This window comes from Macaca nemestrina, chromosome 10, assembly GCF_043159975.1.
Source record: "Macaca nemestrina isolate mMacNem1 chromosome 10, mMacNem.hap1, whole genome shotgun sequence".
NCBI classification, from domain to species: Eukaryota; Metazoa; Chordata; class Mammalia; order Primates; family Cercopithecidae; genus Macaca; species Macaca nemestrina.
The window spans coordinates 58,615,564-58,687,652 of NC_092134.1; the positions used below are offsets into that span (position 1 = coordinate 58,615,564).

At 35.2% G+C, this 72,089-nt stretch overlaps 1 long non-coding RNA gene across 1 annotated transcript; it reads right to left on the bottom strand.

Annotated features, from left to right (window-relative positions):
• Positions 1-29,591: 29,591 nt before the first annotated feature.
• Positions 29,592-39,468, bottom strand: LOC105473350 (uncharacterized). Its single transcript, XR_982191.2, has 3 exons — positions 38,974-39,468; positions 32,837-32,991; positions 29,592-32,399 (listed from the first exon to the last, which is right to left on the bottom strand). It is a non-coding gene; the product is annotated as an uncharacterized lncRNA (long non-coding RNA).
• Between the last annotated feature and the right edge of the window lie 32,621 nt (positions 39,469-72,089).

Below are 72,089 nucleotides of genomic sequence, written 5' to 3' on the forward strand. Positions count from 1 at the left end.
GTTTAATCGTGTTATCCCTTGATATAAAACTAGACTGTTGAAATTCTAAGTATCAGAGAGGACAATTGAAAAGAAATCATTGAAAAATATTGCACAATTACTCTATAGAACTAATGGAGATTTTTAAAAATTTTCAAAGCATAAGACAGAAAAAGCGTTTATTCGCTTATGTTTTTACTCCATATGTTCATTTTCTTATAGTTCTACTGTTTTGCTACATTTACAATGTTCTGGAACCAAATAATTCAGTAGATGTTATTGCTAGTTCTACTTCTTGATATACCATTTTTTCTCTTTTCTCTCTCGATACTCTGTTTTCCAATATAAAGTAATCTAATAGTCAGGAGACTATGTTTTGAGCCAAAGTTACATTATTTTTAGAAGAAAGAGGTAGACATTACTGAATTTGATCTTGCTTTTCTCCTTTGTCAAATTTTCACTGCTGTGTAATTGCTTTGTATTGTGTGCACTTGAACTATGTGACTTGTGTGAAAATTACTAAGTAGCATTTCAGATTTAACTAATTAACCCCTACAAGTGAATGAGCAATGCAATTTTATTACAGTTTCCTTGTACACAATAACAACTGACCTTTTGAAGGCTATGTCCTTACCATACTGATGTGTGCTTCCAATATAAATATGATTGCATTGGGAGTTATACCTGATGTAAATGACGAGTTGATGGGTGCTGACGAGTTGATGGGTGCAGCACACCAACATGGCACAAGTATACATATGTAACAAACCTGCACGTTATGCACATGTACCCTAGAACTTAAAGTATAATAATAATAAATAAATTTAAAAAAAAGCATCTCTCATTTGTAACTAAAGGAGAAAAATGGCATTTTGAATATAACAATTGTTATTAGAGTTTGTATTCTACTACATTCACTATGGTCTATATTAAGTAGTGAATGTTATGAAAATGCAAACTTTATTTGACAAGATGAGCTTCTGAAAGTCCCTAATAATCTGTAATGTGAACATCTGGATTCTAAAAAGACATTGTTTTCATATGGATATATCTGTGAGGATTCTGTTTTGTTGGTGGTGGTGGTGGTATTTGACTGGAGAAAGAGAGGGAGAGAAAAAAAAGAAGTATGTAGGAGGCATTTTGCAGTTTTTAAAGATTCAATGAACTAATATTTTAATTTTGAAAAGTGTTGCTGAATAGAATTAGGTATGTATTATTTCTGAGGCCATTGATTCATTTGTTTATGTATTAATTTAATAAAGCAATAAATATTCAGGATTTAGAGTGTTCTAGATACTCTGTATCTGACACTCTGAGAATAGAAAATTAAATCCTCATCCTTTAAGAGTTCAATAGTAAGAGGAAGACAAATATGCAAATATTTACCATTGAATGTTGTAATTTATCTGGGGAATAACTGTAGCTGTTTCAGTGGGAAAAGAGAACTCCAGTTCTGCCTTGGGAGTTAGGTAAAAGTCAGGGAAGACATCTACTTAATAGATGTAGGTATTTGGTATTTGTTAACAGTATATTAGGATAAGCTCATGTAAACCTACATTACAAACAGAGACAGTTTCCCTAAAAAAAGGAGATATTTATTCTTCAAGAGGATGTTGCAATGAGAACACACATGCCAGAGTAAATTATGTATTCAGGAAGGTAAAGAAAGACAAAGAGTTTTTAAAGGAAAAATGACAAGGACTATGTGATTGCTTTGAAATGATTATCCTTGGCTACACAAATCAATAAGAGTGACACAAGTCTGAGGTTAGATAGGCAGTTGCTGGGCAGATGTCCTCCCAGCATTTTTTGTAAGGTTACAGTGGCCTTTGTGCAAGGTTGTGGTTTCTGCAAAGTCTTTTGTGATGGTTTTGTTATCAGGCATACAGGTATGAGAACCCTCCTTTTACACTCTTACATAACTCTATTTGTCAGAAGAGTTTTTGTTTGTTTGTTAACACAAATGACTTCATGTTTATTCTGATAATGTTCACACTAAAAAATCCAATAACAATATCATCTATTTCTGTTTCAATGGTAGTAGAGCAAGAAGTTTATCTCTTTCATAAGTACATCCAGAGCAGGTTAATTTACAGCAAGGAAGTCTTCTTTATACAACTATTCTCATACTCAGACTAATGGCTATTTGGAATTTTTAATGCGTGACTTCCAAGATTAACCCTTTATGAAGTTGTTCTCATCAGTTAAATAAACAGAACTTGGAGGAGTGCTTGTGGAAGATTTGTATGCCAGACTTAGAAGTGGCATGCATTTCATTGTCTCACAGAACTTCATCCCGTGCTGTACTTAACTGCAGTGGAGACTGATAGATCTGGACAAAGAGAAAGTAGATTTGGGGAGACTACTGATGAGGTTTGCCACAGTAAATATTTCAAAGAAACAGAACAATAGTATGGTCAAAAGCTTCTGAGTTTCAGCATGGTTGATGTGTTTTAGAAAGCAACACGTTGTTTTAGCTAAATATGCAGAAGCCATGCAATAGCTTTTCAGTTTTGGTCTTGAGACAGTGGAGGAAAGCTATACAGTTATTTTGAGTAATGAGCAGATTTGATCATGTTCGTATTATTGCCTATAAAAATGATAAAATAATGCAATAATCTTAGTATAAATATCTTTCTTAAGACAATCAGTTATGATTTATATTTTTTTACTTATAACAGGCAATCAGACACTTACCAGTCCAAAATACCAGCTTAAATACCATCAGACTCATATGATTTACATATCTTATTATTTTAAGAAAATTGAAGGAAAGGTTACATAGAGATTGAAACTAATTATTTCTATAATTTTTTTTTTCAACTGAGAAAATAACATTGCATTTTTCTACAGAAAGTTATTACAAAGTTTCCTATAAATCTCACAGGACCTATAAAAAACCCCCAAAATAATAAAAAGGGTTATTCAGGCAATAAACCGCACAATAAATAGAACAGTACCTCATATCTCAATACTAACGTCGAATGTAAATGGCCTAAATTATCCACTCAAATTATACAGAATTGTAGAGTGGATAATAATTTACCAACCAAGTATCTACTGTCTTTAAGAGACTCACATAAGAACTCACATAAACTTAAGATAGAGGGGCAGAAAAAGATATTTCACACAAATGGACACCAAAAGTGAGCAGGAGTAGCTATTCTTATATCAGACAAAACAAACTTTAAAGCAATAGCAGTTAAAAAAGACAAAGAGAGACATTATACAATGATAAAAGGACTTGTCTAACAGGAAAATTTCACAATCGTAAATATATATCCACCTAACACTGGAGCTCCCAAATTTATAAAAACAATTAGTACTAAACCTAAGAAATGTGACAGACAGCACACAGTAATAGTGGGATATTTCAGTACTCCACTGACAGCACTAGACAGGTCATCAAGACAGAAAGTCAACTAAGAAACAATGGATCTAAACTATACTCTAGAACAAATGGTTTAACAGATATTTACAGAACATTCTACCAAACAACTGCAGAATATAAATTCTATTAATCAGCATAAGGAACATTCTCCAAGATAGACCATATATAGAGCACAAAACAAGCCTCAATAAATTTAAGAAAATTGGAATTATATCAAGTACTCTCTCATACCACAGTGGAATAAAATTGGAAATCAATTCCAAAAGAAAACATCAAAACCATGTAATATATGGACATTAAATAACCTGCTCATAAATGATCATTGGATCAACAATAAAATCAGGATGGAAATTTAAAAATTCTTTGAACTGAACAATAATAATGAAACAACCTATCAAAACCTTTCAGATACAGCACAGGCTATGCTAACTGGAAAGTTCATAGCCTTCAATGCGTGCATTAAATAGCCTGAAAGAGCACAAATAGACAATCTAAGGTCACACTTCAAAGAACTAGAGAAACAAGAACAAATCAAACACAAATCCAGCAGATGAAAAAAAAAAAAAACAAAAACAAAGATCAGAGCAGAACCAAATGAAATTGAAACAACAAAAAATACAAACCATAAATGAAACAAAGAGCTGATTCTTTGAAAAGATAAATAAAATTGATAGACCATTAGTGAGATTAAGGAAGAAAAGAAAACAGAAGATCCAAATAAGCTCAATTAGAAATGAAATGGGTGACATTATGATAGATACCACAGAAATACAAAAGATCATTCAAGGATACTATGAACATCTTTATTTGCATAAACTGGAAAACCTGGAGGAGATGGATAAATTCCTATACAACCCTCCAAGATTAAACCAGAGAGAAATAGAAACTCTTCACAGACCAATAACAAGCAGGAAGTTTGAAATGGTAATTTAAAAATTGCCAACAAAATAAAGTCCAGGACCATACAAATTCACAGCTGAATTCTATTAGACATTTAAAGAAGAATTAGTATCAATCCTGTTGACACTATTCCACAAGATATAGAAAGAGAGAATCCTCCCTAAATCATTCTGTGAAACCAATGTCACCCTAATACCCAAGCCAGGAAAGGACATAACAGAAAAAAACAAACAAACAAACAAACAAACAAAACCCTGAAAGAAACATACAGACCAATATCCGTGATGAATAAGAATACAAAAATCCTTAACAAAATACTAGCAAACCAAATTCAACAGCATATCAAAAAGATAATCCACCATGATCAAGTGGGTTTCATACCAAGGATGCAGGAATAGTTTAACATACACAAGTCAATAAATGTGATACACCACATAAACAGAATTAAAAACAAAAATCACATGATCACCTCAATAGATGCAGTAAAAGCATTTGACAAAATCCAGCATAACTTTATGATTAAAACCCTCAGCAAAATTGGCATAGAAGGGGCACACTTTAATAAAAGACATCTATGACAAACCCACCGCCTACAATATACTAAACAGGGAAAAGTTGAAAGCATTCCTTCTGAGAACTGGAACAAGACAAGGATACCCACTCTCACCACTTCTAATCAATGTAATAGTGGAAGTCTTAGCCAGAGCAATCAGATAAAAAAGAAGAAATAAAAGGCATAGAAATCAGTAAGAAGGAAGTAAAACTGTTGCTGTTGTCTGATGACATAATTGTGTACCTAGAAAACCCTAAAGACTCCTCCAAAAAGCTCCTAGAACTAATAAATGAATTCACAAAGTTTCAGTATACAAAATTACTGTACACAAATCAATAGCTTTGCTATACACCAACAGCATCCAAGCTGAGAATCAAATCAAGAACTCAACCTCTTTTATAATAATTGCAAAAATTAAATAAAATACTTAGGAATATAACTAACCAAGGAGGAGAAAGACCTCTACAAGGAAAACTACAAAGCACTGCTAAAAGAAATCACAAATGACACAAACGAATGAAAACACATTCCATACTAATGAATAGGTAGAATCAATATTGTGAAAATGACCATACTACTAAAAGCAATCTACAATTTCAGTACAATTCCCATCAAAATACCACTATCATTCTTCACAGAACTAGAAAACACAATCCTAAAATTTATATGGAACCAAAAAAGATCCCGCATAGCCAAAGTAAGACTAAGCAAAAAGAACGAACCTGGAGGCATCATGTTACCTGACTTCAAACTATACTATAAGGCCATAGTCACCAAAACAGCATGACACTGGTATAAAAATGGCACTTAGACAAATGGAACAGAATAGAGAATCCAGAAACGAAGCCACGTACTTACAGCTAACTGAACTTCAACAAAGCAAACAAAAACCTAAAATGGGGAAAGGACACCCTGTTCAACAAATAGTGCTGGGATAATTGGAAAGTCACATGTAGAAGAATGAAACTAGATCCTCATCTTTCACTTTATAAAAAAATCAACTCAAGATGGATCAAGGATTTAAATCTAAGACCTGAAACCATAAAAATTCTAGAAATAACATCAGAAAAATCCTAGACACTGGCTTATGCAAAGACATCATGACCAAGAACCCAAAAGCAAATGCAACAAAAACAAAGACAAAGAGATGGGATTTAATTAAACTAAAAAACTTCTGCACAGCGAAAAATCAAAATCAAAAACAAACAAACAAAACAATCAGCAGAGTAAATAGACAACTCACAAAATTGAAAAAATCTTCGCAATTCAACCAAGAATATCCAGATCTACAAGGAACTCAAAAAAATCGGCAAGAAAAAAATAAGCATTCCTATCAAAAAGTGTGCTAAGAACATGACTAAGCAATTCTTAAAAGAAGATATTCAAATGGACACAAACATATGAAAAAATGCTCGATGTCACTGATGATTAGGGGAATGCAAATAAAAATCACGATGTGATACCACCTTACTCCTGCAAGAACGGCCATAATAATAATAATAATAATAAAAGACGTTGGTGTGGATGTGGTGAAAAGGGAACACTTTTACACTGCTGTTAGACATGTAAACTAGTACAACCACCACGGAAAACAGTGTGGAGATTCCTTAAAGCACTAAAAGTAGAACTACCATTTGATCCAGCAATCCCACTACTGGGTATCTACCCAGAGGAAAAGAAGTCATTATACAAAAAATATACTTGCACATGCCTGTTTATAGCAGCAGAATTCACAATCACACGAATATGGAACCAGCCCAAATACCCATCAATTAATGAGTGGATAAAGAGATTGTGGTTTACGTATACCACTCAGCCATAAAAAGGAATGAAATAATGGCACTCACTGCAACCTGGGTAGCAAACATTATTCTAAGTGAAGTTACTCATGAATGGAAAAACCAAACATCATATGTTCTCACTTATAAGTGGGAGCTAAGCTATGAGGATGCAAAGGCATAAGAATAATATAATGGACTTTGGGGACTCAGAGAAAAGGGTGGGAGGAGAGTGAGGGATAAAGGACAACACATTGGGTACAGTGTACACTGCTCAGGTGACAGGTGCAACAAAAGCTCAGAAATCACCACTAAAAAACTTATTCATGTAACCAAGCAACATCTTGTCCCCCAAATCCTAATGAAACAATAATAAAAAAATCTGAATAATGTGTATCTGAATAAAATTTAAAAAATAACAACATTTGGATCTCCTAAGATGCACAAATGACTAACAAGCACATGAAAAGATGTGCAAAATCATTAGTCATTAGGGAAATGCAAATTAAAACCAAAGTGAAGTACCACTTCACTTTCACTAGAATGATAATTTTGAAAATGGAAAATAAAAAGTTTTGGCAAGGAAGTGGAAAAATTTGAACTCTTGTACATTGCTGGTGGGAGTGTAAATGGTGCAGCCACTGAAGAAAAGAGCTTGACAGCTCCTCAAAAAGTTAAACATGGAATTATCATATGACCCAGCAATTCTACTCCTAGGTACATACCCCAAAGAATGCAAACAAGTAAATGTATGTACATGGTCATAGTAGTACTATTTACAATAGCCAAAAAATGAAAACAGCTCAAATGCTCATCAATGAATAACCGGAGAAACAAACTGTTGTATATCACGGAATGAAATATTACTCAGCCATAAAAAAGGAATGAAGTACTGATTCATCTACCATGTGGATGAACCTCAAAAACATGATAAGTGAAAGATGCCCGACACAAAGGGTCACATATTGTATGATTCCATTTATATGAAATATCTAGAACAGATAAGTCCATAAGAGACAGGACACAGATTGGTGGTTGCCAGAGACTGGAGAGAAGGAAGATGCTTAATGTTTAAAAGGTTTTCTTTCCAGGTAATTAAAATGTTTTAGAATTAGATAGAGGTGATGGCTGTACAACACTGTGAAGGTGCTCAATGCTACTCAATTGTTCATTTTAAAATTGTGTTATGTTATGTGAATCTCACCTCAAAAAAATCTGAAAAAAAAGAAAATTATTACAAAGCTTTTTTCATCCTTTTGGTCCAAGTACATTATACCATAAATCAGCTTCCTTTTATTGAATAACTACTATGCATTATCAAACATATGTACACATACACACACACACACATTCACACATATATGATTGATTGATAATTCTCACCAAGATTAGCTTTAAAGTTAAAACTTCAGGGTATTAGATAAAAAGAATCACTAGTATAACACAGAACTGAAAATACATGACAGCATATGTACCCTAAAAATCAATCAAAATTAATGTCTATCACATATATTCAATAAACATTCAACCAATATTTAGTAGCACCTACTATGTCTGTGAAATTGCAGACATAGCTTATATGCCTGAGCTACATCAGATATTTCCTTTAAAAACCTGGTCTTTTAGTATTTACAATTTAGAGTAGAAACTAATTATAATGAATAAGTAAACAGCATAGTATAGTCATGCATTGTTTAATGACATATATACATTCTGAGAAGTGCATCAGTGGCAATTTTTGTTATTGTATGAACATCATAGAGTGTATTCATAAAAACCTGATGATATAGCATCCTACACACCTATATTATATGGTGTAGCCTCTTGCTGTTAGGCTAAAACCTGTATAGCATGTTACTGTATTGAAAACTGTAGGCAATTATAACACAATAGTAATTATTTGTGTATCTAAACCTATCTAAACATAGAAAAGGTACAGTAAAAATAGAATATAAAATAGAAAATGTGGTATACCTGTATAGGGCACTTACCAAGAATGAAGCTTGTAAGACTAGAAGTTGCTCTGGAGGAGTCAGTGAGTGAGTAGTGAGTGAATGTGAAGGCCAAGGACGTGACTGTACACTACTGTAGGCTTTATCAACACTATGCACAAAGGATATACAAATTTATTAAAAATCCTTTATTAAATAATAAATTAGCCTTTAGCTTACTACAACTTTTACAGCATATATTATTTTAAAATGTTTTGACCTTTTGTAATAACACTTGTCTTAAAGCCCAAACACATTTTACAGCTATACAAAAATATTTTCTTTCTTTATATTCTTAATCTATAAGCTATGCTTTTATCTTTATTTTCTTGTTTTTTTAAAACTTTTTTTTTTCTTAAAAAAGATGATGGAACACACACATATTGGCCCAAACCTATACAGAGTCAGGATCATGAATATCTCTGTTTCACCTCCACATCTTGTCCCACTGGAAGGTCTTCAAGGGCAATAACATTCATTGAGCTGTCATCTCCAATGATAACAATGGCTTCTTCTGGAGTACCTCTTAAAGGACCTGCCTGAGGCTATTTTATGGAACTATTTTTTAATAAGTAGAAGAAGTACACTGTAAAATAGCAATAAAAAGTATGACAGAGTAAATACATAAATTAGTGATAGAGTCGTTTATTGTCATTGTCAAGTATTATGTTATGCGTAATTGTATATGTTATGCATTTATATAATTAAGCAACTCAATATTTTTTTTTACAACAGCATCACCACAGACACTTCAGTAATCCACTGAACTAGAAATGTTAGTTACAACAGTTATGATGTCACTAGGTGATAGAATTTTTTCTGCTTTATTATAATCTTACGAGACAAAGATTATAAATGAGGTCTGTTGTTGATCAAAACATGATTATGTGACACATGACTGTATACACACATACATGTATGTGCTATGTATATATACACACACAATATACATTAGAACTTTGTCTATATCTGTGTAAACAGTGATATATATGGAGATATATTTAGGTAAATTTGTATGTGAGAATTTATATATACATGGAGATATATGCTATGGGAGTAAATATAGAGATATACATATATATAGGAAGACATGTATATATTGAAGTAGAGAGAAAAAGAGTGATAGAGATAGAAAGATACATATATATAGAGAGAGATATATATAATACATGACTATATATGTATCCTATGTATATAATGTGTGTACAACATACATCTCCTTATACATAGGCCCCTAGAGAAACACACACACACAGGCATAAATTAGAAATATTGTGTGCTTGGTTCCAGACCACAGCAATAAAGCCAATCACATACATTTTTTTGGTTTCTTAATGCTTATAGAAGTTATGTTTATACTACACTGAAATCTATTAAGTGTATAATAGGATTGGGTTTAAAAATACAATATATTTAATTCCTTTTAAAAATGCGTTAGTGTTAAAAACACTAATGATCATCTGAACCTTCAGCAGTTATAATCTTTCTGTGGGTGGGGAGCTTTGCCTTGATGTTGATGGCTGCTGACAGGTCAAAGTGGTGGTTGCTGAAATTTGAAGTGGCTGTGGCAATTTTTTAAAATAAGACAATGAAGTTTATAACATTACCTGATTCATCCTTTCGTGAAAGATTTCTCTGTAACATGCAATGCTGTTTGATATCATTTTATCCAGAGTATAATTTAAGAATTGGAGTCAATCCTCTCAAATCCCACCACTATATTATCAACATAGTGCATGTAATATTATAAACCTTTTGGTTATTAAAATAACATTGACAACATCTTCACCAGGAATAGATTACATGTGAAGAAATCACTCTCTTTGCTCATCCATAAGAAGCAATTCCTCATCCATTAACATTTTTCATGAGATTGCAGCAATTTAGTCACATTTTCCGGCTTTACTTGTAATCATAGTTCTCTTGCTACTTTTACCACATCTTTAGCAATTTCCTCCCCTGATGTCTTGAACTCCTCAGAGTCACTCAGGAAGTTTGGAATCAACTTCCAAACTCTTGTTGATATTTTGACCTCCATCCATGAATCACGAATATTCTGCATGGTATTAAATCCTTTCCAGAAAGTTTTTCACTTATTTTGTCCAGATCCATCAGAAGAATCACTATCTGTGGGAGTTAAACCCTTCTGAAATGTATTTCTTAAAAAATGAGACTTGAAAGCTAAAATTGCTACTTGACCATGGGCTGCAGAATGGATTTTATGTTAGCAGGCATGAAAACCACATTAATCTTCTTGTACACCTCTATCAGAGCTCTTGGGTGACTAGGCATATTGTCAAAGAGCAGTAATATTTTTTAAAAATATCTCTTTTTCTGAGCAGCAGCTCTCATCAGTGAGTTTAAAACATTCAGTAAACCATGCTGTAAGCAAATGTGCTGTCATCCAGGCGTTGTTGTTTTATTTATGGAGCAAGGGCAGAGAAGATTTAGCATAATTCTTAAGGGGCCTAGAATTTTCACAATAGCAAATGAGAGATGGCTTTAACTTAAAGTCATCAGCTGCATTATCCCCTAACAAGACAGCCAATCTGTCCTTTGAATCTTCAAAGTCAGGCATTGACTTCTAGTTATGAAAGTCCTGGATGGCATCTTCTTCCAACAGAAGGCTGTTTCATCTACATTGATAATCTACTGTTAGCATAGCCACCTTCATCAATTCTCTTAAGTAGATATTCTGGAGAACTTGTTGCAGTTTCTTCATCAAAATTTGCTCCTTCACCTTGCAATTTTATATTGTGATGACAACTTCCTTCCTAAAACTTCATGAGCCAATTTCTGCTTGCTTCCAACTTTTCTTCTGCACTTCCTCAACTCTCTCAGCTTTGAAGAATCAAAAAAAGGGTGTTGCTGTGGATTAGGCTTTGGCTTAAGGGAATGTTGTGGCTGGTTTGATCTTCTGTTCAGACCATTAAAACTTTCTTCCTATTAGCAAAAAGGCTGTTTCACTTTCTTATTATATGTGTGATTACTAGAGCAGCACTTTTAATTTCCTTCAAGAACTTTTTCATTGTATTTACAAGTTGGCTAACAGTTTGGCACAAGAGGTTGAGCTTTTGGCCTATCTCAGCTTTTGACATGCCTTCCTCCCTGAAGCTAATCATTTGTAGCTTTTGACTTATGACTTTCATTAATGGAACACAGGCAGAGTAGAGTTAGCATAATTCTTAAGGGCCCTAGAACTTTCGACTTAAAGTGAGGGACATACAACTCTTTATTCACGTGAACACTTAGAGAACATTGTAGGGTTATTAATTGACCTGATTTCAATATTGTGTCTCCTCAGAGATCTGAGAGAGAAAGAGAACGCGGAAACAACTCGTTGGCAGAGCAGTCAGAACACACAAAACATTTATTAATTATGTTTGCTGTCTTATATGGGTATAGTTTGTGGTGCCCCAAAACAATTACAATAATAGCATCAAAGGTCACTGATCGTGGACAATCATTATAGATATTATAATAATGAAAAATTTTGAACCACTGTGAGAATTGCCAAAGTGTGACACAGACATGAAGCGAGTACATGCACATGCTTGTGGAAAAATGGCACCAATAGATGTGCTCAGTGCAGGGTTGCCACAACACTTCAATTTGAAAAAAACACTGTAGCTGTGAAGTGCAATAAAATGAAGTATGCCTACATAGACCTATATATATGTATAATGTGTTATGCACATATACCTTTATGTATTATATATATGCTTATAGAATAGAAATATTTATGTAGTAAGTCTGAGTTGCCAAATAAATTTTCAAATCATGTGAACTCTCATAAACATGCCGGGCAGGGAGTGATGACTGCTGCCCAGACCTGGGAAAAGAAAGTTGATAACAAACAACTGTTCCAGTTACACAATGATACCAGGTCATAAATTAACCAGAGTAACCTGCTTATATTTAAATTTTTGATATTTTCCTCGTTACATATTTGTTTGATATTGATTTTTAGTTTATTACATTAAATATTATTTAGCTTGATTACTGAATTTTTGGTACCTCTTTAAAAATTTCTTTCATCTATTTAAAAAATATTTTCATTGTATTTATGGAATACAGCGTGATTTTTTGTATATGTATACATTTTGGAATGAGTAAATCCACAATGGATTTAATTAAGTTATTCATCAAGTTTATTAAGCTACCCATCACTGCACAAACTTATCATTTTTTTTTTTGTGGTTAGAACTTTTAAAATCTACTTTCTTAGCCATTTTCAAGTATAGAGTGCATTATTATTGACTATAGTCATCATGCTCTGTAATAGATCTCCAGAACTTAATCATGCTGTCTAACTGAAGCTGTGTACACTTTGACCACTATCTCTCCTAGGGACCCCCCACCCACCCCTGTTAATCAGGGTCTACTTTTTCCTGCTAAGAGTTCTATGTCTAAGAACTTCTCTTGGGAGTGATTGTACTCGACCTAATAGGCTATTGAAAAGATACTGGATTTCATTGGAAGGCTCTGAAGAAAATAAAAGATCTTTTATTTTTAAAAGATTTTATTTGCTGTTGTGCTGAGAATAAACTGAGGGTGGAAGTTACATGGAAAAAAGACAGAATATTCTTTAAGAGGCTCTTGTAGTAATCCAAGTAAGAAATGATGATGGAGCTGGGTGCGGTGGCTCATGCCTGTAATCCCAGCACTTTGGGAAGTCAAGGTGAGCAGATCACGAGGTCAGGAGATCAAGACCATCCTGGCTAGCATGGTGAAACATTGTCTCTACTAAAAATACAAAAAATTAGCCAGGCATAGTGGTGGGCGCCTGTGGTCCCAGCTACTCGGGAGGCTGAGGCAGGAGAATTGCATCAACCCAGGATGCGAAGGTTGCAGTGAGCAGAGATTGCGCCATTGCACTCCAGTCTGGTGACAGAGCGAGACTCCATTAAAAAAAAAAAAAAAAAAAAACTATGATAGATGGTAGCATCCATATTCATATACATATTGAAAAGTAGTTGGATTCTAAAATATTTTGAAAGAGTAGCAAAAATAATTTTGCAGTGGGTGAGACCTAAAATTTTAGAGAAAGAGATAGGTCAAGGTGAATCCAAGACTATGGTTTGTGCAATTACAGGATGATGTTATCCTCAGCAGAGATGGGGAAGACTGTGAGAGACAGGTTGACAGAAAGGGAAGATTACTTTTGGACTGAGTGAGATGTTTATTACACGTCTGAAGAAAGATACTGAGTAGATATCAAAGTCTGGAGCTCAGGAGATAGATTTCATTGAGACATGGAAATCTAGGATAATTGTATCACTTGGAAGTGATTCAGGTTTAGTTTTCATTAGTTTGAGTTTAACAAATGCATATGTAATGAAGTTATTAAATTTATTTTACTCTATATTTTATTGCTATAAAGCATAGTACATAAATTATATCTGCCATTGCCTATTTATACAAATTCCTTTGATAAAATAAACCTTTTAGTTTTACGAGCCTGATATTGAACCATAGAAGCAAATACTTAGCAATAATCTAAATCATACACTGTGAGCTCCCTCTGCTGTTACTGGAGACTCAGTTACTTATAAAATTTGCAAAACTCATGAGACCTAAACTAAATAACTGCTGGATATTTACAGAAAAATATTAATACAAGTGGAAAAAATAACACTATAAATGAAATACTATTAACAATACAAATGGAGTTTAAACAGTTTGAAATGTCTTAACAGCGTCTCCTGTTTAAAGTTTATAATATATTAAGCAGGTTCACAAAACATTGGTCTGAAAAATAATCCTGTAAAATTTAGAAATATCTATATAGGTTTTATTTTTAAAATAAACAACTTACGTATTTACCAACAAAAATAATCAAGAAATTATTTAAATCAAAATAGAATGGCTCTACTTTCTTAATGAAGAATTATGAACACATTGCATTTTCAATAAAAGACAAAACATTTTATGTTTGATTTCATTATTTAATATCCAGCAAGTAAAAGAGAATGCTTAGTCAGTAGCTTACTGTTGGCAAAGTGAACATGGACAAACTTAATTACAATCGTCAAGAAAAGTACGTGCTAAAAGTTTCCTATGTAAGTTGGTACAGTGTAAGGTGTTTTGAGAAGGTTTATGTGTCTAAATATAGTAAAGCTCAGGAAATACAGTTGAAAGAATGAGATCTGTATGAATTCAAACATGAAATATATAATACAGGACACTGTAATGGAGAACAATGGCATATGAGGTCATTATTTGTGGTTACTGTCCCACTTTCTCTAGATATCATTTCTGTGACATTTCTCATTTTAGAGCCTTAATAAAATAATAATAGTTCTCCAGTGCATTAGGTACCTTACCTTCTCTTATACAAGTATTTATCTGATGTTTTTTTCAAGGCATAGCTGAATGACTTTGTTGGTTAGGTTAGATGTCTCTTGTCTGTACATATGAAACACACAGGCTCTGAAATCAAATAGGACTGGCATTTGATACTGGCTCTGCTGCATTGAAAATTTTACTCAGGGCATTAGAAATAAAAAATAATGCTTAAGATTCTCAATAATAATGAATGAAACAATACTAGTACAGTTTGGAACACATAAAGAGATATTCTGTGTACTGTAACTATTGATATTCTACAATTAATGTATTTCACAGGATATCATAATTTATTGTAATTGTTAATTTTTGTGTTTCTTCATTACTAGACTTCAATGTCTTTAAGGGTAGTGAAAATCATGTTTTCTATATTTATATTAGAAATTAGCTAAATGTGTGGTATAATGGAAGTAAGCAATAAACATCGTTAATAATAAATACAGGAGAATTAATGATATTTTCAAGTGCTTATTTAAAATTGGAAAATTAATTTTAAAGCAAACATGTTAGTATATCATTAATTTCAAAGTCTGTAAATTAGTATGTTTAATGGAGTTAATCAATTAGACATAGTGAAAATAAAAAATCTAAAGTAAGTCATTTGCTTTGGACATAGTATTATATACATTCTGTTCCTTCTTTCTTAATTTCCCTCAAGTTATTAAATGTAGCAGCAGAGAGGAAGGACAGATAATCATGTAAGATGATAGTTGTTAACTAAGACAACCATGTCATTTCTTTGTGTTTTCTTCCTTTTCATTTTCCTTCGATCAATAAAAGCTCTAAAATGGAACAGAACATTATGTTTGTGCTAATTTTTTCTGCTTAATTTTTGCTAGGCATTTTCCTGTTCTATGCATGATAATTATTCTCATTTTAAGTCCTCTTTTCAATAAAACATTCATGGTATCACTTAAAATTGGACACCTAAAAATATGTGCCAATCGCCCTTAAGAGTGAAAACTCACACATGTCAACAACACTCAAGTTTATTTTGTGACTTTTTGATATTTTGGAGTTTCCCAGAATATGAAAAATTATTAGTAAACAATTCCATGTGGTGATGTGAATTATCCTTAATTCACAACAGTAAAGACATGGAATCAACCTAAATGCTCATCAATGGTAGACAGGATAAAGAAAATCTGGTACATGTGCAACACAAAAAATAGCCATAAAAAGAATGAGACCATATTCTCTGCAGCAATATAGATGGACCTGGAGGCCATCTTCCTAAGCAAACTAACATGGGAACAGAAAACCAAATACTGCATGTTGTACCTTATACATGGTAGCTGAACAACGAGAGCACACGGACACAAAGAAGAGAACAACAGATACCAGGGTCTGCTTGAGGGAGGAGGGTAGGAAGAGGGTGAGGATCAGAAAACTACATACCAGCTACTATGCTTATTACCTGGGTGATGAAATAATCTGTACGCCAAACTCCCATGACATGCAATTTATCTGTGTAACAAACCTGCACATGTAGCCCTGAACCTAAAAGTTAAAAAAAAGAGTGAAGGCCGAGCGCGGTGGCTCAAGCCTGTAATCCCAGCACTTTGGGAGGCCGAGATGGGCAGATTACGAGGTCAGGAGATCGAGACCATCCTGGCTAACACGGTGAAACCCCGTCTCTACTAAAAAATACAAAAAACTAGCTGGACGAGGTGGCGGGCGCCTGTAGTCCCAGCTACTCGGGAGGCTGAGGCAGTAGAATGGTGTAAACCCGGGAGGTGGAGCTTGCAGTGAGCTGAGATCCGGCCACTGCACTCCAGCCCAGGCGACAGAGTGAGACTCTGTCTTTTAAAAAAAAAAAAAAGTGAAAACACATGGACACAGGGAGGAGAACATCACATACTGGGGCCTTTTGCGGGGTGGGGAGCTGGGGAAGGATGGCATTAGGAGAAATACCTAATGTAGATGACGGGTTGATGGGTGCAGCAAATCACCATGACACGTGTATACCTATGTAACAAACCTGCACATTCTGCACATGTATCCCAGAACTTAAAGTATATATTAGACAAGAACCACATAATGTAAAAACTAGTTTTCTACAAAATTAATGGAAAACAAGAGACTACTGAATGTTAGTGATTTATTGTTGTTTAATAAGGAAAGGAAATAACAGTTCAAACTAATAAACTTCTCTGAATTACTCATATCAAAATTCTGCTCTCCACCCAGTTACTATGGAAGTAGTTTTCTGTCTCTGAGATTTTCAAAAGTAATAACATTAAGTTCACAAAGTTTGAATATTTAAGTTCACACATTTTTAAATATGATTGGTTGTTATAGAGCTGTATGTAATTTTTGGAGGTGAGTAAGTAAAGGCATTATTTGCAGTATAAAGTACACATCAAATTCCAAAGGCACAAAAACCCATAATGCAGTAGAAAAACTTCTGGTGGTCATAGAATATATGGGGAGAAATATTCCCTGGGGGAAGAGATATGAATTGGTGCTTGATTTTATAGGAGAATTAGGCAGGCTATAAAGTACAATTATAAGTTTGGACTTTGACTAGTAGCTAATGGAGAAGAATTTAACTTATAACTTATAGTTGTATTTTCTATAGGCAGTATGGTGCCTAGAACATAGTGGGTATACAATGTATATATGGGAAACCGTTTGTTGAATGTATGTTGTTATTTGAATTTTAGAGTGCTAGCCTTTGAGCATGATGAAGAATAATTGGAAGAATGCAAGACTAGCATAAAAAACAAGTTAGAATAATCTCACAATATAATAGAAAAAAGAGATGGAAGTCCTCATCTAATAATATGGCAGTGAGGTTGGAGAGAGTTGAGAAAGACACAAGAGATGTTTTAAAAACAGGTGGACCAGGAGGTGGGTGAGACAAGGTTATGAGGTTTCTGATATGGGAAACTACATGGCTAGTGTTCACTTAGATAAGAATTACAAAAAGAGGAAACGATAGAAAAATCGTTCTGATGGGTAGAAGGGACTAAGTAGATTCAATTTTGAACCATTCCGTGTTTCCAAAGGAAAATGACCAGTTGTTAGTGACTTGAAACTGAGCACAGAGGTTTACAGTTTCTAATCACATTGGGAATATAATAAACACATGTATTAAAACATAAACAGGAGAACAATGCTTCTATTATAAGTTACTTCTAACTCTATCAATGTCTGTTATTCAGAGCATTGGGAAATACAATTTACAATAAGATACTAATTAAGCGCTTTAAAGAATAAGTACAAAGGGAATTGGAACCACAAAAACCAATTTGAGCTGGTATCATTGCGAAGGCTTCATAGGGAAGAGATGGCTTCGGTTTTGAGATTTATTTCAACTTTTTAAAAAAAAATTAAGTAGTTTTTTGTGTCTTCAGACAAGTGTCTCTTCTCTTCTCAAAATTAATCATGCTTTTATTTTGTATATATAGGTCCTGAAGGTTTTATCTTTTTTTTTCCTTGAGAAGCAGTCTCGCTGTGTCGCCCAGGCTGGAGTGCAGTGCCGTGATCCCGGCTCACTGAAACCCCTGCCTCCCGGATTCAAGCCACTTTCCTACCTCAGCCTCCCCGAGCAACGGGGACTACAGGCGCCTGCCACCACACCCGGTTAATTTTTGTATTTTTAGTAGAGACGGGGTTTCACCATATTAGTCAGGCTGGTCTCGAACTCCTGACCTCAGGTGATCCATCCCCCTCAGCCTCCCACAGTGCTGGGATTACAGGTGTGAGCCACTGCTCTCGGCCGCCTCCTCATGAGGTTTTTTGTTGTTGTTGTTGTTGTTGTTGTTTTGTTGTTGTTGTTGTTGTTTTGAGACGGAGTCTCGCTCTGTCGCCCAGGCTGGAGTGCAGTGGCCGGATCTCGGCTCACTGCAAGCTCCGCCTTCTGGGTTTACGCCATTCTCCTGCCTCAACCTCCCGAGTAGCTGGGACTACAGGCGCCCGCCACCACGCCCGGCTAGTTTTTTGTATTTTTAGTAGAGACGCGGTTTCACCGTGTTAGCCAGGATGGTCTTGATTTCCTGACCTCGTGATCCACCCGCCTTGGCCTCCCAAAGTGCTGGGATTACAGGCGTGAGCCACCACGACCGGCCCTCATGGTTTTTAAAACAAGACCAGAATCAGATAGACCTGAATTTGATTCCAGACTCTACTCATTAACAGTACTACAATGGTGGACAAGTTACTTATCCTCTATGTGCCTCTGTTTCCTTATTCTTAAATTGGTGATAAAATTAAATGGCAATCAAATTCACAAGGTGAAATAGGAGTCAACTAGAAAAATAAGTCCAAAGTTTCTAAAGCTATATGTGCAATATGGTAGCCATTAGCCACATGCAGCTATTTAAATTTAAATTTAATTTAAATCAAGTAAAATTTAAAATACATTTCTTCAACGGCATTACTGTATTTCAAAGTCTCATGGTCACATGTGGCTTATGACCATCATATTGGATAGTGAATATATAGAACATATTTATCATCTCAGAAAGTTCTATGGCACCTTGTTCTTAAAGCATTATAAAAATATTAGAAAGAGAAATAATATATATAAGAAATGTTTACTAAAATAAAGGCTATCTCATCCTTGATGCTAATTTTCTTTCAGGATTCTCAAGTTAGTTTCTGCCCAATTGGAACCAAATTCTTAAATAGGACATGGAAAACATTAAGAAAAACAGGAACACTAGGAAGAATTTGACAAATTATACTTTATTAAATTAAAAGAACAACGGGAGTTTATCAAAAGATACCATTAACAAAGTGAAAAGACAAATTACAGAGTAGGAGAAAAACATTTGCAATACATACATGTGACAAAACTCATATCCAGAATAAAGACTTCTATAAATCAACAAGAGAAAAGCCACGCTATAAAAGACAAAAGACTTGTATAGGCATTTCAAAAAGATAATATACATACGAACAATCAATATTTGAAAAGGTGCTCAATATCATCAGTCATCAAGGAAATAAAAGATAAAACATAATGAGATATCACTTCTCACACACTAGAATAGATACAGTTTTAAAGATAAAGCTGAACATGCCATATATAAGTGTTGGCAAGCATCTGAAGCAGCTGGGAATCATATACTTCTTTTAGGGACATAATTTTTCTGCAAGTTCCTGAAGAACCACCTTGGAAGTATCCATTAAAGTTGAATATATGCAAACTCTGTGATCCAGCACTTGCATTCCTAGGTATGTACCCAATAGAGATGAGTGCATTCCCTATCAAAAAACATTAACAAGAAAGTTTACAGCAGCATTATTCATTTTTTAAGAAATATATGAAACAAACAGACTCAAGAGAACTCATTTCCCACACGGATTCTTTACTAAAATTCCTTGGGAATATTCCTTTCTCATTTCCTTTTTCTCATTCACTTTTTTTCCCACTTCACCAACAAAAAGATCATTGGAAAACGGATGTCAAAGAAGCTTACGTTAGTGAAGGCAGTCTAAGGCTAACTGAGCTTCCTGTTTCTTCCTGTTACACATATTTCTCTCAAGTTCAAACCATGGCCCAAGAACTAGGTTATTTGGTGTAATTGAGACATTCAGAAATAATACATACAGATGATCTCTAACTTGCCTTGGTTTGTTGTATGATTTTTCAACTCTATGATGGTGCAAAAGTGATACATATTCAGTAGAAACCATACTTTGAGTTTTGAATTTTGATCTGTTCCAGAGCTAGAAATATGATGTACACTCACCCATGTTGCTAGGCTGTGGCAGTGGGCTACAGCTCCCAGTCAACCACACTGTCACAAGTGGTGACTCCTGACAACTGATACTCTACAGTACACTGTGTTGCCAGATGATTTTTGCTCAATTGTAGGCTAATGTAAGTGTTTTATCAGAACCGAATCCCATTTCAAGTCAAGGAGCATCTGTGTTGCAAACTAGAAATGACAAACTTTTAACTAGACTAATAATAAAAAATAGAGAGAACACAACTAAAATAAAAACTATAAAAGTGGAGATATTACAGACTTTATAGAAATTAAAAAGACTACAGCAAAATATTGCAAACAATTGTACACCAACAAATTAGATAACCAATTGAAAGGGACAGATTCTTAGAAATACACCAATTACCCAAACTTGTTCAAGAGGAAATAGCAAACCTCAACAGATCTGTAGTAATAAAGAGATTAAATCAGTATTCAAAAACTGCTCAACAAAGAAAAATCCAAGGCCAGAGAGATTCACTGTTGAATTCCATTATCATTTAAATAAGAATTAATACCATTTTTCTCAAACTACTAAAAAATATAAGAGGGGGGAATACTTACTAACTCATTCTATGAATCCAGCATCATCCTGATGCTAAAGCCAGATAAAGACATCACAAAAGAGAACATTACAGACACATATCCCCTAGAAATATAGATGCAAAGATTCTCCACAAAATGCTAGCAGACTGAATCTAACAGCATATTAAAAGGATTATACATCATGACCAAGTGGAGTTTATTACAGGAATGCAAAAGTGGGTCAACCTCAGAAAATTAATTAACAGAATGAAAAAAAAAAAGATTAGTTCAATTGATGCGGAAAGATATTTGACAAAATCCAAACCCTTTTTATGATTAAAAAAAATACTCAGAAAAACAGGAATAGAACAGGACTTACTTTACATAACAAAAGGCATTTAGGAAAAACCCACAGCTAACATAATACTTCATGAAAGATAAGGCTTTTTCCAAAAACTAAGAATAAGATAAGGATGCCTACTTTCTCCGCTGCTATTCAACATAGTATTGGGCATTCTAGCATGAACAATTAGACAATATAAATAAAAAGAAATGAGCATCCAAGTTAGAAGGGAAGAATTTAAAATTATCTCTAGTAAGAGCATGATCTTATATAGCAAAATCCCAAAGATTCCACAGGACAGCTACTTGAACTAATGAATGGATTCATTAAAATTTCAAAGATCAACACACAGAAAACAGTTGTGTTATCAGTCTGGGATTGCTGGAATGAGCAACCCAAACAGGAAATGTAATAAGTTATTCCATTTATAATATAATTTAGAAGAAAAGATATCTAGGTATAAATTAAACTAAGGAAGTAAGAAACTCGTCTGCTGGAAACTATACAACAAAGATGAAAGAAAGTTTTAAAGACCTAAATAAATGTAGAGCCATTCTGTGATCATGGGTAGAAAGATTCAGTGTTGTTAAGATGTCAGTACTACCCAAAGCAAACTTACAAAATCAGTGAGGTCTCTATTAAAAGTCCAACAGGTACATTTTATAAAAGTAGAAAATTTGATGCTTGAATTCATATGAAATTTTACAGGCCCCCAACCAGCCAAAACAATCTTGAGAAAGAACAAATTTGGACACTCATAATTCCTGATTTTGAAACCTACTCTGCACAAAGGGACAGTAATGAAAAGAGAGTGATACCAACATAAGGATCTGTGTATATAGAGAGAAATGGAATAGAATTTGGAGTTCGGAAATAATCCAAAGATGATCATGCCCAGGGGTTTTAGACCGTGAAGGGCAGCCAAGGAAGAAATGGCTCACGATGGAATCAGAGAGACACAGACATCTTGTGGGACCTTTGCTAAGTAGAGAACTCAAGTGACACATAAAATTTCTCCTCCTACAAATTCTCAGTATGTAATAGGGAAAATCAAACCTTGAAGAATGTGGGTTTGAGGTCATTGATACTTACAAGGCTTTAAATAGCTATTAGGGATACGGTAGGGTTTTAGTAACTATGTAGATGGATGAATGAAGAAATGGCTACTGAGATTGAAAAACTATAGTTCATTTATAATTGTCTCTCGTAATATTTTAGAGATGTTATTCTCCACATTACATTTCTATCACTATGCTTCTTAACTATGAGATATGCTTTTCAGTATCCATCACACTCTCAACAAGTAATTTCTGTGTATCATATAAAGAGTTTTAAAATTATTTATCACAGATAGATATGACTTTTATTTATGATAGAGTCTATTAGTTAAATAATAAAATACTAACAAAGCACACTTACTTGTTTACATTAAAGTAGTACTTGCTTAGATAAATCAAAGCATACTTCATTTACTTATTCTTACCAGTATTTCAGAGATTTCTTTACAATATCTCACATAGTTAATTCTCACATGAAATATGAGTTAATGTGCACAAGTACTTTCTATTTTCTGTTTAGTTACATTTCTGTATGTTATCAATTTATTGCCGTTTAAATGACAAAATCACTAAGCAATTTCTGATATAAGTACAATTATTTCTTGTATCTTCTTGAACACTTAAATTTATTTTCACTTTTAAGCAATAATGATAGTTATAATATTGACAATAATTTTGTTAATTATATAATTGCTTATAATCTCCAAAACCTGTCCATTATTAAGGTTTTTTAGGTTTTGAAGGTTGCTATGTCTTGATTATTGTGATAAGGAAATACATGCTCTATACTACTAACACAGTGATACCAATTTGTTTTGTTTTTGAGACAGGGTGTTGTTTTGTTGCTCAGTCTGGAGTGCAGTGAACATGGTTCACTGCAGCCTCAACCTCCTACGCTCAGGTATTCTGCCTACCTCAGCCTCCCAAGTAGCTGGGACTAACGGTACATGCCATGCCACCATGACCAATTAATTCTTAAATAGTTTTTGTAGGAACAGGGTCTCGGGGTTTTTTTGCCCAGATTGGTCTGCAAATCCTGGGTTCAAGCAATCCTCCTCTCTCGACCTCTCAAAATCCTGGGATTATAGGTGTGAGCCACTAGACCTGGCTGATACTTACCAACTTGTTAGTCAATGCTTTGGATTTCATTTTTTAATTCAATATTTTTTTGTTTAAATCCATCATTGACAAACAGTCTTTAAGTATGTTCTTATGAAAATAAACATGAATGTTGTCCTACTGTCTTATAGAAGATCATCTGACTGTATGCCTTTATTGTTTTCAAATGGACACAATAACTATTTTTTCAAGATGTCAATGATACATGTATTTCAAAGGCTTAAAATTGTAACAGTTGCTTTATTGTGCAGAATAAAACAATTTTACTTCGTATTTCAAAATGAATTTATAGGAAGTATTTAATTTTTACTCACTGATGTAGTTTGTCCCCATGCTAATCTCATGTTGAAATGTAATCCCCCATGTTGGAGGTTGGGCCCCATGGGGGTGCTTGGATCATGGGGGTGAACCCCTCATGAATGGCTTGAGCCATCCCCTTGTTGATAAGTGAGCTCTCACGCTGAGATCACACAAGATCTAGTGGTTTAACAATGTGTAGCACCTCCCCCTTCTCTCTCTCTCTTTGCTCCTGCTTTTGCCATAGAAAGTGCCTACTCCTGCTTTTCCTTTCGTCATGAATAAAAGTTCCCTGAGGCCTGCCCAGAAGCAGATGCTTCTATGCTTCCTGTACAGCCTGCAGAACCATGAGCCCATTAAACCTGTTTTCTTATAAGTCACCCAGTCTCACGTGTTTCTTTATAGCAATGCAAAATGGCCTAATAGACATAGAAAGTATTTAAATATTCAAGTATTGATATAAAAATATCAAGTATATTAAATAACCTTCTTGTGATTTAATGTACATACCACAAAATTCAGACACCTTAAGTGTACAATTCAATGACTTTTTTTTTCTTGAGATGGAGTCTCACTGTATTGCCCAGGCTGGAGTGCAATGGTGCAACTGCCACCTCCCATGTTCAAGCGATTCTCCTGCCTCAGCCACCCAAGTAGCTGGGATTATAGGCTTGCACCACCATGCCTGGCTAATTTTTGTATTTTTGGTAAAGATGGGGTTTCACCATGTTAGTCAGGCTGGTCTTGAACTCCTGACCTCAAGTGATCCACCCACCTTGGCCTCCCAAAGTGGTGGGATTACAGGCGTGAGCCACCGCACCTAGCCCAATTCAATGATTTTGACAGACGTATAGTTGTGCAATCATCACCACAAACTACTTTTATAATATTTCCATTACCTCTACATGATCCTTTGTGCTCATTTGCATGGTCACTTACTGTTCCTACTCTAGCTCTATATATGCCTTTTCTGGACATTTCATCAAACTAACTTGAATACTATAATTTGTGATCTTTTAAATCTGGCTTCTTTCACTAAGCTTAATGATCTTAGGTTCACCCATTTTGCAGCATGTAACATTACTCCATTCTTTTTTGTTGCCAATTAACATTCCATTGCTTACATCTTTTAACATTTACTCATCAGTTAATGGACATTTGAATTGTTTCCAATATTTTGTATAGCAAAAATTATGCTGCTATGATTATTCTTGGACAGGTCTCTGTGTGAAAATATATTTTCATTTCTCTTGGGTAGATATCCAGGAGTGGAATTACTGGATCACAAGGGTAGATGTACACTTAACTTTTTAAGAAACTGTCCAATTGTTTCTGAAATAGTTGTACTATATTGCATCATTACAGCAGCATATGAAGGTTCCAATTTCCTGTGTCCTCACCAACACTTGTTATTGTCTTTTTATTATAGCCATTCTTGTGGGCTTAAAGTGGTACTTCCATTGTGATTTTCGTAGAATTATGTATACTAGGTTTTAATTCTAACATAATTATACAAAAAGAACAAATCTGGAGGCATCATATTACCCGACTTCAAATTATACTACAAGGCTATAGTAAGCATGGTACTGGTATAAAAGTAGACATATAGGCCAATGGAACATAATAGAGAACCGAGAAATATAGCCAAATGCTACAAACAACTGCTCTTTGACAAAACAGACAAAAACATTTTCTGGGGAAAGGCAGCCTATTCAGTAAATGGTGCTGGGACGATTGAACAGCCACCTAGAAAAGAATGAAACTGGATCCCTATATCTCACCATATGCAAACGTTAACTCAAGGCGGATCAAAGACTGAAATCTAGGACCTGAACAATAAAAATTCTAGAATAATACCTAGAAAAACTATTCTAGACATTGGCCTAGGAATTCGTGATTAAGACCACAAAAGCAAATGCGACAAAATAAAAATAAATAAATTGGACCTAATTAAACTAAAAAACTTCTGCACAGCCAAAGAAATGATCAACAGAGTAAACAGAATGGGAGAAAATATTTTCACACTGCATATATCACAAAAGACTAATATCCGGAATTACAGGGAACTGAAACAAATCAGTAAGAAACAAAGTAATAATCCCATAAAAATGTAGGCAAATGACATAAACAGACATTTCTAAAAAAAAAAGATTTACAAATGGCCAACAAACATTCAAAAATGCTTAATACCACTCATCATCAGGAAAATGCAAATTAAAACTATAATGAGATACCACTTTACCCCAGCCAGAATGGCAATTATTAAAAAGTCAAAAAACAGTATGTGTTGGCACAGATGTGGTAAAAAGGGAAGGTTTATACACTGTTGGTGGGAATGTAAATTAGTACAACTTCTATGGAAAACAGCATGAAGATTTTGTAAAGAACTAAAAGTAGATCTACTATTTGATCCAGCAATTCTACTATTGAGTATCTACTCAAAATAAAAGAAGTCATTATATCAAAAAGACACCTGGACATATATGATTATTGCAGTAAAATTCACAATTGCAAAGATAGGGAATCAACCTAAGTGTCTATCATCTGAAGAGTGGATAAAGAAAATGTGATCTACATATACACCATGGAAAATAGCCATAAAAAGAAGAAAACAATGTATTTTGCAGCAACTTATATAGAACTGGAGACCATTACCTTAAGAAAAGTAACTCAGGAACAGAAAACCAAATGCTGAATGTTCTCACTTATAAGTGGGAACTAAACTATGTATATACAGAGTGATAAAATGGACATTGGTGATTCAGAAGGAAGGAGTGTGAGGGGGCTGGTGAGGGATGGAGAATTACCTGTTGGGTACAATGTATACTATCAGGGTATATAGGTTACCCTAAAACCCAGACTTTATCACTATACAATTCATCCATGTAACTAAAAACTATTGTACCTCTAAAGCTATTGACATAAAAAATAAATAAATAAAAATAAAGCTGCTAAAGCGAAGAAAAAAGTAGAATTGTGCGGTCAAAGAAGATTGATTATGTAAGGTAATATAGCAAATTCAACTGCCTAGTACGAGCATAGTTCGCATCTGTAGACTACAAACTTAATTTTCTCCAATTTTTGGCAAATGTAGATTCCTGTAACATACATGCACATTCTCAAGGTTACCAGCAAACAAGCTGTGGAAATAAACCTCCTAGTAATAGAATAGGGGTATTTGGTTTAACCAGCATAGCATAGCAGTTAAAAGCCTAGATGCTAGAAACAGATGGCTAATCTCTGGAAAGTTATTCAATCACTCTGTGCTTCTCTTTCCTCATCTGTCTAATGGAGTGAATAAAATAACTATTTTAGAACATAGTGTGTAGAGATTAAATGAGTCAATATATTTATTATTATATGTCCAGTGAATAGAAACTCTAATAAACTATTAATAAAATAGAAACTATTCTAGATTTTAAACATAAACTAGAAATCAATATAAGGAATTGAATTTAAATGTTTTGAAAGGGTTGGAAAAACAATAGGGATCTTACCTGGAGATATTAATAGTAACTGCAGGAAGCTGCTGCTACCCTTGAGAATGAGAGAAAGGACCACATTCTCCCATGATGCCACTGGAGCACAGCTGCAGGAACAGCTACTATTATAATTGCCATTATTACTATCTGAAAAGTGACCAGGGAGCTCATTGGGACCCAAAATCTGCATTCCTCTTGATGCATAGGCTGAAACCACAGCATATGCTACGGGAGCCTGGGTTTACCAACCAATGCCAGAGCCAGAAGTATCATCATCATCTCCTTCCCACATTTTCCCCCTTTCTAATCTCAGACAAGATTAGTAACCCAGCTGGCAAGGGCATCTCGGAAATGAAGTTTTCTAATCCTGTAGTGCAGAGACAATACAGGAAGGAGAGAATGGCATGAAAAACCAACAGATACTGTCTAGAACAATAGATAAAGCCCAAAGACCGAGTCTTGGCATATAGGAATTGCTACTATTTTTAGATTTATTTTATTAGAAAAAGTCTCAATGATGACTGAGCCCAGAATAACTATTGATTTAATTTAAATTTTATGGTAACATTTAGACCTCTTCTTCATTTTTTAATGGACTGTAATCTCTACACAATGTCTGTTCAAATAATTCTGTAAATAGGTATATCATTTTTTCTGAAATTTAAATTAGCTGTTATTAATATTTTAGCATCCCAGTTCCAATTTAAATTTCAATCAATATTAAATTATAAATATATTGGACTTAATCTTCATTTCCATAACTGGGGTCATTGTACCTTTAGATTTTGGAGCCTATTATTTTTAGAGCTGTGTTATTTTTTGCTTCATAACAGCTTCCAGTGTAAATCAAGGTTCAGATATCAAATATAAGAACTGTTTAGCTATAGACTTTTCCAGATCCTAGATTAAGGAAGTGTTTTTGTGATAATTAGTCACATCTGGCATTGCCACTTACATCACTTTATATGTTTAGAGTAGTAAGTAGTTTGAAATATCAGCAAAATAATTTTGCCTTCTGGTCACATCTCAAATGAGCACATTTCTAAATAAATAAAACATATTTTAGAGCTATGTTTATAATGTCTAATTTCCCATAAAATAAAGTCTTAACATTATCCATCTGCTTTTGCAATCAAGAATTAGCAAAATGTATACAGTGAGCAAGATAGAAGCACCATCCAAATATATTCTGTAACTCATGAAATTAGGGTCACCTTGAACTATATTACATCAGAAATGTTCATGCTTTTGTATTTTGATTTATCTACCTTTGTCATTCAGAAAACAGCATGAAATGAACAGTACTAATATATTCAGTAAATTGTTTTCTTTTCTTTCATCTCTTTACACACATGTGCACATCTTTAATAATTCATAAAATTTTATACTATGACCCTGAGGATTAATATGCATGCCAGTAATGCTCAGAAAATGGAGAGAAGCTGTAATTTAAATATAAAATTATTTTATTACATATTTTTATTGAACAATTTGAAATACTTTAATCATTCAATTAGAAACTTTTTATTTAAAAATATAAGAAATATCATTTTGCTCTAGATAGTCAAAGGATGAAGATACAGCATACATTATGAAAAACAGGAATATTATAACTCAAGAACATAAAAGAGAGGATGGATGAGCCAGAATTTTCAGAAAATGTATTTATTCATTCAGCATATGTTTATTAAGTACTCACAATAATGTGCCGGGTGCTATAAAAGGTAGTATGAATACATTAAAATATAAGAAGATACATTTTCTCACATCCTATAAATTATTATCTAATGTAAATAGGAAATTAAAATATAGTATAAAAAATCATATATTCTCATTTATAAGTGGGAGTAAATTGTGAGAATGGAAAAGCATAAGAATTATATAATAGACTTTGAGGACTTGGGGGTGGATAATGTTGAGAGGGGAATGAGAGATAGAAGACTGCATATTAGGTACAGTGTACACTGCTCGGGTAATGGGTGCACTAAAATCTCAGAAATCGCCACTAAACAAGTTTTCCATGTAATCAAAAACCACCTGTACCTCAGAAACTATTGAAATAAAAAAATTTAAAAACAAAAAATAATATCATTTTACTTCAAAAATACATATAGTATACAACAATACTATTGAGTTGGCAGTAAATTGTGCTACAGGAGTACCAAGAAACTTCAGCTTTCAGGTCCTATAGGAGGTAAGAGAAAAGCTCAGACTTAAATGGTAAGTAGGATTTATCCAGGCAAAGACGTGCTAAAAAGAAGATATGTTGCAAGAAGGTGTTTGATGGTGGTTGTAGTGGTGGCCATTTAAAGCCAAAGATATATATAGTTCAAAGTGATTAAGTATGTATTAATTAGTAGAATGATTTTAAAATTTTGACATAGCTTAATATATACAATATTTTGTATGTATATACATGTGGCAAAATATATTTCTGGTTTATGCCATTACTAAAATTCTAATTTTTTCATTTTAAAGTTATTAAGAATGACCCACTAACTTGACTTAATGACTTAATATATAATCATAGTTCACAATAGTGCATAGAGCCTTAGAAAAAAATGATAGCCGTCCCTATGGATGAAATTCAGAGTACATTGTTTTGGAGTAGTGACAGAAGATATAAGAAATGAAGGAAAGGGTTCATTTACAGAATCTGATAAACAGGTTATATAGGGTTGGTTCCCCCCACCCCAAAGGCAATGGGAAGTGCCACAAAGGTTTAAACAGAGAAATGCCATGTTCCCGTGTGGGTTTTAGGAAAACGTATTTGGCTGCTGTGTGAAGGCTGAATTGGAGAAGTACAGAATGGAAGACAGGGAGCAAAATGAGGAGGTTGTAGCCGTGCTCAAGATGAAATTTAATGCTGGACTGAGTTAGAGGAGTGCAATGTAGAGAATCAAGAGACATTTTCGAAGTTACATAAACAGAACTTGATGATTGATTGGATGTGGGCAGGTAAAGAGATCAAAATTACTTTCAAGTTTCTTGATTTAGCGACTTGGTGCATGGTGACACCATTCACTGGGATTTTAGCACAGGAGAGGACAACTGTATTTTAGAGAAAAATAATGAGTTCCGTATTGGACATATTGAGCTTGAGATTACCAGAGAATGTCATTTGGAAGTGTCCACTAGGTAGTTAAATATTTGTGGTTCTGAGTTCAGGAGGAACGCTTGAATTAAAATGATGATATTATTTTTCAAGACTGGTGTTTTTTTCTAGCACTTTTATGTTATAATGAATTCAAAGCTGTAATAACCTGCCCAATTTTGATTATACCAAAAAAGATCTTTCTCAACTTTACCAATTTTTCCAATGATTACAGTCCATACCAATCTGCTTTGAAAAGTCAACTTTTTTGGCAGTTTCTTGAGGTTCATAAAATAGATAAGAACCTCAGATACCTTGACACATTCTAGACATTTATAGCTCAGTTGATATATATCATCCACGACTTGAAGATGAAAATGAGGCTATTTTGGATGCTGATTTTTTCCCACCATCTTCATGACTTTGTTGCTTTCCTTTGCTGCATTTTGAAAGCATTGATTCAGAATACAGAATCCATTCATCTACACAAAGCTGATAGAAACATTTTATCCATATCCCATGTTGTATTGCATGTGCTTAGTCATGGATTTTCAATTTTGTTTTAAATTATTGGAGTAAGAGACCGTTATCTGTACATCTCTCTCACACAATAATTAACAAGAATGCTAAGCATTTAGTAATGCTTAGTTAGTACTTTTTATATCCTTTTGTTAAAGTTAGGAAAGGAGCATTTATAGTATTTGATCTAATTAGCACCTAACAATACTGAATAAGTGAAATGAGTAAATAACAGCGAACAGTATAGAATTATAAACTTCTTTCTGCAGGAAAATTTTAGTAAATTTGTACCTATTAAGAAACCACAAATTATCAGAGCATTTCATTGTCATAATATTTAATTAGACTTTATTAGCACAGAGAAAATCTGACTGAATAGTTAGGTTCTTAGAATTTAATTTTTAACATTAGCATTTATACATTCTTTAGATAAGACAATTAAAAAATAGAAAGATTTTTCAACTAATTACGGTATTGGTAAATCAGGTGGCAAATAGATTAAAAAATAAAAAGGCCTGTTGTGTCATTTGTTCATTTGTGATTGGGTAGAAAAGATAAAAGAAATAAATTGAGAAGTTCTATTTACAGCTGGAATTTAGGAATAGAAAACACTTTTATTAATCTTCTATTCATGACAAATTAAACACATTCTTATTTAAATGGCATCTTTTTCAAGACTGTCTTCTTTTTCCTTGCTTTCAGCTAAAATGCCTGTCAAATATAATTTCTCTAATAATGAGATCGCAAATAGTAAATAAGCTAGTTAGCAAGCTTTCTAATAAGCTTACAGAAACCAATTGATACAATCTACTAATGGTAAAGCATGGACTCCATCATCAAAATAGGCCAGGAAGAAGAAAGGCAAAGGGACATCATATTTAACCTACATACATGATAAGATGCTAAAACTCTCATTTCTGCTGGCAGTCTGTTAGGTCACATTATTCCAGACCACAGTCATTGTTCCTTCCTCTCACCAGTGAAGGGGAAAGAGTGTAGATTACTGTCTTCATTAGCCATGAATTTACGACTAATTGGTTGCCAGCACACAGCATATGGCTGAACAGAAAAGCTTGTGAGAAATGGTAGCTTATCTTCGGATCCCAGGCTTTGTCCTTTCTCATGCGTTCAGAGGCCCGGTGCCTTTGTGCCTGGCTCATTTGTCTTCTTTGCTTTCAGCCACAAAGCAGATGTCAAGAAGCTCTACTTGTGAAGGCAGCTTATTCTAAGGGTAGTTGCATTTGAAGTTTACATCTGAAGAAAGTTATCAGCCAAGAAGGTTGTTACACTTCACTGAGATCTCTGGAAGCATGGGAATCATTACAGGTTATTTTAACTTTACCACTGTGTTTACACAAAGTATCTGTAACGTTCTTAGACTAAAGATATGCACTCTTTGTGGGGTTCCTTAAACTTTCTCATTCTTACCAAATTTACAGTATGCTTCTGTAAATATTAATCTCTTGCTATAAGCAGTGGAGACACTGCAGCCTGAGCATCTTTCTAATCCATAATGATGTGTGAGAGGAAGGAATATGGCTGATTTGTGTTACTGTGCTGTGTGTTTAAACACACTGTCGTAATCTCCATTGTGTTTCTCAAAAACATGTATATAAAGTCAGTGGTTTAGATTTTTGAAATAAGAGAAAAATCAATCACATTTTGTGACTACTGTGATAAACATTTATTTTCATCATCATTGCTATCTGGTTTCATCCTTCTGGGGGGAAAAGGCTCACCTGTTAAAAGAACTTACACAGCAGGATCCAGTTGCAGATGTCTATAATGAGAAATTTGAGTAAGTGATTTGCAGAGTTATAATCTCTAACCTATACTTCTGTGTGGAAGGAAGTGTCACTTCTGTGTTGTAAATCACGGAAATATGCTTATAGACCTGGAAACAAAATCAAAGGATTGTTTTTTTAAATACTAACAAAATCAATGTATACAAACAGAAGCGCAAGCTCTATGAAATCAGAAAAATTTCCAGCTTGTTTATTTATCTGCATTCAACTCCTATCTTCTATCTGACACATAGTGGCCCCTCAAACATGTTTGTGATTAAATGAATGAGTTTAGTCTTCTGTAGTAAAAAGACACTCAGAGTTAGTGAAAATTCTCGGTTACATTCTCAGTCAAGGAAACTAATATATAATATTAGGAAAAGATGATTTAGCTATGATTAATGGAAAGGAAAACTCTGCCATAATTATGTAGTGACTTGTCTGGCTCTTGTAGTGACAAAATACTAAAGGTAATGGCCAAAACTGCATTACTTTTAAACCAACCTAAATATATCGAAATTAAGAGCAAGGATTTTTAAATATTTAACCAAATCTATGACCAAGAAAAATAATGAGCTTATTCTTTTAAAAGAAGTACTCTAGATAGAGAAATAATCTGTCAGTCTATAGTAGCTCTAACAGCACATCTCTTGGTAATATACGATACAGCAAAGTGTCAGAGAGCTTGTTGAACTAAAGGCCTGAGATAAGTTCTTTCTCATTTCACATTTCATGATTATCCTGAAAATCAATCAGAAGAATAGTAAGAAATTCTGAACCTAAATCCCAGTTCCGTTTTTATTTTTTTAATAAATAAAATAAGCCAAACCTTATCCACTCAGGCTTATTGTCCACAGAGGAAATTGAGTAGCTGTTTCCTTCAGGTCTCAGTTATTCAGTAAGGTATCCCCTGACACACAATTAAAAACAATTGCCCCAGGCAATCCTCCTTAGACCATTTCCTTCATAGCATGAATTACTCCAAAACTGTCTTCTTTATTTCTTTGCCTCCTCTGCCAATCTCCCCAACTAACCCAAATTTATGTTCTATGAGAGCAGAAATGTAGCTCGCTTTGTTAACCATTGTACCTCTGGCACCTAGAACAGCACCTGGCATATAATAAGAACTTGACAAATGTTTACCGATTCCACATTTCTTGTTTCAATGTTCTATGAGTCTATTTATTATCTTTACCTTACTGTTCTATACTGATTCCCTTACTAAGAGCTCTATGCAAAAGCCAATACTTGAGTCAAATAAATCTCCCACTGATGACTAAACATTAATATTCATCTATTCACATCATTGTTTTGAATGAGAAGCAAAGGTTGTAGGCATAGGTAGATCATGGAAGACAAAATCACCATAGGTGAACTAGTATATTAAAATTTTTAAATCTACAAATCCAACAACCAAACACTGAACGTCTATGATTTTATCAAACTTTTCCAAATAAGTTAGCCTCTCTCCTTCTTTGACAGTTGGTATCTTATAAAAGAAAATTCTTTTGGCCAATTAACTACTTGTAACTTTTTTTCCCTTCTTTATTATTATTATTATTATTTTTTGGAGATGGAGTCTTGCTGTGTCACCCAGGCTGAAGTGCAGGTGCAATCTTGGTTCACTGCAACTTCCATCTCCTGGGTTCAAGTGATCCTCCCATTTTAGCCTCCCAAGTAGCTGGGAGTATAGGTGCATGCCACCACACCCGGCTAATTTTTGTATTTTTAGTAGAGATGAGTTTTTGTCATGTTGGCTAGGTTAGTCTTGAACTCCTGACCTCAAATGACACAACCACCTCGGCCTCCCAAAGTACTGGGATTACAGGTGTAAGCTACCACGCCTGGCCTACCATACTTTTCAGCTGGAGTGTTGGAATTTCTCTAATCAGATTAGTAATGGTTTCTCATCAGCCTTTAAGTGTAAAAACATAAAGCTGTTATTCATCCAAAAATAAGTAAATTAAATAAACAAATAACTAATGCTGGTATTTTTTAAAAAATTGAAAAAGAGAGAGGAGCAAGAGCAAGTGATTATTTCATCCCAAAGAGACATAGAGATTAGTGTGGCAGAAGAAAGCCCTTTTGTTTTACTAGATATGGAAGAATTAGTAATTGAAACTTTGGTTAAATCAGTAAATTATTAAAAATATATATACCCACTTTTATAAACATATATATGTAAAGATTCTAATTTTTCTCAGTGTAGATGTATACTTATTATCTTTATTCTTTAATAGAATGCCAAAGTTTCTTCTGTGAATATAGGTCTGCTGATTGGAGTTTATTGTTGTATTTCTTGAATAAACTGTACATACAATGTATCATTTGTAACTTACAGTTTAATTTTTTTTAATGGAGCAAGAACTTAAACTCTCTTGTGAGGGAAACTGAATAAAGAATTTTTCTACATTTTAAAAGTAATGGTCTCCCATCCTTTGTAGTTTTACACTTAGTTTAACTGCAAGATTGTCATGTGTCTTTGTCAAGCATTTCCAAAGCATTGGAATTAAATTTCATAGAAAAAGGCTTTCTTACAATATGCTACTTTACATTATCAATTTACATAATAATTACATTCTGTACTTGTAAAAGTGAAGTACAGGAGTAAAAGCAGGTTAGATAAATGACAGAAACCACTTTAAGCATATAGTTGAACCTCAAATGTGCAGAATTGTTGGGGCACAGTAGACAGGAGGCTATTAAACAAAACTGTTTCAAATGCTATGAGAATTAATCAGTATGTCTTAGAGAGTGAGAGGGAATTATTAGCTAATGCAGTGAGTTTGTAAATTAGAAATCAATCAAGAGAGCTTTTATTTTACTTCCTGATGGCTGTCCAATTACAAGCACCCCGTGACATCCTCATAAGCACTGCCTGCCTTGCAGCTCAAAAAATAATCCCAATTCTTTAAAATACCTTACTTTTCTTGCTAGTTCAGACTCAAGTAATGTTCATCAAAAGAATCCTACAAGAAAGTAATAAGCCCTAGACTGGGTCCAAAGTTAGATTTGCATAAAAGTCTTCAAAGCTTTGGTCAACCTGTACTACTTTTCTATTCAAATATCTTAAGATTAACGTCTATTTCTATTTGAATATCCTATTATATAAAAGATGGTTTGTGTTTTGTATAATGATTACTGTTGATAGAATATCTAATTTCACAAAGGTAGATTTTCTTTTCAGGCTGAAGATCAGAACAATTTCTGATGCAAACAATTTAAATAGTTTTGACAGCCAGTCTCACAAATGATTTAAGAAAAAAATTCCACAGTTGAAATTGAGCATGTACTGTTTCCTGAAATATGTTCTTAATTTCAAAATTTGTATTTTTTAGTTTTCAAAAATTTATTTTCTGTATTCTTTCAGCATAATTCAGTTTTCTTCTTTTGCTGTTAGCCCATGATCTTTGATCCTCTGAAGTTCTTTATTCTATGCCTAAATTCAAAAAATAAATCTGGATGTGTGGATAGTCATTTTTTATCCCTCAATAATTCTTTCTTTTGTATTATTTTTATTCAAAAAACTGAAGCCAAAATAAATGGCTAACTCAAGGTACTGAAGTCAATAATTTTTATTTATTTATTTAGAGATGGGATCTCATTCTGTTGTCCGGGCTCGCCTCTAACTCCTGTGCTCAAGCCATCCTCCTGCCTCAGTTTCCTGAGTAACTGGGATTACAGGTGGAAACCACTGCACCTGGCTCTATCACCTTTATTTTTATGATCCATTTAAGCATACTTGCCTCTTTTATTATAGCAAAGAGCAAAATCTACTTCCTTATAAAAGTTTTTGGCTGCCATTCAACTATTTAGAAAATGAACTGCCTTTCTTCTATGCAGTCCACATGATACAGAGTTAAATTTGGGAGCCTTCCAATGCCTGTGTACTTATCTTATAGCTACTTCAGGAATGAATTCTTTCCATTTCTGAAATAGACAAGAGCCACATGTTTTAAATTCCCCAAACAAAAATATATATTTTATTGAATAATTAATACTGAATTTTTAAATTGACATTATAAAATAAATAAGACATATTTTAATTTTTTTCTGTTTATTCGTTTCATGGTGCATTTATGAGAAAAGGGTATTGACAGAGTTAGCACTATCCAATAGTCTCTGGGTTTTCTTTAGTATCTTCTCTCACAAAAATTGCATAACTTTCCTTGTTGAAAGCTGGAGAAAAATACATTCTTTCAAAATGATTAAAAATTCTAAAACAATGAATTGTTTGAAAAATACAAAAAAAGTATGCTTTATTACTAAGAGTAACCAGTAACTACTTTCTCACTGTGTTTCATAAACTCTCTTTGATTTGTAGACCCTTAAGTTTTGGCTACCAGGAGGTGATATATCTGTGAAGCCATCCTAAACCAAACTATTTAACTTTCTTTAGGATTTTCTATGGTTGAAACCAAATATGTTTCTTAATAACTTTATTCCATTGGAGTTATTATTTTTTGGAGTTATACAGAAAAGTAAATCTATTTATTCTTGACACTAGAACAAGTTCAGATTTATGGCATCTTCTCTTGAATACTTTCTTTTCCAAGAACCCTTTGACTATTCCTTCTACCATTTTTCATCTGACATGGTTTTCAGATTCATCCCTGTTCTGACATTTCTCTAACTCAATCCTGATTTTGTTATTATCTTTGTTTAAATATAATGTTCAGAATTTAATACAGCATTGTGATTGGAATACCTAAGCATAATTTGTATCAGAATAGTACCTGGGTAAAACATGAGTTATGAGTTACATTTATTTCAATTTTTATGCTGATTTCTATAATATATAATTTTTTCATAGGTTTCTGTCAGACAACTCCTAATGTCAGACAGTACCAAAAGAGATAATTGTTCTTTGTTTAACATGTGGTTCATAGTTTTACAGTCTTGTAGCAGTTTTTTAGATTTGATAACATTTCATTCAGAATGTCTTTTAAAGTCAGTAATTGTTCTCAAGGAAAAAGGTTACTTTGCTTATTAGAATTTACAGATATGTGCTGAAAGTATAGAAATTTTAACTGGGTACAGTATATAGTCTCTTAATATTTTATAAAGTACTCCATGGGATTTGAATCATTGGTGAAATCTGTACATGGGTTTAAATACATGATGTAACAACTTGCTCTCATTTTCACCCTCTCACTATAATAGACTTTAAGGTCTGTCATATAACTAACTATTTTAAACACTCCATCTTATTCTCCTTCCAACACTTTCTGCCTTGGCAGAAACACATCTCTTTGCTTTTGCAAGCCCTGTTTTCTTATAAGTAACTGACCCCTATTGAGCTATGGCGCATATGGATGTCACCATACATACATACTGTAGAATGGATGGTCAACTCAGAAGCCACCTGAAAATCATTCATTTATCCTCCACTTATTTCTTAAGTGCCTACTATACATTAGGTAAAAAGCAGCACATGGAATAGATAAGCATACCAAACAAGCAAAGATCATAGGCCCATAAAGATTGCATGATTGTTTCTTTGGCCTACATTCTTCCTATTCAAAAGTATTTCAAACCTCCACTTCCCATAAACGTTGCCCACCTCCATCCCGGCCCCTCCACAGAAGTGCTATACACCAGCTTCACAGAGGAACTAGAATCCATCAGATGGAAAATGTTCATTATGCCTTCAAAAATACTTCAACATCCCTCTCCTTTCTGCTTTCCTTTTATAATAAAAAATGTGTCCCTGGGACACTCCCACACCTCTTGGCTCTCCCAAGTTGGGAAACGTGTAATGGAATGTGTAAGGAATGCCTTAGTTCTGGCACATACCAATGTGTTGTAACTTGTGAATTAATGTTTTTCTCTGAGGAAATGGTCTATTTTACTCACTATCCCACCCCCAGCCTCTAATGCTTAGCATCTAGTTGGCACACATTAACCTTTTGGGCAATGAATGAGTGACTAGAAGGACGTTTGTGGGAGAGCCCCCACGCATGCATTCTGGGGGTCAGTCACATTTCAGGAGGAGTATAAGAGTCTCCTTCAAACTTCCTAGAAGTAAAACCACCAGACATCATTAAATTCTTTCTCCATGCCTTCCACGGGATACAAATTAAGTATTTTACCTTGTAGATGAGCTTCTAGCCCAGGTGTCTGGAATTCTGAGAGGTTTATCAGTCTCTCATGCCTGAGAGACTCGTCCCACGATTCCTACATCTCTCCTTTGGGGACTGGGCTCCAGCAGTGCTTTGGATGCTGCCCTAAAACCTCTGTTTACTGAGGCTTCATCACAAATTGGCTTCCTGGCTTTGGAAAAGGATTTAACCTAAAACCCAGATTTCACCTATTACATGGGGATGTATTAACACGAAGCTAATACAGTTGTCCTGAAGAATGGAATGAGCAAGCAAAGGGCCTTGTATAGTTCCAAGGACATGCAGGAGTTGCCCATGTGTGTTTGCCAAGTAGCCTTGTCTAGGACCTCCTGACCACCTAGAGAGCCCAAGTTATCTGGGAATGTCAGGACTGCAGAAGAACAATGAAACTTCAAGTTGCCAACCCAGCCCCTAAATTCAGGGGTCAATCTCTCCATCTCTCAACACTAGCTGAGGATAATCTGGTATTTGTTTATTTGTCGCTGTTAACAGGGACATTAAGAGTTTTCAACTGCCTGGGTTCTGTTTGGTTCCAGTTTGAGTGCTGTCAGAATGCAAGGCAAATGTAACTATTAGTTATCTTTGTTTGCTTGTTTGTTTCTAGGAGACAGGAAGAAAATGTAGGACCAGGGTTATCATTGGTAAAGAGGTGGTAGTCACTCCTGTTAGCCTGGCGAGGGGGTGTTTGATTGTTTTTCTAATGACACAGTGTCTTTATCTTAGTTTTATATTCATGTATGATTCTGAGTGGTCTTACTTTCTCTTGTTCCACCACAGCCGTGGAGTAATGTTTTCTAACTGCTTGTAGATTTTTTGCTCAGGTAATGTTTAGCGGCACCATTATAGCCCAGCTGCTAGCTTCTGGCTTTGAAAGCCAGAATTTTTTTCCCCTCTGTTTATTTTCTTAGTTTTAACTTTAAGCTTATTCCAGTGTCTTTCATCGTCCATCCTACGTTTTTCATTGATTTCCTTGAAGTATGAAGCATTTGTAATTAATATGTCTTACATGTAGCAGATTGTTAATAGTAATAATAGTTAATATATCATCAACTAAAAAATGAAGGGATGTTCTTGATATACAATTCATATGTTGTTCTGATATTTTTCCTCTAGGTAAGTTCTTAGTTGGATATCTTGGTGAATTGTTTCTCTTTCTTTGTGTCTATTGTTTTCATGCTATTAAGTCCCCCTACAGTTGGAATTCTCAAGCCAGGAACTTTCCATTGCTTGTCCTTAATGTATAATAACATTTAATTTTACTGTATTTGATATGTTCATTTTCAGATTTTATACTCAAATCAAATGATATAGCTATGCAAATTAGTCCCACCCAGAGTTGCCATTATGTCTTGATTAAAAATCATTAGTTTTCAGTTTTTTCAACATGAAAAATATAAATGTATTAATATGCACAGGAATTGGTTTTCATTTCAGCTTAATATAGGCTATATACTCAAGTGTGCTTAATTATTATTATAATTTAGGTAATTTAGATTTAAATGTGTTTTTGATTAAATGATTTCATCAGCAAATATTTTCGGTGGTAAATGAGAATTTAAACAAGTTCTATATCTTAGCCAACTAAAAGAGTGTTAGCTTTGATAACTGACACATCAGATATGAATATTGATTGGATCAAATCACATAATAAAAAGTACATCATCCAATCTTGTCTGTTGGGAAGCAATCTTAAACATACCAGCTGATAAAATAAGTTCAATTATATAACCTTATTAGAATAAAATATAAGAAATGGAAACAGCTTCTAGTTTGCCAATTACAATTTACTTCTCATCTACATAATGTCAAACACCATGGCAACTATTAGAAAGTATTCTTCAGCTTCGTCTGCAACAATCAGTACAGAAAATATGCCTTGCTCATATGGAATTTTAACTATAGCAAGCCTAGTGTCCATATATATTTTCTGTAATATAAATTCAAATTATTTTCTCAAAAAAAAGTAGATAAGGAAACCCTTACTTACTACCTAAACGTTTAGATAATGTACTGTTTTGTACAATCCGGTGAGGAGTTTTGCAATGCTTAGGAGCTATATATATATTACTAGATTCAAGAAGAGAATAGATGGACAGTTTCCCAGGGGCACTAATTCCAAGGGGCAGTAAGATGGCTTTGACTTTGTAAAGAAAGAGTGGGAAATTATTCACCAGGACATCACTCAAGGAGGATGTTTTATGTAGTACACAGGAGGATTTGGGGTAAGGCATTAGTAATCAGGTACAGATGATTGTTATACTACCTTCTAAGGAAGCTAAATCTAGTTAATTGCCTGAATTTTATTTTATTCTTGGCAAATGCCAATAAGGTAATGTTATTAGCAGTTCTCCTCTGTCCTTCCTAATAGCATATCTAATCCTCTTTTCCAAATAAGTGTTAAAATAGTTAAATATTATTTAAAAGAGATGTCAGGTTATTAATATTTCTTTGCATTATTTTTCTCTCACTATGTATGTACGTGGATAAAATAATTCCTAATTTCTCACATAACTGAGAACACTTCACAATGTCATTGAATTTATAATAGTGTTTTAAAAATTATTCAAATACACTTGTTAAAACATGGTAAGGCAAATTTTATTCAGAACCATCACCATAGGTACAGGAGCCCATTGGCTGACAGAGTTTTTCAGTTCTTTATCCTTACTAATATTCTGTTTGCTAGTCCCACAAATTATTGAGAGAGAGGTGTTGAAGTCTCCAACTACAATTTTTAATTTATCTATTTTTTGTTTACTTCTGCCACTCTTTGCTTCGTGTTTTGATACTCTGCTTTAATCATGTACATATTTGGATTTATATATGTTTATGATTATCCTTTTCATCATTATGCGTTGTCCCTCTTTATCACTGGTAATTTTCATTACTCCAATGTCTACTTTTTATGATGTTAATGTAATCGCTGCAGCTTTTTTCATGAGTGTTTGTGTATTTTATTCCTTTGTTTACTCTCAAACTACTGACATCATTATATATGATTTCTTGTAGAAACACAGTTATTTTTAAGTTCATGATTAAAATAGTTTAATTATTATGCTTGTTATTAATATTTAATGTGGCTATTGATATGTTTGTATACAAGTCTACTATATTCTAACTTTTTCTGTTTGTTCTATTTTTGTTCCCGTTTCTTTTTCCTGCATTCTTCTGGGTTATCTGTGCATGTTTTAATATTCCACTTTAATATGTCTAACAGCTCCTTGATACATTCTCTTTATACAGTTTTATTTTATTTTAATGGATTCTCTACATATTACAATGTATCTACTTGTATTGGTTTGCTAGAACTTCCATAACAAAATACCACAGACTGGGTAGCTTAAACAACACAAATTTACTTTTTCAGTCTAGGGGTTGGAAGCCTGAGACCAAGGCGCTGGCAGGCTTGGTTTCTCCTGAGGCCTCTCTTCCAGGCTTTCACATGGCCACCTCCTTATTATATCCTCATACGGTCCTTTCTCTGTGTGCACACATATCTGTGACCTAATCTCTTCTTCTTATAAGGACATCAATCATATTGGATTTGAGCCCTCTCATATGACCTTATTTTACTTAAATTATCTCTTTAAAGAAACTATTTCTAAATATAGTCGTATTCTGAGGTACTGGATGAAGGATTTCAAAATACTAATTTGAAGGGTCACCATTCAGCTTATATTACTACTCATATTTTAGGTCTCCTTGGAGTGAATGCCTTACCACTACAATTGGAATATAGGAAACTTACAAGCCAATTCTGTGTCCTGCCTTTTTACTGTTATAGTTCTCTATTAACATATAAATAGAGAATCCCACCACAGTGTTAAAATTTTACTTTCAACTTTCAAGCATATTTTAAAGAAATAAAGAACAAAAGAATAGCCTATTATATTTACCTAAGTATTTACTATTTCTGCTACTCTTCCTTTATTCCTGATGATCCAAGTTTCCTTATGCTAGCATTTCTTTGCTATTTGAAGAACTTCTTTTAGCATTTGTTTCTAAGAAGGTCTCCTGTCAACAAATTCTTTTTTATTTTTCTTCATTTAAGAATGTTTTTATTTCAGTTGGGCACAGTGGCATACACCTATAGTTCCAGTTACTCAGGAAGATGAGGCTGGAGGACTGCTTGAGACCAGAAGTTAAAGTATTAGTAAACTATGATCAAGCCTGTGAATAGCCACTGCACTCCAGCCTGGGCAACAGAAACATAGCAAGACCATGTCTCAGAGAAGGAGAAGGAGAAGAAGAAGAAGAAGGAGAGGGAGAGGGAGAGGGAGAGGGAGGAAGAAGAAGCGGGAGAAGAAGAAGAAGAAGAAGAAGAAGAAGAAGAAGAAGAAGAAGAAGAAGAAGAAGAAGAAGAAGAAGAAGAAGAAGGGGAGGAGGAAGAGGAAGAGGAAGAGGAGAAGAGGAATAGGAATAGGATTAGGAAGAAAGAGGAAGAGGAAGGGAAGAAGGAAGAAGGAAAAGAAAAAGAAGAAGCCAGGCACACTGGCTCACTCCTGTAATCCCAACATTTTGGGAGGCCGCGGCGGGCGGATCACGAGGTCAAGAGATCCAGACCATCCTGGCCAACATGGTGAAACCCCATCTCTACTAAAAATACAAAAAAAATTAGCTGGGCATGGTGGCGGGCACCTGTAGTCCCAGCTACTCCGGAGACTGAGGCTAGAGAATTGCTTGAACCTGAGAGGTGAAGGTTGCAGTAAGCCAAGAAGGTGCCTCTGCACTCCAGTCTGTCGACAGAGTGATACTCTGTCAAAAAGAAAAAAGGAAAAAAAAGAAAGAAAGAGAGAGAGAAAGGAAGGAAGAAAGAAGAAAAAGAAGAAAGGAAACGAAGAAAGAAAGAAAGAAAAAGAAAGAAGGAAAGAAGGAAAGAAAGAAAGAAAGGAAGGAAGGAAGGAAGGAAGGAAGGAAGGAAGGAAGGAAGGAAGGAAGGAAGGAAGGAAGGAAGGAAGGAAGGAAGGAAGGTGTCCTTATTTCACCTTCATTCCAGTAAAATATTTTTCCTGAATATCAAAATCTTAGTAGACAGTTTTTTTCTTTTTTCTTCTCAGCATTTTAATGTGTTGTTTCATTTCTTACTTGTCTCTGTGATTCCCAGTGAAAAATATACAGTAATTTAAATCATTTTTCCCCTACAAATAAGGTATCATTATAACTTGGCTGCTTTTATGCCTTTTTGTTCCCAATATAATAAGCTAGAACATGGAGTTCTTTGAATTTATACTTTTTGGGCTTCACTAAGCTTCTTGCATTTCTGTAGGTTTATGTCTTTCACTAAATTTGCGTAGTTTTGAATCATATTTCTGTGAATATTTTTCAGCACTGTACTCTTGCTCTTCTCCTTCTGAGACTTCTAATGACCCAATAATTGAACTTTGAATTGTCCCACAGTCCCTGGGGCTCTATTAATTTTTTGCAATCTATTTTCTATCATTTTCAGAGTAGATAATGTCTATTGATCTACCTTCAAGTTCACTGACTGATTCTTTTTTCATAACCATTCAGCTATTAAGCCCAACTTGAGTATTTTTATTTGTCATTTTATCTTTCAGTTCCAAAATTTTCATTTGGTTCTTCTTTGTGTCTTTTATTTCTTTGCTGTGGATGTTTATCTTTCCATCCACTTTAAGAGGATCTGCTTTCAGTTGCTTTAACGTTTTTATCAGAGCTGCTTTACAATATTTATCAGATAATTTTAATATCTGTGTCATCTTGGTGTTGGTATCTGTTGATTGCCTTTTAAACTGTAAGTTGATATTTTCCTCTCTCTTTATATATTGAATAATGTTGAATTGTTCCTGAACATTTTGAATTTTGTGTTATGAGACTCTGGATTTTTATTAAATCCACTGAAGAATGTTGGTATTTTGCTTTAGGAGTCAATTGCCCTGGTTACGTTCAGACTACAGTTTCAACCTGTCTTCTCTGTATGGGCTGTGATTGTGATTCTAAGGTCAGTTCAGTTTTCAGAGCATTTGTAGTCCTATTAGGATCAGTCCTTCATGTGGATCACTCAGAACCAATATGGAATCTGCTTTTCATATTAATTCACTTCTCAAAGTCTTTGTAACAGTGTTTAACACTCAACCAGATCTATTCATGTAAAGGTCAAGAGTGAACCCAGAAATTCATATGCTAGTTTAAGGGATCACTTTTCTCAAGTCTCGCTATGTTACTGGTATTTTCCACTTCCCTCTGGTTTCTCATTTTTGTTCTTGCAGTTGTAAATCTGAGGCTGCACTTAGTTTATTCTGCTGTGCATTTCCTGTAATTATGCCTACATCCAGCACTAAGTAGTGTGAAGACACAGGAAAAAACTCACCGCTAGTTTGGTGTTACTTTAAATTTTGACTTTCTTTGCAAATTTTCCTACTGTTTACTTTGAGTCCTCATGTAGCTGCTCTATGCATTCTTTCCAGGTTTTATTGCTGTTTTTCAGCATCAATATAACTTGAATATAATTGGTTTTGAATTTAGTTGAATTAAATTAAGAAAACTTGGTCTATAGATTACTGATTTTTCAAAAAATCATTGAGATTTGCTGTAAAACTAGAATATGACCAATTTTTGTGGAAGGTCCATGTGAGATTGTGAAGAATTTATCTAATATTTGCATGCATTCATCTGCATATTTTCTAGAAATCAACGTTTTTATTTGTGTAGTTCAATACTCTGCATGTCCCTTAATCTAGTAAGCATTAAAGAACATTATCAACTTATGGTTCAATTACTCAAATTCTTGAATTTCAGCAGAGAGAGATCATTTTTTCTTGATCTAGCAATTGAACCATTTAAAACTATACTGAATATTTTACCCCGATATAATTTTTTATATTAATTCGTATTTTACATGTTTTACTCCCAATTTTTTGGTTAGAATTTCCTTGGTATAGTGTTTTTTTATACCTATACTTTCACTGCAATAATGGAAAACACTATACTGACAGAGTCTTAGTAGTACTGTAAAGAGAAGTCAGGGCTTTGATACTTATACTGTTTTGGGAAACTGTTTGAAGGTGCTATTTCAAGTGCAGACTTAATTAAGATTAGACAAAATATGTGATATAATAGTTGGAGTTGGTGCACGCAGCAATGTGAGGAATTTGGAGTGAGCATTTATGAGTAAATAGCCATTTAATAAGCCAATTATAGCAATTGATTTTTTTTAAGACTAGAGGAGATGCTATCCTGTCGAGGGCTACTTGCATAGTTTATTCTTTAGATAAATGAACTTTTATGAAGTTCCTCAGATGAACCCAAAGTTGTTTTTAATTTCATCTTACTGGGCAAAAATGTCCTGACTTTAGTTAAGGCATATTAATGCAGAATGTAGAATAGTAAAATTACGTGTTTTAAGTGTTCCTAGATGGTTTCAGTTCTCATGGGTAGTGTGTATTAGGGATGCCTTTTAGCTCTATCATACGTCTATTTTTTTTTTTTTGGTCTAAATTGAGAGTGCATCCTTTTAGATTTATTCTCATCACTGTTATATTTGTATTTGAGTTCATTTTATTTTTGCTTTTCGTAGATTTATTATGTTTTGCTATTTTACTTTTTTGTATATTTTGTGTATTTTCCCCCTTTTTTTCCACCAAGTCCTTGGTTTTTCTTAACGGAAGTGTTATTACCACCTCTTCTCTCATTTTAAGTTTTCTTAGAGTCTTTACTCTAAATTGGAAGATCAGTCCTCTCCATATTCGCAATAAATCTACCTTTAATTTCCCTCAGGTTTATTTCATCACCAGCTAGAATATGGACAATGTGACTCCTTAAAATGAAAGTGGGTGGGCACGGTGGCTCACGCCTGTACTCCCAAAACTTTGGGAAGCTGAGGCAGGCAGATCCCTTGAGCCCAGGAGTTCGAGACCAGCCTAGGCAACATGGCGAAAACACGTCTCTAAAAAAAATATATACAAAAATTAGCCGGGCATGGTGACATGCACCTGTAGTTCCAGCTACTTCGGAGACTGAGGTGGAAGGATCACTTGAGCCTGGGAGGTGAAGGTTGCAGTGAGCCAAGATTGGTACGATTGCACTCCAGCCTAGGTGACAGAGTGAGACAAGAAAGGAAGAAAGAAGGAAGGAAGGAAGGAAGGAAGGAAGGAAGGAAGGAAGGAAGGAAGGAAGGAAGGAAGGAAGGAGAAACAAAGAAAGAAAGAAAGAAAGAAAGAAAGAAAGAAAGAAAGAAAGAAAGAAAGAAAGAAAGAAAGAAAGAAAGAAAAGAAAAGAAAAGAGAGAGATGTCTAATATTGTATATTAATTCCTGTTTCTTTTTAATTTATGTTATAATTTGAACCTAAAAACCTCATTTTGTTGACTGTTAAATCTTATATTACAGTTCTTGAGTCTGAACTTGAAAACTGATTTGTCTGGTTATTAAAATACCCAAAGGAAGACTCAAAATGAACATGTCCGCATGAAATAAAGTTACAATAGAGCTGTGCAGGTTTGATTCTCAGACTTAAGCATCCATATTTAAGGTGATCATGCTCTTATTTTCATCTCTGAAAATGGCAAATCTCCGGGATTTGGGTTTTTTTAAATATCTAACTACATATTGACACTTTAGTAGCTGTTGTAATTTTCATCCCCTTACTGAGAAACACATAAAAGAGAGGTACAAGTCATAATGGCAAGATTTCTTAAATCCTTTTTTTCCTTTTCTTCTACCTTTTCACATCTCTCACTTTTGATCATTTTTCTGCTGAAACCATAAAACATTCTCTCATTTTAACCACAGATTTGGTCACCCTTTCTTCCTTGACTCTCAAATATTTGCTTCTTGTTTGCCTTCTTTCTCTTCAGTCAAGTCCTTTTTTTGCTCTATTTTCATACATGCCTAATAAAACTATAGACCCTAGGAATAGACACAATGCAATAGAGCTTGGAGAGGACAAAATTGGGCTGGCTATTTCAAGCCAGCAAAACTTTAACACTCCCACAAAAATATTTCTACCTCATTTTGTATCCCCTAGACCTGGTTAAGAATAGGGTTCATCACCTCTTAGTGTTGGCTTCTACTGAATCTCCTGAAGTCTCCTGTAAATGTTAGATTGTTCTCCAGTTGACTGATAAAAGTCCCACCTTCATCCCATTTCTTCCTTTTCCAATCATGGGGCTTGGGAGAAGTTCTCCTAGGATTCCGGCCACTTGTTATCTATTGAATTACAATCACTCAGTAGATAATCTGGTCTTATCTTTCCTGTACTTGCAGAACTCTCTAAACATATAAGATTTAGTCACTGTGCCCTTCCTCATTTTTACAGGCAATGCTAACTATATGTTTTACTACTTTAATTTTTCCTATGTACACTTAAAAGAGTAAGGCATTGAATGTCTAGATGCAATCTCTATATTTAAAAACCCACATGCAGTAACATTTTAAATCACTTGCTAAATCACTGCATATATATACAGCTATGTAAAAATTTGTGTTTATTTAGTTTATTATTGAATAACATTGCTTTGTCACTTAGTATAGCTTCAGCTTTCTAATCTCACAAACCTGCATTTGAATTCCAACTTTGCCAGGAAAACATGGGAATGAAAATACGTTCCTAATGTCATCAAAAATACATGTATAATACTTAGCTCAGTAATCGTCACAAAGTTTGTGACCAGAAAACAAAAGCTAATATTTGTCAAATGGATGAATTTGATACATTTTTATTAAAAAATTTACAGAAAAATCCATATCAACGTTTAAGTTTCAAAAACTAATTCTCTGAGTGAACTTAGAGAAATTAACATGTATAATGTAAGTCATTTTAAAATGTAAATCATTCATACAGTGGTAAGTATTTTTATAAAGCAAATAATTATTTTTGTGATCCTAATCTGGTCAAGACACTTGGCAATATTGGACAAGTAGATTAAGGGTTTGTTTTCAAAAGTAAAATTAGGGCCTTAAATTTTACAAAGTGCTTATTATTTCATGAACTCCTGAAAAACAAAACAAAACAAAACGGTCATTTAATAGAATAATTAAGTCCAATCACTTGAAAACCCACAACACAGATAGGATTTTTAATTCCAAATCTAGTACTTTTTCCCTATGCTATTGTACCAAATTTGTATTTTCCAAATGTGACTTATCATCAAACCACCTGAAACCCTTAAAACAAACTTTGTTTTTGTGCCATATCACAGACCTGCTGAATCAGAATCTATGATGCAAAGGTCTGGAAAAAGCATTTCACTCCCCAGGCAATTCTGATGATGACCACATTTTGAGAACCACTGGACTAAATGATCTCCAAAGCCACTTCATGTTTCTGATTTCTGGCAGTCTATTTGAGGAAAGAAATGTTCATTTCAATGTATCACACTGTTTAAACATAGTAAAGTGTTATGGCAATTAAATAATCAAAATCTTTGCATTTTGAAAAAAATTCACATGATAGCAGAAATAGAAGCAAAAGTCTCAATTTAGTTATGACTGATCATACATTTTGGTGCAGTAATCAAAAAAACTGATGATTTTTGTTTTGCTTTTGAAGCTAATCTATATGTCTTTGAAAAGTTGGTTACAAATATGGCTAAACATTCAGTTGATGACCTGCTCTTTGAATATTTTTTCCTATAATGTGGAAGATAGGATGGATATATGTGTGACAATAAAGGTTGCATTATTTACAACTTAGTATTGTTTTTGTTGAAATTTCCTGACTTGCTCATCCTTTTGAATATACATCATTTCCAAGTCTGTCAAAATCATATTAGGTTATTGGTAGAATTAATTGCATTAACATTTTCAGCATGCTCCATCTTAACTTCTTTATACTAGCTTATATCACAAAACACAATGCATTTGAACTATTTATATATGAGGCCAATAATATGTGAAATTTAAATATATTGCTCCTACAGCTCCAGTAGCTAGCTATGTAAACTCTCTTCTAATTTAGGAAATAGCACACAGTTAATTCACCCTTCCAAGTCAACAGAGAGCCTCAATATTTTCACAGGCTTTTCACAAAGATTTCTTGTTTCTTTTATTATTTGGTAATAATCACTAAATAATGCTTATTTTATACTCCCTAAAAATACACTTGGTTGAATAGATGAATTCAAAATAAGAATAAAAGTTGTGCTTCAGAAGTCATATTTAGCTACCACTGATATCATTACAGTTATCAAATATCAATCCTTTTAGTTCTTTTCTTGACATTTCATAAAATGGAGAAGACAACAACTTTTGCTCTTTTGTTAATTAGAGTACATGAGTTGGAATTATCACCATGAGATTGAAATGACTGTCCTCCAGAGCTTGATTGCCAGACCCAGGAACTATGACTTCTGCATCACTTGGAAATTCTCGGTCACTAAAATAAGGCCATAAACCAGTAAATAATCTTACAACCAGCTTCAAACGATAGCTTTCTCAGCACAATAGCTTGCTCATCTGACTAAACAGCTTCGTTTCAGAACAAAGGCACAAAGCTGTACCCATATCAAACAATGATTTGATTCACAAAAGTGTCTCAAAGAACCCTGACTTGGTGTGTTCACCAATCTGTAAATATCATATCAAGGACTTTGCCCAATCCAGAGCAGACCCTTACATTTAATTAATTCCCTTAAATCATCCCAATCCAGACTCTTAAAACCTTCTGAGACACAGCTAAGATTTAGCCAAGGTGGTGTTCTCCCTATTCTCCCTTGCTGCAGTAATAAACTGAGCTTTGCTAAATCAATAGTTATGAGATTTTTTTTTTCTTTTCGTGGTCTTTTGGAGAATCTGCAGTTGTCAATCTCAGGGGTTTTTTTAAATTTAAAACATTGTGAGTTTTATTCTCACTTAGTATAACTAATACTTGTACATAGACCATTTAGATGAATTGTATCACATTACAGAAAACAACTTATTATACATGTATTTTATGTATTTGGATGCTTAGACAATATATAAAACTATTTTGACTACTAACGTATTGTTCATTCTTTTGCAAAATTATTAAATAATCATTAATATTGATTACATTAATAAACCGAAGGAAGAATCTTTTAGGCTATCTCAATAGATACACAAAAATATGTAATAAATTTCAGAAATTAATCATCTACTTTTAAATTACCTTTATATTTGCCCACACAGAGATCAAAATAATAGTCTTGATTGATGTCAAAAAAAAAAAAAAAAAGCAAAACCCAAATCTGTAAAATAATTTTGGAATTATTGAATTCTGAATAACCATGGTTTTCTTTTTGGTGATTCTCTGGACTTTTTTAAATTTCTAATTGTTTTAAAAATTTCTTTTGTTGTCTTTAAAACTGAAGATACAGGATGATCTCCATGCTATAAAAAGATGGTTATAAACATTCCAAATTTTCTTCTTCTTAATCCAGTCTGTCACTGATGGACATTTGGGTTGATTCCAAGTCTTTGCTATTGTGAACAGTGCCACAATAAACATACATGTGCATGTGTCTTTATAGCAGCATGATTTATAATCCTTTGGGTATATACCCAGTAATGGGATGGCTGGGTCATATGGTACTTCTAGTTCTAGATCCTTGAGGAATCGCCATAGTGTTTTCCATAATGGTTGAACTAGTTTACAATCCCACCAACAGTGTAAAAGTGTTCCTATTTCTCCACATCCTCTCCAGCACCTGTTACACCATGGAATACTATGCAGCCATAAAAAAGGATGAGTTTGTGTCCTTTGTAGGGACATGGATGCAGCTGGAAACCATCATTCTTAGCAAACTATCACAAGAACAGAAAACCAAACACTGCATGTTCTCACTCATAGGTGGGAACTGAACAATGAGATCACTTGGACTCGGGAAGGGGAACATCACACACCGGGGCCTATCATGGGGAGGGGGGAGGGGGGAGGGATTGCATTGGGAGTTATACCTGATGTAAATGACCAGTTGATGGGTGCTGACGAGTTGATGGGTGCAGCACAGCAACATGGCACAAGTATATATATGTAACAAACCTGCACATTATGCACATGTACCCTAGAACTTAAAGTATAATAATAATAAAAAATAAAAATAAAAATAAAATAAAATAAATAAAAATAAAATAAACATTCCAAATTGATTGAAGTGAGAGATTATAGTTAAGTTTATTTTTTTCTTTATGTATTTTGTATCTTATCCCAGGTTGGCAATGAAAGAAATATGTAAACATGCTTAGAAAATTATAAATATTTAAAATATGCTTTAAAGTATGTTATCAAATCTAAAACGGTATCTTAATGAACAGTTGAGATGTTAAGAATCATGACAAGTTATTTTTATGTAATACACGACAATATAATTATAACTTTTAATACAAGACACATTAATAGATGCAGCTGATTATTTCTCAATGTGGTCTTTTCAGTAACATTTTAATACAAATTTTTGCAATCAATAATAGGGGATTTGAAAATGGATAATCATACTAAAACACGAAACTAGTGATTTAGGCATAATGGTAATGGAATAATCTTTCATTACAACAGTATTTTATCTGAAGTTGTTCGTAATACATTACTTTGGACGTAGATTATTAGTGTATTAGTAAGTGATTCTATTGATAGGGCCACGTCCCAAAACAGCTCTGAATAACTAGTTTCCATAATGAAAAAATAAATGCAGGAAAAATGCTGTAATTATCATTTTTGTATATGCATTGAAAGTAGGAAGATTTATATCATGCTTTCATTCATTTAGTTAACACCATTTATTGAGTAACTACTACACGCGTTTTTCTAGGCATTTAAGAAACACTGATCACACATCCTATGAATTATGGAGGTGTGACAGGGAAGGGAAAATGAATTCTCTTACAGTGCTTTCCAAGTGCCAGGCACCATTCTAAGCATTTTCCAAATATTAAGTCATTCAAGCCTCAAACAACTTACAAGATAGGTACTCATTCGTATTTTAGAGAAAGAAACAGATTGATTCACCGAGAGTTTAAGGGACTTTCTGAGGTAATGCTTCTAGCAAGCAAATAGAGCCAGGATTCAAACCCAGGCGTAGTGCTTCAAAGGCTGTGCTCTTAAAAGTTATTCCGGGTTACCTCATTTTTTGTAATAAATACATGCTGAATGTCTTCTACAGTTATTTTCAAAGTTAATCATTTTTAACCACAAATTATTTTAATGCCTACTTTATTCTCTAAATTGCTATGCTACCATGTTTCTACCAAAAGAAAATAAGTGCAGATATATATTTTTCATTTGTTTTATAAAAGCTGAGAACTTCGTTGTATAGTACCACTGTAACAACTTTTTTCCCCGCTGCTTTTATTTGCAAAGAATGTGCATTTAAAGAAAGACGTAGAGAACTGCAACTTCTTATCCACCACTGCCCCTCCAACTTCTGTTTTTAACTAAAGCACACATTAAGGGTAGCAGAGAATTATCTTATGATTACTAACAGACATTAAAATGAATTTTGTCAATGTTATAGGAGAGGTTTAATTGCTTTACTTGTTATTATAGTGGTAAAATTTCTAATTTAAAAGACCTAAGAATAATAATTAAGTATAATTTGGAAATGATACATCAAAAAATATTTTTCCATGTAAACTTACGTATTTATTAAAATATCTCAGGCTACTCCAGTTGTATGCCACAGTTCATTTACTGTGCACATATGGCTTACAAAATGCTTACAGGAATTATGAGAAGTTGGAATCCCAGAGAAAATCAATTTCACTGTCATTCTCAATTCTTTGCTAGAAGGACTCAACAAACAAAATAAATTTGCTGGTATTGCATGTAGAGTGGAAGCTGTGATTTCTTGGAAGAAGATGACAGAAGTACTTTGTTGTCTGTACTATATGGAGAGTATCTAAAGCAATGACTGAAGTTTTTGCAGCTATCATACAGGTTTGGCTAGTGGATGATTTTGCAACCTGAAGAGCAAGGTAAGGAAGAGTGTATTTCCCAACATGCTCAATACTATCCTTTGGGAATGTGTTTGACTTTCCTAGCCCTGGAGAAGAACTGTGGAGTTGTGAAACATTACTGGGTTTAACCGAATTTGGTCCTGCAGTTAGGGAGGTCCTCTCCCGTTTTTACCTGGCATCTCACTTGTCTCAGAAAAGGTTTTAGGTTGTCAATTCTTGCATTTCATGTCACAGGGAGGGAATCTCCATCTTTTTATCATTATATATTGGTCTTTTAAACAAAGATTGCTTTTTTTCCCCACTGGTTGTGGGATTATTACTAAAAAGGAGATCCCAGCAATCAGGCCCAAACACTTGTTGATGAACACACATATGTATACATCCATGAATAGGTTACAAAATTATTTATTTAAGGAGATCTAACAACTTGAAGAAAGAAATCCAATATAAGAAATCAAATCATGTACTGACCACTCTGGAAAATTGAAGAGATGCTTAAAGAGCTATCAATAAAATAAAAATTGTAGCAGAAGACATATGTAACTGGAAATAATTTTTAAATCTTATGGTTTAAAATGGAAAGAAAACAGCTGCTTCTAGGAACTTGTTTGAGTCAAAAAATATCTGAGAGCACAGAGGAAAAGTACAAATAAATGAATAATTGAAAAAGAAAGACATGAAAGATAATTATAAGAGTTTATGGTTTTATTTAATCTCACTTATGATATTGTTATTGAGTATTTCAATTTAAGGGCCAAATCCAAAGTGGCAAAACTATAGACACTGTATAGAAATATAATGATGCTTGTATTAAAAAATTTTTAACTTTTTACACAAAGCCCATGAGTTGAAAGTTGTGGAAAAGCAAACAATTGCAGTGCAGTGTTGCAAGTGCTACTGTTGACATATGAAGATTTTTCTGAGATAGCATAGTTTGGAGGTGGAAATATACTATATTGTTGTCAAGGAATAGTTTTGATGGAGCAAAGTGAAATCCTGAATGGGAAAAATGGCATAGCCAAGTCAAGTGGTGACAGCATTTACCCAGAGAAAAGAGCCTATAAACAGGCAAGATTTCAAGAGAAAAGATGATGTGGGAAATTAAAAGGTGACTCTGTTATTGGAGAGAGTAGTGAGAAAAGAAGGTCAAGAAATGAGTTTAGAGAACTAAGGAAAGTCCAAATATTGAGATTTTTCTTTTAGTAACATTTTAGTACAATCAACTTGCTTTTAAGATAGAAATTCCTTTGCAGAAACACAAGCCCAGAGATGAAAGAAGAGAGGGTGTGATTGCTTAAACAAAATAGTGGAAATGGAGCATGGTAGATTGTCTTCCAAATGGCGCTCCAAAATTCTTTCTTTCCTTTTACACACATGTGTCTCCTCCATCAACGATAGTGTCGCTTTCCCCTCCTTTAATCTAAGGTTGCATTGTGACTTTTTTTGATCAACAAAATGTGACATAAGTGACACTATCTCAGTTTAGTTCTAGGCCTTAAGAGAACTGACAGCTCCTTTTGTGTTCTTAGAATCCTGAGCCACCACGTAAAGTGGTCCAGCTACCCTGCTGGAGAGATGATGTGGAGAGAGATGTCCAGCCTGCTCCCAGTCTTTATAGTCACCTCAGCTGATGTGCCAGATATGTGAGTGATCTATGTCATACACTAAACCTCAGCAGAGCTCACAATTGAATGCACCTATACGAAAGGCCCAAACTAATACCACTATGTGAAAGATTCCAGCTAATACCACATGAAGCAGGATGAGTTGTGTCTGAGGAGTCCTGCCTAAGCTGCAGAATTGTGAGCAAATATATGGTGATTGCTCTGAGCCACTGATTTTGGTGTGGTTTGTTTCCTGGCAATTGATAATTGAAACACAAACTAAATATATTCAAGAAATGTTAGGAAAGTAGAACTGAAATGCCTTGAAACCCAATTTATGAAGGACGAGAGGAAGAGAGAAATGTCTCAGAAAGAGTTTACTGGGTTCTGGTATGGGAATCCCAGCAGAATGATAGTCCCAGTGACTACGATATGGGAAAGGCAAGTGGAAGAGGTTTGGTTGTGGAGTGGGAAGTTGTAGAAAGTTTGGAAGTATTACTTGGAGCTCAGCAGAATGTTTGAGAACTAGGTATACATTTGACAATCATCACCACAGTGGTGCTGGCTGAAGTGATACATTGGAAGAAAGAAATCTGATATGTATATGACAATCTCCTCCTTCTGTCCTCTCAGAAGTTCTGACAAGCAAATTGTTCTCAATTTTGGTAGTATGTTAAATTCACCTGGGGTGACTAAAAATAATCCTGGTGTATAAGCTGAACCTCAGGCCAAATATATCAAAGTATTTTGGTGTGGGACTCAAGTACAAATATTTTTTAAAGCTTCCCAGTTGATTAAAATGTGCAGCCAAGTTTGAGAACTGCTATTACCCAGTGGAAGAGGGTCCAGGTGCATAGTATGAAATTTTTCCCTAGGTGATTTTGATATGCCCTTGCCTTTGTTGAAAATCCTGAATGTGAATATCTAACTAGAAGCTCCATGATTTCAAATTATTATACATATTCAACATGAATGTGATTATTTTTTTTAAATATCTAAATATAGCATGCTCTCAGAAAATAATGTTTAAGCCTAAAGCTGTATCTTCTTTCTACTATATATTTTTAAATTACTTTTGAAATATAAAGTTTGTTTTATTTGTCTTTATCTTGGTTTCAATTTTATGACTGGCTAATTAAATTGAAAAGGTAATAAAATTTTCAGAAGCACACTTGATCCAAATTCAAATATTAAGACAAAAGAGTAATTTTACAGTATTAGTCTGTCTGCACACTGCTAGAAAGATACTACCTGAGACTGGGTAATTTATAAACAAGAGAGGTTTAATTGACTCACAGTTCTGCATGGCTGGGGAGGCCACGGGAAACTTACAACCATGGCAGAAGGCGAAGGGGAAGCAGGAATCTTTTTCACATGGTGGCAGGAGAGAGAGTGTGAAGGGAGGACTGTCCAACACTTTTAAGCTATCAGATGTCATGAGAACTCACTCACTATCACGAGAACAGCATGGGGGCAGTTTCCCCCATGATCCAATCACCTCCCACCAGGTCCCCCCCTCGACCCATGGGGATTACAATTCAAGATGAGATTGGGTGGGGACACAGAGCCAAACTTATCATTCACTTACCCTCTCAATAGTGATATTTAAAATGAATTTTAACCTGCAAAACAATAAGCACTACCCAGAATATGCTCCAACTGAACAACAATAACAATTACAAATGTGTTCTGTTCAAGTATACACCTGATATATATATATATATATGTGTGTGTGTGTGTGTGTGTGTGTGTGTGTATGTATGTATATATAGCCTTTGCCAAGATGGTGTATTTGACTTGCCAGAATTAAACATAGCTCCCTTTTCTGGGCAATACTTTCTTGGATTCTTATTAACGTAATGAAGAAAGTAGTCTCAGACACCTAGATATAGAAAAATGTCAAAGGATTTTTACTGTCTCATTATTTTCTGTCAATGTTCAGGCAATACCTACATTCTTTCCAGCTCTCTGCTGAGCATCACTGTGAATGTATGAGAATTCTCGAATCTTTCAACTCTTATCACACAGTTGGACATAGAAGGGTCGACCACAATTGACAGGACAGCTCTGATGACCTAAGAGACAGGTGCACAGGATGAATTGTACTGAGCCTCGTATTATATTGTCAAGGCCCAGAAAATGGTATCCCAAAGAACTTTGAACTAAGGGAGACTGGGAGGGCCTCAGAAGCAAAAAGGTCACTGTAACCTTGCATAACTTTCTGTTCGAGAGCTGGCTATAAAGACATTCTTTGACCCACTTAGCCTGAACGCAGGTCATGAGACTCTCATTCAGTGGGGTCTTACCCTATACCTGGGTGAAGGAATGCAACAGAGGCCTGAGAATACTTATTCTCTTCTACGATTACCTTGTGACTCATCCTTTGATTGCCAATGATTGTTCATTCAAAGGCATTTCAAACACATATAATTCTCATATAATTCTCATTTATTCAGCATTAGCCTTCGACCTTATCGTTTCACATATTGTTTATTAACAGCCTCATGTTTTCGGAGGACTCTATTTAAATGTATATTAGATATTCTTACACTATACTTCAGGTATCTTAGTCTCTCTTCTCCATTATTCATCTTTTTGTCTTGTAATGCTTCATTTTACATATTTCCTTCTGACCTTCTGATCAAATTATCCCATTTGATCCCTTGCACTTCATCTGTTTCTAATCTTCTGATATACAGCCCTAGCTTGAATTTTATGTGTGTATATGTGTGTATATATACATATATATATATATTTTAATTTTTTTATTTTTTTGAGACGTAGTCTCACTCTGTCACCCAGGCTGGAGTGCAGTGACACAATCTTGACTCACTGCAACGTCCGCCTCCCGGTTTCAAGTGATTCTCATGCCTCAGCCTCCCAAGTAGCTGAGATTACAGGCACGTGTCACCACACCCAGCTGGTTTTTGTATTTTTAGTAGAGACGGGGTTTCACCATGTTGTCCAGGCTAGTCTTGAACTCCTTACCTAAATTCATCTGCTCACCTCGGCCTCCCAAGGTGCTGGGATCACAGGCCTGAGACACTGTGCCCTGCCAAATTTAATATATTTTTAAAACCTAGGATCTAATATTGCCTTTGTTTCCAATTCAGAGCTCCAATTCTCATTTATTATTCTTTTTATCTCTTTGGATGTTGTTTACATAATTATTTGCAATTTATGTCTGACAACACTAATATCCACCCTTCTGGATTTATATTAACTGCATATTTTTATTCATCTTATTTTCTGTTTTTGATTCATATTATCTTTTCTCCTTGTGCTCCACATCATTTTTTATTGTATGGCAGACGTTGCATTTATATTATTTATATAAATAATTTAAAGCCTAAGATTATGCCAGTTTTTTTCTAGGTAGGAGTTATGTCTCCCTTTACTAAGTATCTTTTTGTTCTGAACAATCTAGTCTAACATTACTGAAAAGAGAAAAAAATTACCTATTTAAAAAATCATCTAAGAAATATAAAATTTTTACAACTTTTTCTGTACTCAAAGCACTTTGTTGGGTCTAAGTAGCTTAATGGCTAAGTGATAAATCTACCCTGCCATCTAAAGACTTATAGCCATGGCAATAAAAGTTGCAAACAACTAGCAATAATACATTCTGTAAAATGTAAGATATAATTATAGATACACATATTAGTTTACATTTTTTAAGGAGAACAGAGATTTCTGGATTTAGAAGAAACAGAACAATTGTAACAGATACAGAATATGAGAAACAATATTTAGAAGTAATAGGCTGGTGTATTTAAGTTGTGGCCAATAAGAAGCTCATAGTGGCTATTTCTCCCACATTTTGTGCAGGGTTTCACCTGGGCCATTACAATAGCTGCTATTTTAACTCTTCTGATTCCATACTTGTCCTATCTACCACAAATATTTCAAAGTGTTTTTCTAAAACTGTTTTGTAAAGACAGTTCAATAAAAACTCATACAATTGAATTCCATATCATGGTGTATAAAGCTGTCTATGATTCAGCCATTGGTTTATTTTCCAGGTTCATTTTGAGTCACCTTTTCCTCAATTTATGTACCAGAAGTATTCAAAAAAATTTTTTGTACTCCTTTGAATATTGTTCACTTCACTACTACCATAATCTTGTATATATGAAAACTACTATTTTTCCTTTTTGGTTACCTCAAGAGTCATTATCTCACGGAAACTAGGTTATCTATTAATGTATTTTTAAAACTCCCCAAAACCCAGTGGCTCAAATTTACAACTTCTGTATTTTCTCACAATTCTGCCACCAGGAATGGGCTCAGCGGGGTATTCTTGTTCTCATCCCTTCTTGTATAGGCTGGGTTCAACTGGCAGATCTGCCAGGAAGGAGTTCCACTCAGCTGCAACATGGATGGCTGCACCTCTCTGCCCTAGTTAACCTTCAGAACTCTTCCACTCCACCTAGTCTTTGTACACAGGCTCCTCAGTAGTGTAACCAGACTTCTTACATGGTGTTTTGGGACTCCTGATAACAGAATGGTAGAGGCTGCAGAGCACTTTAATGCCTGGGCATGAAACTGGCACATTATTCTTTCCACCAAAGTATTTTGTTTCAATTGAGTAATGGGGCCAGCTCAAGTTAAAGTGGATGGAACTCTGCAACTGTGTGAATCCCATGAATAACAGTCATCATTATTCATGGGATTCACACTTATCATTACAAGCTTATATGATAATCCATTAGGTCACCAAGGTTGGTGTTGCCCTTCAGAACGAATTAGGTGTGCTTGCTCTGTGTTTCCATGATATCCTTCATGAATGTATTCAATTCTATTGAGTTTACTGTTTTGAACTGTAATTATCTGCAACACCAAATCAACAATATACTCTTCTTTCCTCATATTACATAATAAATAGGCTTTTGTTCCAGTAAGACATGCTCTATATGTTTCTAAATGCATGAGTAAAATATAAATATAATGAAAAAATAATGGACATTTTATTAATTATATTCATGATATTTGAAATAGGTACTAATTATTGTACTATTCCTCTCATTTTGCCCATATCTGATAATTATCTGCCGTTCTTTGACCTGTCCTGTAATCTGGGAAAGCTGTCCCTGTGCTTTTTATCACTCCAGCTCTTTGTTATCTGAACTCCCATTGGTTTGACTAAAGGGAGGCACTGAGAGACATCAATATCCAAAAATGAAAAGAGAGGAATCAGACTCCTTATTCCCTTTCTTGCTGCTTTATGCTGGGATTCTAGTAGATGCCATGTTCCTCTGCTTCATAACTGTGGCTTCTGGCAGATGGTCCACCTCTACTTTTTCAAGGCTTCAATTCTCACTGGCTCCAATAACATCTTTCTTCTCTGTGCAGTTTCATATTGGGATGGGATTTGTTTCCCACTCTTGGTATTCTTTGGCTGCCTTGGTTCTCTTACTGGTTTTCCTAACACTTCTTTCAAAAAAAAGTTTTGTTATTAAATTTCATTCCTGATGAAATCCTGACAAGTACAATTATTTAATTAAATAAAATTAAATAAATAATTATTGAGCATTAACCTACAATGGAAATAGCATTGTAGGTGGTGATACAGAAAATTACAGTTCCAGGGGGGGGCGGAGCAAGATGGCCGAATAGGAGCAGCTCCAGTCTCCAACTCCCAGCGCGAGCGACACAGAAGACTGGTGATTTCTGCATTTTCAACTGAGGTACTGGGTTCATCTCACTGGGGAGTGCCGGACGATCGGTGCTGGTCAGCTGCTGCAGCCCGACCAGCGAGAGCTGAAGCAGGGCGAGGCATTGCCTCACCTGGGAAGCGCAAGGGGGAAGGGAGTCCCTTTTCCTAGCCAGGGGAACTGAGACACAACACCTGGAAAATCGGGTAACTCCCACCCCAATACTGCGCTTTAAGCAAACAGGCACACCAGGAGATCATATCCCACACCTGGCCGGGAGGGTCCCACACCCACGGAGCCTCCCTCATTGCTAGCGCAGCAGTCTGTGATCTACCGGCAAGGCAGCAGTGAGGCTGGGGGAGGGGCGCCCGCCATTGCTGAGGCTTAAGTAGGTAAACAAAGCTGCTGGGAAGCTCGAACTGGGTGGAGCTCACAGCAGCGCAAGGAAACCTGCCTGTCTCTGTAGACTCCACCTCTGGGGACAAGGCACAGTAAACTAAACAAACGCAGCAGACACCTCTGCAGACGCAAACGACTCTGTCTGACAGCTTTGAAGAGAGCAGTGGATCTCCCAACACGGAGGTTGAGATCTGAGAAGGGACAGACTCCCTGCTCAAGTGGGTCCCTGACCCCTGAGTAGCCTAACTGGGAGACAACCCCCACTAGGGGCAGTCTGACACCCCACACCTCACAGGGTGGAGTACACCCCTGAGAGGAAGATTCCAAAGCAAGAATCAGACAGGTACACTCGCTGTTCAGAAATATTCTATATTCTGCAGCCTCTGCTGCTGATACCCAGGCAAACAGGGTCTGGAGTGGACCTCAAGCAATCTCCAACAGACCTACAGCTGAGGGTCCTGACTGTTAGAAGGAAAACTATCAAACAGGAAGGACACCTACACCAAAACCCCATCAGTACATCACCATCATCAAAGACCAGAGGCAGATAAAACCACAAAGATGGGGAAAAAGCAGGGCAGAAAAGCTGGAAATTCCAAAAATAAGAGCGCATCTCCCCCGGCAAAGGAGCGCAGCTCATCGCCAGCAACGGATCAAAGCTGGACGGAGAATGACTTTGACGAGATGAGAGAAGAAGGCTTCAGTCCATCAAACTTCTCAGAGCTAAAGGAGGAATTACGTACCCAGCGCAAAGAAACTAAAAATCTTGAAAAAAAAGTGGAAGAATTGATGGCTAGAGTAATTAATGCAGAGAAGGTCCTAAACGAAATGAAAGAGATGAAAACCATGACACGAGAAATACGTGACAAATGCACAAGCTTCAGTAACCGACTCGATCAACTGGAAGAAAGAGTATCTGCGATTGAGGATCAAATGAATGAAATGAAGCGAGAAGAGAAACCAAAAGAAAAAAGAAGAAAAAGAAATGAACAAAGCCTGCAAGAAGTATGGGATTATGTAAAAAGACCAAATCTACGTCTGATTGGAGTGTCTGAAAGTGAGGGGGAAAATGGAACCAAGTTGGAAAACACTCTTCAGGATATCATCCAGGAGAACTTCCCCAACCTAGTAGGGCAGGCCAACATTCAAATCCAGGAAATACAGAGAACGCCACAAAGATACTCCTCGAGAAGAGCAACTCCAAGACACATAATTGCCAGATTCACCAAAGTTGAAATGAAGGAAAAAATCTTAAGGGCAGCCAGAGAGAAAGGTCGGGTTACCCACAAAGGGAAGCCCATCAGACTAACAGCAGATCTCTCAGCAGAAACTCTACAAGCCAGAAGAGAGTGGGGGCCAATATTCAACATTCTTAAAGAAAAGAATTTTCAACCCAGAATTTCATATCCAGCCAAACTAAGTTTCATAAGTGAAGGAGAAATAAAATCCTTTACAGATAAGCAAATGCTTAGAGATTTTGTCACCACTAGGCCTGCCTTACAAGAGACCCTGAAGGAAGCACTAAACATGGAAAGGAACAACCGGTACCAGCCATTGCAAAAACATGCCAAAATGTAAAGACCATTGAGGCTAGGAAGAAACTGCATCAACTAACGAGCAAAATAACCAGTTAATATCATAATGGCAGGATCAAGTTCACACATAACAATATTAACCTTAAATGTAAATGGACTAAATGCTCCAATTAAAAGACACAGACTGGCAAACTGGATAAAGAGTCAAGACCCATCAGTCTGCTGTATTCAGGAGACCCATCTCACACGCAGAGACATACATAGGCTCAAAATAAAGGGATGGAGGAAGATTTACCAAGCAAATGGAGAACAAAAAAAAGCAGGGGTTGCAATACTAGTCTCTGATAAAACAGACTTTAAACCATCAAAGATCAAAAGAGACAAAGAAGGCCATTACATAATGGTAAAGGGATCAATTCAACAGGAAGAGCTAACTATCCTAAATATATATGCACCCAATACAGGAGCACCCAGATTCATCAAGCAAGTCCTTAGAGACTTACAAAGAGACTTAGACTCCCATACAATAATAATGGGAGACTTCAACACTCCACTGTCAACATTAGACAGATCAACGAGACAGAAAGTTAACAAGGATATCCAGGAATTGAACTCATCTCTGCAGCAAGCAGACCTAATAGACATCTATAGAACTCTCCACCCCAAATCAACAGAATATACATTCTTCTCAGCACCACATCGTACTTACTCCAAAATTGACCACGTAATTGGAAGTAAAGCACTCCTCAGCAAATGTACAAGAACAGAAATTATAACAAACTGTCTCTCAGACCACAGTGCAATCAAACTAGAACTCAGGACTAAGAAACTCAATCAAAACCGCTCAACTACATGGAAACTGAACAACCTGCTCCTGAATGACTACTGGGTAAATAACGAAATGAAGGCAGAAATAAAGATGTTCTTTGAAACCAATGAGAACAAAGATACAACATACCAGAATCTCTGGGACACATTTAAAGCAGTGTGTAGAGGGAAATTTATAGCACTAAATGCCCACAAGAGAAAGCAGGAAAGATCTAAAATTGACACTCTAACATCGCAATTAAAAGAACTAGAGAAGCAAGAGCAAACACATTCAAAAGCTAGCAGAAGGCAAGAAATAACTAAGATCAGAGCAGAACTGAAGGAGATAGAGACACAAAAAACCCTCCAAAAAATCAATGAATCCAGGAGTTGGTTTTTTGAAAAGATCAACAAAATTGACAGACCACTAGCCAGACTAATAAAGAAGAAAAGAGAGAAGAATCAAATCGACGCAATTAAAAATGATAAAGGGGATATCACCACCGACCCCACAGAAATACAAACTACCATCAGAGAATACTATAAACACCTCTACGCAAATAAACTGGAAAATCTAGAAGAAATGGATAATTTCCTGGACACTTACACTCTTCCAAGACTAAACCAGGAAGAAGTTGAATCCCTGAATAGACCAATAGTAGGCTCTGAAATTGAGGCAACAATTAATAGCCTACCAACCAAAAAAAGTCCAGGACCAGATGGATTCACAGCTGAATTCTACCAGAGGTACAAGGAGGAGTTGGTACCATTCCTTCTGAAACTATTCCAATCAATAGAAAAAGAGGGAATCCTCCCTAACTCATTTTATGAGGCCAACATCATCCTGATACCAAAGCCTGGCAGAGACACAACAAAAAAAGAGAATTTTAGACCAATATCCCTGATGAACATCGATGCAAAAATCCTCAATAAAATACTGGCAAACCGGATTCAGCAACACATCAAAAAGCTTATCCACCATGATCAAGTGGGCTTCATCCCTGGGATGCAAGGCTGGTTCAACATTCGCAAATCAATAAACATAATCCAGCATATAAACAGAACCAAAGACAAGAACCACATGATCATCTCAATAGATGCAGAAAAGGCTTTTGACAAAATTCAACAGCCCTTCATGCTAAAAACGCTCAATAAATTCGGTATTGATGGAACGTACCTCAAAATAATAACAGCTATTTATGACAAACCCACAGCCAATATCATACTGAATGGGCAAAAACTGGAAAAATTCCCTTTGAAAACTGGCACAAGACAGGGATGCCCTCTCTCACCACTCCTATTCAACATAGTGTTGGAAGTTCTGGCTAGGGCAATCAGGCAAGAGAAAGAAATCAAGGGTATTCAGTTAGGAAAAGAAGAAGTCAAATTGTCCCTGTTTGCAGATGACATGATTGTATATTTAGAAAACCCCATTGTCTCAGCCCAAAATCTCCTTAAGCTGATAAGCAACTTCAGCAAAGTCTCAGGATACAAAATTAATGTGCAAAAATCACAAGCATTCTTATACACCAGTAACAGACAAACAGAGAGCCAAATCAGGAATGAACTTCCATTCACAATTGCTTCAAAGAGAATCAAATACCTAGGAATCCAACTTACAAGGGATGTAAAGGACCTCTTCAAGGAGAACTACAAACCACTGCTCAGTGAAATCAAAGAGGACACAAACAAATGGAAGAACATACCATGCTCATGGATAGGAAGAATCAATATCGTGAAAATGGCCATACTGCCCAAGGTAATTTATAGATTCAATGCCATCCCCATCAAGCTACCAATGAGTTTCTTCACGGAATTGGAAAAAACTGCTTTAAAGTTCATATGGAACCAAAAAAGAGCCCGCATCTCCAAGACAATCCTAAGTCAAAAGAACAAAGCTGGAGGCATCACGCTACCTGACTTCAAACTATACTACAAGGCTACAGTAACCAAAACAGCATGGTACTGGTACCAAAACAGAGATATAGACCAATGGAACAGAACAGAGTCCTCAGAAATAATACCACACATCTACAGCCATTTGATCTTTGACAAACCTGAGAGAAACAAGAAATGGGGAAAGGATTCCCTATTTAATAAATGGTGCTGGGAAAATTGGCTAGCCATAAGTAGAAAGCTGAAACTGGATCCTTTCCTTACTCCTTATACGAAAATTAATTCAAGATGGATTAGAGACTTAAATGTTAGACCTAATACCATAAAAATCCTAGAGGAAAACCTAGGTAGTACCATTCGGGACATAGGCATGGGCAAAGATTTCATGTCTAAAACACCAAAAGCAACGGCAGCAAAAGCCAAAATTGACAAATGGGATCTCATTAAACTAAAGAGCTTCTGCACAGCAAAAGACACTACCATCAGAGTGAACAGGCAACCTACAGAATGGGAGAAAATTTTTGCAATCTACTCATCTGACAAAGGGCTAATATCCAGAACCTACAAAGAACTCAAACAAATTTACAAGAAAAAAACAAACAACCCCATCAAAAAGTGGGCAAAGGATATGAACAGACATTTCTCAAAAGAAGACATTCATACAGCCAACAGACACATGAAACAATGCTCATCATCACTGGCCATCAGAGAAATGCAAATCAAAACCACAATGAGATACCATCTCACACCAGTTAGAATGGCAATCATTAAAAAGTCAGGAAACAACAGGTGCTGGAGAGGATGTGGAGAAATAGGAACACTTTTACACTGTTGGTGGGATTGTAAACTAGTTCAACCATTATGGAAAACAGTATGGCGATTCCTCAAGGATCTAGAACTAGATGTACCATATGACCCAGCCATCCCATTACTGGGTATATACCCAAAGGATTATAAATTATGCTGCTATAAAGACACATGCACACGTATGTTTATTGCAGCACTATTCACAATAGCAAAGACTTGGAATCAACCCAAATGTCCATCAGTGACAGATTGGATTAAGAAAATGTGGCACATATACACCATGGAATACTATGCAGCCATCAAAAAGGATGAGTTTGAGTCCTTTGTAGGGACTTGGATGCAGCTGGAATCCATCATTCTTAGCAAACTATCACAAGAACAGAAAACCAAACACCGCATGTTCTCACTCATAGGTGGGAACTGAACAATGAGATCACTCGGACTCAGGAAGGGGAACATCACACACCGGGGCCTATCATGGGGAGGGGGGAGGTGGGAGGGATTGCATTGGGAGTTATACCTGATGTAAATGACGAGTTGATGGGTGCAGCACAGCAACATGGCACAAGTATACATATGTAACAAACCTGCACGTTATGCACATGTACCCTACAACTTAAAGTATAATAATAATAAATAAATAAATAATAAAAAAAAAAAAAAAAAAAAAAAAAGAAAATTACAGTTCCAAAACTTTGATTCATCTTTTGTTAACATTGTAGTTGACACTATAATGAGAAACAATAAGAGGCTGAGAAAAATATTGTCACAAATGTCTTTAAGGATGTAAAAGAAGCTGGAAGTGGTGGCTCACACCCATTATCCCAGCATCTGGTGAGGCCTAGGCAGGCAGATCACTTGAGCCTGGGAGTTTGAGACCAATCTGGACAACATGGCAAGACCTCGTCTTTACCGAAAACAACAACAACAAAAAGAAAATTAGCCAGTTGTGGTGGTGTGTGCCCATAGTTCCAGCTGCTCAGGAGGCTAAGATGGGAGGATCACTTGAGCCCAGGAGGTAGAGGCTGCAGTGAGCCAAGATTGTGCTATTGCACTTCAGCCTGGGCAACAAGGTGAAATCCTGTCTCAAAAAAAATAAAAAAAGAAAGAGAGAGAGAATGAATTTGCCAGTCATTATATTTTTTGTTCCAAAAAGGGAAAAAGGTTGAAATATATTTACAAATCAAATACCCTAAAGATTCAACGAGTTAATAGGTCAGCCAGGACATTGGCAGTAATGAGGGCATTGCTTAAAAGAGAAGTATACACAGTCTGTATCTCCTAATAGCAAATGAGCTGTTGGCATGCTACATAAAAAAGGTGTATTTGCACAGTGGTCAAGAGCACATGACCACTAAAGCCAGATGAATTGAGCAGAATTCTAGCTCTACCACTAGCTAGTTTTGTGATTTTTGAAACAAGTTAGTTGATTTGTTTATGCTTCAGTTCCCTCACTTACAAAGTGAAGATAAAAATAGGACAATAATACTTAACTCAGTGAATTGATGGTGTGAAGACTGCTGCCCTCTATATAAAGGATTATTTCACAACACTTTATTTGCTGAAAAATATGAAAAGTTCTGTAGATTCTTCTTTCACTGCAAAGGTCAATAATTACTTAGATGTCATTAAAACTTCCCTCTTGAGACTCTGATTACTGCTAAACTTGTTTCACATATTGGGTGCAGGGAATTGTGTATATACTGATTCTATATATATTCTAGTTAATTGTGACTGATAAATTATATTCATTGTTGAACACTGCATTTACCTTATGTAAATTACGAAGTATGCACCAGCATTCTTATGATTAACTTTCTGACTATGATGTTTGATACACCTCCTTTCTATTTCTTACAATATTTTACTTGTTTTCTGGAAAGCATTAAGTCATTTTGTCTTGACAATCATGCTATATGGCCAGTGGAAAAATAAACCGATTGAAACATATTGAGTTCTAAAGAAAATATGTCTGTTTTTTCATCATAAAGGAATAAAGATAAATATAACTTTGTTTTGCCAGCAATAAGCTTATTATCTTAAACTTAAGTAATTTAATTCCAACTGTTACTACTCATGTACAGTCATGACTTTGATAGGAATAGAGTGATCTTGCTTTTTAATTTGTACCTATTTGTCCCAGCATAATTCATGTCCCCTCCTATACTCAGAGTTTCCCCAGCATGGAAAATAAGTTACATGGTCACACTAGATAGTTAATATTACCTATGTAACGACCCTTGCTAGGAAATATGGTTCAGAACTTAAACATTGAGAAAATGGGCAAAAATAATATCGAATTACTAATTTAATAAAAGGCCACATGTTGCCATCTGAAGAGATCCAGGATATACCCTCTTCATAATGACGTCTACCTCCACCAACTGAACTCCACCATTACAGGGTCATTCCTGATGCCTGCTGAGAAAGAAAGATAGAATTACTTTTGTGGTATTTCAGTGAGAAACATATAATCAGAATCTCATCATGAAAAAACTTCAGACAAGCTCAATTTTAGGAAAGTTCTAAAAAAAACTTGTTAATAGTCTTTAAAATCATGAATAACGAAATAAAAACTGGAGAACTCTTCTAGATTAAAACGGCTAAATATACATGACTACTAAGTGTAGTACAGAATACTGGATTAGTTACTAGGCAAGAAATGATTAACTCAGCAGGCCTAGGTTGCTCGAACTCTGCACATTTCAAAGGAAGACCTGTCTTCAGATTACCTCTTGATTGTCTGCTAAGAAATTACCTCTGAGTCCTTGGAATACTCTGCTTGATAAGAGAGTTTTCTGTATACCAGGGGCCTCGAGGCATACTGTATCAGTTTGACCTGAGGAGTGCATCCTAGTAATGAGATTTAAGATAAATATCGTTTTTCCTGGTGTTGGGGGTGGAGACTGGAATCTGAGTAGCTAAAGTCAGTTAGGCAAGTGGTTAATGTCTCTGTGACTGACCCCCAATAAAAACCTTGAGTACCAAAGCTTGTGTGAGCTTTGTTAGGAGGCAAAACTGTACTTTGCGTCATTGGTGGGAAAATTAAGATCACTCCCATATGACTCCAATGGGAAGAGCTATCTCAACACTTACATCTGATTTCCCCTAGAGTTCATTCTGCGAATCTTTTCCCTCTTCTGATTTTAATCTGTATCATTTCACTGTAATGAACTATAATCCTAACAGTTGTTCCGTATCTTGTGAGTACTCTAGAATCAAGCCTAAGGGTGCCTTTGGGGACCCCTAAGACAGTTCTTACACTGAAAAAATTGTTGTAGCCTAGGTATTGTGGTTCACACCTATAATATCAGCATTTTGGAAGGTTGAGGAAAGAGGATCACTTGACGCTAGGAGTTCAAGACTAGCTGGGCAATAAAGTGAGACAAAAAGTAAAAAATAAAAATTAGTCAGATGCAGTAAGTAGTCTATGCCCGCAGTCCCAGTTACCTGGGAGGCTAAGGTGAGAGGATTACTTGAGCCCAAGAGTTTGAAGCTGCAGTGAGCCATGATCATACCACTGTACCACAGCCTGGACAATAGCTCTAGACCCCATGTGTTAAAAGAAAGAAAAAAATTGTTATCAAAAACATTATTAGAAAGAATTATTAACACAGAAATATAGATGCAAATTAGATTTTAAAAAATCATATTCAGGCCGGGCACAGTGGCTTACGCCTGTAATCCCAGCACTTTGGGAGGCTGAGGCGGGCTGATCACGACGTCAGGAGATCGAGACCATCCTGGCTAACATGGTGAAACCCCGTCTCTACTAAAAATACAAAAAATTAGCTGGGCGTAGTGGCGGGTTCCTGTAGTCCCAGCTACTCGGGAGGCTGAGGCAGGAGAATGAGGTGGACCCGGGAGGCGGGGCTTGCTGTGAGCCGAGACTGTGCCACTGCACTCCAGCCTGGGCAATAGAGCTAGACTCCATCTCAAAAAATAATAATAATAAAATAAAAATCAATCAATAATCATATTCAGATTAAAATTATTGAATTTGATAACCAGACTATAATTGTGCAAGAGATTATTCTTGTTCTTGGGAAATACTTAAGTATTAGGAGGCAAAGGGGCATGATGACTTCAAAATAAACTCTACAGTCATAGAGGAAAAAATAAAGCAATTGTGTCAAAATGTTAGTAATTAGTACATTGGACTAAAATATATAGGAGTTCTTTGTATTATTCTTGCAAATCTTTTGTAAGTTCAAAATTATATCAAAATACAAAATTAGAATAGAATCCTCTGCAAAGGGTTATGTGTGTGTGCATGTGTGTGTATATGTTTAACCTTCATTTATAAATCAATATGATTTTACTATCTGAGCTTTTAAAATATTTGCCAAAGTACTAAATTTAATAAGTAAGTAGAAGATGGAGAAGTAGTTTAACATATAACAGACAAAATTGAGTTACTGAGCAGCTGCATGTCTGCTTTTAGGTGGGAATTGTCACTAAAAGGACAAATGGAAAGATTCTGAATAAAGGTGTCACTGATAAGAATGAATACTCAGTCTCCAATGGGAGCAGAGGCAAAGCTAAATTGGCAGACACTAACATAAAAAAAAAAAAAAGGTCTGCAGACTAAGCTGGTAGAAGTTAATAGTGACAATCCCATTTTCCAGTGATCCAGATAGGCAGATAGGTGGTGTCAGGATGTCTAGCATGGGGTAAAGGACAGGATTCCAGAGAGGTGACAAAATGTAGCTATAATGAGTCAGTAACAAATCCATTTCTAGGTCTCCAAACTGACATGTTGTATCATATATACATGGAAGAAATTAGCAGGCATCCAAAGGTGACAAAAGCTGGGGGGAAAAAAAGAGAGAGAGAGAGAGAGTCCAGCCCCCAGAAGTATTGGTGAGAACAGCAGAAGAGAATTATGCCTCCGATGCCAAGTAATGGGATAGAGGGAATGGAACCTAGTCAACTCAGTAATTAATTCACTGAGGTACAGAAACTCAGGAGGATTAATAAAATAAAATGCAAAAGAATGAACCCTTGGCCTAGACCACGGGTGTCCAATCCTTTGGCTTCCCTGGGCCACATTGGAAGAAGAATTGTTTGGTGCCACACTAAAATACACTAATGATAGCTGATGAGAGAAAATAAAATCACAAAAAAAGCTCATAATGTTTTAAGAAAATTTACAAATTTGTGTTGGGCTGCATTCAGAGCCGTCCTGGGCCACATGCAGCCCATGGACAGTGGGATGGACAAGCTTGGCCTAAACCTTTCCAAAGAGAGATTTCCAGCTGCTGAGAAGAGACAGAGTTTGCAGATGAGAATTAAGTGATCCCAGCTGGGAAATTTGGAGGCTTTCAGGAGGAGAGCGCCAGGCAATCATTAAATAACTTCTATCCCCAAATGTCCTAGGGTTGCCAAATAAAAGAGATGCTAAAGAGGAGTATGGAAGAAAAATGGATTTGGGGCTTATGTATATCTGCATTTAAAACTTGTCTTTACCACTTACTACTGCCTATGTGACCTTTATCAGACCTCACAATAATACCTA